A 72089-nucleotide genomic window follows, 5' to 3' on the forward strand; every position below is an offset into this window, starting at 1 on the left:
ACAAAGTTTCTCTACCGAGACACTTTGACACAAAGTATTTTTCTCGAAAGTGTAACATCTGAGGGTGATACACCCTAGTATTCGAGGTTGATTGTAAAGAAGCCTTGGATACTGTTGAATTATCCTCATGTAGCACATAATTGTTGCCTCATTAAAAACCTCACCGGAAAAACCCACTTGGGACAAAAACCGATCTAAGGGAAAAAGAGTGCAACGCGTGCTTTAAAACTTGAGGTCTCGATGTTTTCTATCGAACACCTACAATGAGTTAGTGTCGAATATATAAATGAAAAAAGGGGTAAAGTCATACCTTAGCAATAATTATTTGGCAGTTGTTCGCCGTCCATCGTGCCGAGCTTATAAGATCCCTTTCCGACGATGTTGAGGACTTGGTAGGGTCCCTCCCAATATGGGCCGAGCTTCCCTTCATTAGGATCTCGAGTGTTGATGGTGACTTTCCTCAGGACTAAGTCCCCGACTCTTAAGTGGCGAAGGTTGGTTCTCTTATTGTAGTATCTTTCGATTCGTTGTTTTGTGCAGCCATTCGAACGAGTGCGGCTTCTCATTTTTCATCCAATAATTTGAGGCTAGTATTCATAGCCTCGTGATTTGACTCTTCTGTTGTATGTCAAAATTTGGCACTGGGTTCCCCGACTTCGACTAGAATCAAGGCTTCGTAGCCATATACTAAGGAAAACGGGGTTGCCCTCGTACTGGACTTTGATGTTGTTCAATATGCCCAAAGGACTTCGGGTAGAATTTCTCTCCATTTCTCCTTAGCGCCGTTCAACCTTTTCTTTAGGTTTTGAATGATAGTCTTGTTCGTCGATTCGGCCTGTCCATTCCCACTAGGGTGATACGACATTGATAATATACTTTTTATTTTGTGGTCTTCGAGGAATTTCGTCACTTTGCTGCCGATTAATTATTTCCCATTGTCACACACTATTTCGGCGGGTATCCCAAATCGACATATGATGTAATCCCAGATGAAGTCTATAACCTCTTTCTCTCTCACTTTCTCGAACGCCTGTGCTTCAACCCATTTAGAGAAATAGTCAGTCATAAATAAAATGAACTTAGCTTTACCTGGGGCCGATGGCAGAGGGCCGACGATATCTATCCCCCATTTCATGAATGGCCATGGGGATAGGACTGAATGAAGTTGTTCTTCGGGCTGATGGATCATCGGTGCAAACCTTTGATATTTATCAGATTTTCAAACAAATTCCTTAGTGTCTTTTTCCATGCTATTCCAGTGGTATCCTGCTCTAATGATTTTGTGAATCAGTGATTCGGCGTCGGAGTGGTTCCCACAAGTGCCTTCGTGGACCTCTTGTAAAACATAATCAGTGTCTCCTGGTCCTAGGCATACTGCCAATGGTCCATCGAATGTCCTTCTGTATAATGTTCCATATTCAGCCAATGTGAATCGAGCAGCTTTGGTTCGTAGGGCCCTCGACTCTTTAGGGTCCGATGGGAGCTTTCCGTTCTTCAAGTATTCAATATATTTATTCCTCCAATCCCAGGTTAAGCTTGTAGAGTTTATCTCGGCATGACCTTCCTCGATCACGGATCTTGAGAGTTGAACGACAGTCCCCGAGCTGATCTCATCTTCCTCGACCGATGACCCCAAATTTGCAAGTGCATCGGCCTCACTGTTTTGTTCTCGAGGTACATGCTGCAAAGTCCATTCCTTGAAACGGTGCAAAGTTACATGCAGTTTGTCCAAATACCTTTGCATTCTATCCTCCCGAACTTCGAAGGTTTTGTTTACTTGGTTCGCCACCAGTAAAGAGTCACACTTGGCTTCAATGACTTCTACTCCCAAGCTTTTAGCTAATTTGAGACCTGCAATCATGGCCTCGTACTCAACCTCATTGTTAGTCAACCTAGAAGTTTTGATAGATTGCCTAATAGTGTTACCCGTGGGCGGCTTCAAAATGATGCCTAGCCCGGACCCCTTCACATTCGAAGCACCGTCTTTGAAGAGGGTCCATACCCCGATGATGTACCCGATTTTAACAAGAGTTCCTTTTCAACTTCGGGTACGAGGGTTGGCATAAAATCGGCCACGAAGTCCGCTAAAATTTGAGACTTGATGGCCATCCGGGGTTGATATTCGATATCGTACTTATTGAGTTCGACGGCCCATTTGGCCTTTCGGCCCGATAATTCGTACTTGTGCAAAATATTACGAAGTGGGTAAGTGGTTAATACGCATATGGGTGACATTGAAAGTATGGTCTTAACTTTCTAGAGGCGCTTATCAGTGCAAATGCCAATTTTTCCAAGTGTGAATATCTAGTTTCTACTTCTCCTACGGTTCGACTTACATAATAAATGGAAAATTATGTACCTTGCTCTTCTCGAACTAGGACACCACTTACCGCAATTTCCGATACTTCCAAGTACAAGTAAAGTTTCACATCTGCCTTTGGAGTGTGAAGCAGTGGTGGACTCGATAGGTATCACTTCAATTCCTCTAATGCCCGTTGGCATTCCGGGGTCCAGGCAAAATCGTTCTTCTTTTTTAGTAGAGAGAAAAATCTGTGGCTTCAATCTGACGACCTCGAAATGAATCGGCCTAAGGCAGTTATCCGTCCAGTTAGCCTCTGCAAAACTTTTACACTGTCCACGATGGTGATGACTTCGATGGCTTTGATTTTATCGGGGTTGATCTCGATCCCCCGATTAGATACCATGAGGCCAAGGAACTTGTCCGAACTGACCCCGAAATCACATTTCTCGGGATTGAGCTTCATGTTGTATTTCCTTAAAATCTCGAACGTTTCCTGCAAAGGAGCCAAATGGTCCTCTACACGCAGGGACTTAACTAGCATGTCATCAATATAAACTTCCATTGATTTACCTATTTGTTCTTCGAACATTTCATTTACTAGGCGTTGGTAAGTAGCTCCTGCATTTTTTAGCCCGAAGGGCATTATATTATAATAGTATATTCCGTACTTGGTGATAAATGAAGTCTTTTCTCGATCCTTCGGGTTCATTTGGATTTGATTGTACCCGGAATAAGCATCGAGAAAAGTAAGGATCTTGTGGCCGGTCGTGGCATCGATCATGTGATCAATGTTAGGCAATGGAAAAGAGTCTTTGGGGCACGCCTTGTTTAGATCCTTATATTCTACACGCGTTCTAAGTTTATTCCCTTTTTAGAAACTACAACTACATTGGCTAACCATTCGGGATATTTCACCTCCCGAATGGACTCTATTTTGAGAAGTTTAGTTACCTCGTCCTTTTATGAATGTGTGCTTTACCTTGGACTGGGGTCTTCTCTTTTGCTTCACCGGTTTGAACCTAGGGTTCAGGCTTAGCCGATGTGTTGTTATTTTCGGTGGGATCCCTGTCATGTCTAAATGGGTCCAAGCAAAACAATCTATGTTATTAACATGAAATTGAATAAGCTCCTTCCTGAGTTCGGGGGTTAATCCCGTTCTCAGGTATACCTTTCGCTCGGGCAGGTACTCGATCAATATAACCTGTTCTAGCTCTTCGAACGTTGATTTGGTGGCGTCAGAATCTTCGGGAACAATAAAAGTCCGAGGGGTCAAAAAATCCTCTTCTTCTTCTATCTCCTGCTTCCCCGATTCGGTCGAGGCTGGTGGTTGTGATTGCTATTTGACTTCTTGTTTACCTTTGATGCTCGACCTTTCCGAGATTGATAGTGTCGATATCGGTGTTACCTTATCGATGGCAAATATTTCCTTTGCAGCATGTTGATCCCCATATACTGTTTTTACACCGTCCAACATCGGGAATTTCATCATTTGGTGGAGAGTCGAAGGGACTGCCCTCATATTGTGGATCCAAGGCCTTCTGAGCAAGGCATTGTACCTCATGTTGCCCTCGATTACGTGGAACTTGGTATCTTGAATGGTTCCAACTATATTCACCGGTAGAATAATCTTCCATTTAGTTATTTCACTGGCCATATTAAAGCCGTTTAAGACCCGACCTGCGGGTACGATTTGATTTTGTAGGCCGAGCTGCTCCACGACCCTTGATCGGATGATATTTGCCGAGCTACCTGGATCCACTAAAACACGCTTAACTTGAACTTAATTTAATAAGATAGAAATTACTAGAGCGTCGTTGTGGGGCTGAGAAATGCCTTCCGTTTCTTCGTTGTTGAATGATAAAGTGCCTTCAAGCACATAATCTCGGGTTCGCTTTTCCCTAGTGATCGATACCTTAGTGCGTTTGAATATGGGTCCCTGTGGAATATCGACCCCACCGACGATCATATGAATGACATGTTGAGGTTCCTCCTGTTCATTTTTCCTGTTGCCGTCCCTTTCTCTGAAATGATTCTTGGCTCGATCACTGAGGAACTCTCGAAGGTAGCCCTCATTGAATAGACGGGCTACCTCCTCCCTTAATTGCCTGCAATCCTCGGTCTTGTGACCATGCGTGCCATGATACTTGCACATCAAATTTGGGTTTCTTTGGGAAGGATCGATTTGTATGGGTCTGGGCCACCTAGTATCTCTGATCCTTCCGATTGCCAATACAATGCCCGATGAATCGACGCTAAAGTTATATTCCGACAACCGAGGTGCCTCTGTGGGATCTACATACTTGTCAAAACCACTTTTGCTCATAAATCCCCGAGAATTCTGTCCTTGATTATTTCTTCGATAGTTTCGGGCAGAATTGCGTCCTGAACCATTATTCTTTCGATCTGCGGTATATGGTTGATATCGGTCTCTATTCGACCTTGGCTCCTTGTCGACGTCCCTCTGGTTTTTAACTGCCGACCTGTTTGTATGTACTGAACCGGAAGGGGCTCCTAATTGGTCGTCCTTGACCCTGATCTTCGATTGATATCGATTATGCACATCTGCCCAAGTTACAGATGGATACTCGATCAAATTTTGTTTCAACTGACGTGATGCTATCGAACTCCGCTCGTTCAACTTTTAGGTGAAAGCTTGAACGGCCCAATCATCTATGACCGGTGGCAACTCCATGCATTCCATTTGAAAACACGAACTCCCTCAGCATTTCATTATCCCTTTGTCTTACCTTGAAAAGGTCTGATTTCCTCGTTGCAACCTTTATGGCCCCGGCGTGTGCCTTTACGAAAGAATCTGCTAACATGGTAAATGAACCGATGGAATTTGGTGGCAGGTTGTGATACGAAATCATTGCTCCCTTCGAAAGGGTCTCTCCAAATTTTTTCAACAACACATATTCGATTTCATCATCTTCTAAATTGTTACCCTTGATGGCGCATGTATATGAAGTAACATGCTCGTTGGGATCGGTTGTCCCATTCTGCTTAGGTATGTCTGGCATACGAAACTTCTTTGGAATAGGCTTCGGAGCCGCACTTGGAAGAAACGGCTTTTGTACAAACTTCTTCGAATCCATCCCTTTCAAGATTGGCGGTGCCCCCGGTATCTGATCAACTCGAGAGTTGTATGTCTCCACTTTTTTATCGTTGGCTTCAATTCTCTTCTCCCCTTATTCAATTCTTTTGGTGAGCTCCTCGAGCATTTTCATTACCGCAGGATCAGTCCCCGATTCTTTACCATTCGACCTTTCCGGTACTGGCTCGGTACGACGAGTAGTTTCCGGCTCGACCCTATTCGGAGCTCTATGTTGATTTTGTAACTGAGCAATAGCGGCTTGGTGAGCCTGAAGCATCTCGAATATCACTTAGAGACTGACTCCTTCGTCTCATCTGCCCTGTGTTCCTTGGCCACTAGATCAGCCTTCTCTGCGTATACTCCCATCGAGATTTGCGCCTAGGTCCGCGTTTAGAGCAACGTGCGAACTGACATCGACTGGGTTGGCAACCGATGCTCCCCCGAGATTAGCCTGTGGCACCTCGACTCCTGGAGCAATCACATTTTCATTTTCACCATGGAATCTGAGGCCATTGTCACCATGTGTGGATGCATTTTGTGAGTTTGACATGTTTTAACCTGAAAGCAAAGATACTTGACAAGAACAAGCGTAAAATAGTGTGTTTTACCAGAATCAGTACTGAACAATCACTATTCTCCTTAGCCCCACGGTGGACGCCAAACTGTTTACCCTAAAAATTGGGTAACAATTAAACTTATATTGTGGTTTTAAGGATACGTGATTTAAACCAGCGCCAATTGATAAATAACGAATTAAATAGATAAATTGGACAATAAAATAAATCAAACTGGTCCGCAAATAATGCCTCGACCTCGATTCGAGATAGTCTCGAGGTTAGTTAATAAGAACAGTGGAGGATGGAACAAACAACGATGAACAGTAAGTAAAACAAAGAAAGCAGCGTATATGTATATTCTTATCGGTGAATAATCATTGTCCCCTTTACAAGTGCATGGGATCCCTCTTTATTTAATAGAGGATTCCTAAATAAGGTACAACTCTAATAACGGAAGTAGATCCCATGATTGGCACTAATAACTGCTTTGATTTGATCTGTTCCAGGATTTCCACCGGGATCTTTGACCGGTTACTGATATCTCGCCATTCCGTTATTACGCCTTACTTGAAGTCAGTCATGTTTGATCTCGATTGTTGCCGGCCTCGATCTCAATGAACACTTCGATCTCTAGGCGTGATGTTCTATCTTCGAGCTCGAGCCCGATCTATTATGAGGTTACCCTCGAGGCAATTCCCCTGCCAACGAAACCGGGTATGCCCGATTTCGACCGTATACAATAACATTTCTTCAATGCCAAAAACCTCAGTCACCCCTTTTCTTTTTACACTTCTAAAAGACTCCAAACATCTTAATACTACTTATTACTCTCATCAATAAATTCCTAAGGCTGTGACCAATATATACACAAATTTCTTATACTCTCACGTATGTAGCGGAGTCTAATAATTTCTCCAATTTGTTGATCTTTTGCTTCTTATTTCTCACTGATAAGGTGAATGTCACAAAAGTAGCTTCATCGGTTCAATTCTATTTCACCGAGCCTCTCTGAGAAAGTGCCCGGATCGCTATGCCGTTCGTGTGAGTGTGAGACTTACCCGACAAGATATTTTGTTATTTTAGGACCGTTTTGACCGTCGGCTTCATTAGCATCATGTTATCATCAACTTCCTTAATGTGTAGGCGGTTAGCTGACATACATGGTCTTGTGACTTTGCGAAAATCTATGCTTTGGTAAACAGTCATTAGACACTTGTTGTACATTATTCTAAAATCAACACAACAATGTTGATGCTGTGAAATAGTTACGTAACTGGTTTCATATTTATAGTAATCTTCTATCAGTACATGGAAGTACGATTTTTGTTGCTCCGTTAGATGGAATATTGATACCTTTCCTTTTTTGCGGAGTTTGCCCGGATGGGGTGGCGGTGGGGTTGTATAGGAGGAATTTGGACAAAGATTAATTTTAGCCTGGGCTATATATATATTTTCTGTAATTATTTTGAGAGCAGCTACATGGCACCATTTTCCGAGGAATTTCGGGCTTAGTCTTTACCTTGTTATAAAGCCCTTTTGTACTTAAAAGGCGAACAATTTTATGGGCCAAAACATTTCAAATGGGCCGTTAGTACGAGGCCCAGTCTCTTTTTAAAGACAAAAGAAGCATAAGCCTTCTTCAGAAAAACCCTAAGGCATTTCTGTGTATAAGACCACGTTATCACCACTGCAGCTGCGAGAAGAGAGAGTTTGGAGGAGAAAGGAAGATGGTGTCGTTGAAGCTACAGAAGAGGCTAGCGGCCAGCGTCCTCAAGTGCGGGAGGGGAAAGGTTTGGCTTGACCCCAATGAAGGCAACGAGATCTCCATGGCCAACTCCAGTACGTTGCTTTCTTAGGAGTATTTCCTTACCATTCATTAGCTATTTAGCTTAGCTCCTCTAAACATTAGCTACTTCATACATTGGCGTAGTCTATGTATGAATTGCAGGTTGTGCTCAATAGGGTAAATAACAGCAAAAATGTAGTATCACTGCCAGTTAGGTTTTGGTGTTATTAGGATATGAAATGGAAATGGGGTATTTCATTTATTTAATGATCTGACCATTTTCTGAAAATCTGAACATATTGCTTGAGCCGAGCTATTTTAGCTTTTGCACGCCCTGTGTGATCATCTCCTATCTATTGCCATTCGAGGAGTTGCAGTTTTGGCAATGGCAGTGTGATATTAATACCTTTTTCTCAGTCACTAAACAAATTGAATGCCTCTAATTCCCTTGTTTTGCATTGAGTGCAGGGCAAAACATCAGAAAGTTGGTCAAGGATGGTTTCATCATCAGAAAACCAACCAAAATTCACTCAAGATCCCGCGCCCGTAGAATGAAGGAAGCCAAGAGGAAGGGCCGTCACTCTGGATATGGTAACTACTAACCTTTGCAATGACTACTACCCTATTTAATTTAGAGTAACACTTTTTATTATGTGGTGCTAGTTCTCATCAGAAGGTAGTTTGTGGGTTGACTTGTATGTTGACCAATTTAATTTGGGTTGTATACTTGTTTAGAAGTTGAAAGGTAAAATGAGCCTTCCTTCTGTTATCTTTGATGGTTTCAGTATTATAGGCGTTGCTGCTATCTTTTTTTAAAATGAAAATTTGCTGCTGAAATTTGTTTTGGTGACTCCCAATATTGAAGATTTTTCTTGTTTGCCCAGGTAAGCGTAAGGGTACCAGAGAAGCTAGGTTGCCTACAAAGGTGCTATGGATGAGGAGGATGAGAGTGCTTAGGCGATTGCTTCGCAAGTACAGGGAGTCAAAGAAGATTGACAGGCACATGTACCATGACATGTACATGAAGGTGAAGGGTAATGTTTTCAAGAACAAGCGTGTGCTAATGGAAAACATTCACAAAACAAAGGCTGAAAAGGCCAGAGAGAAGACCTTGTCTGACCAATTTGAGGCCAGGAGGGCAAAAAACAAAGCAAGCAGGGAAAGAAAGTTTGCTAGGAGGGAGGAGCGTTTGGCTCAGGTATTAAGTTGTAAATTCAGCTGAGGTCTCGTCTAACACGTGAGAGGAGGAACTATTTGTTTTTGCATTGATATTATGTTGGCTCGTAGTCAATGAATTTTCTCCTCCCTAGAAATGACGGTGCATGGGATTTAAGCTTGTATTTTCTCCAATTCTCAGGGACCTGGAGAGAGGCCAGTACAACCTGCAGCAGCGACGGCAGCCCTCCAAACCCAGCCAGCCCAGTAAGTTTTCTAACAAATGCTATTCTCTTGGCGGTTGTTAGAAGTTAGGAACAAATTTTGATAGAAACATTTTCTTTCAGGGGATCTAAGAAGTCAAAGAAGTGAGGATGATACTCTAAACTTTTCCCTTGGCTCTATATTTACTTGTCCTTGATAGTATGGCAGTTTGTGATATCCCTTTATTTTATTATTAGAGAACAACATTAGTTACATGATTTTGTGAGCACCTTAAAGTTTTGATACGTTATTCGCATTGTATCTGAGCTATTCCTATTTCAGTTATGCATTAGCTTTTATTACTATTCTCAGTCAGTCGTTATTTTGCCATGGACGCACAGGAAGAAATTGATTCTTAATTAGTTGAAATCAAGTTCAGCTTAGGCTTGTTGTATGGGTGACTAGCCTGTATGATCAGTAGTTCTTATGTGCTCCGAGTAGGCTTGGACACTCGGTCAAGCTGGCTTGGTTTAGCCTGGCATGATCAAAGCTCAGGTTGAGCCAGCTCCATCTACTCCAAGTAGTTTAGTTACTCTAAATATAAATTTATACTTGGGTGAAACCGCGAATTAATTAAGGCTTACTGATCTTGCAAACTCTGATGATCATTCTACATTTGTTAACTTACATGATGAGGCATACAGATCAGGCTCCTGAATGTTTTGTATCCATGCCATTTTACATAAATTATTTCTTACTCCAGAATTTCGTAAGTGCTTATAATGTATTCTGCCAAAAGCTAAAAAATGTAGTTGAACCAGACTGAAGAAAAACCAATCAAACTCACCGAACGCAATCACGATATTCAGAAGAACAATAGATAAAGCGGTTATGGTTGGCTGATTGCAATTTAATTGATAATGATTAGGTTTGTCATCTGTGCAGTGGTTGAATGACCAATTACCCGCAGCTGTCACCCAGTGTCTGTGTTTGTGTTGGAACTTGTGGTTTCCTCGGGCTTATTAAGCTCTCTATTGAATTTGAAATGAAATGCAAGCTTACTTGCCTAATTCCCTGTTTATTTATTAACTTTACGTGTATGCACATAGGACAAGTTCTCCAACTTTAAACAGAATGCGGCAAGGATAATAATCTGCAAGTAACATTCTTCCTGCCGGGCAGTAGACACGACATGTGGTGATGATTTTTCAATTTATTCTGGGAAATAAAGGGAACCAACAAGTTTTTTAATGATTGGTAAACAAAAACACAAGTAACAGATTTAAGACTGCACTATGGCCCGTCCTCATAATTGAGATAGATTGGGGAAAAAGAAGCCGACGATACTGAGAACAAAATCATTGATTTTCTTATCTATTGGACGTCATACTAGTAATAATGTGTGTCTACGAGTGAAGCTTTGGGATACGTGGCCATACTTTGTTGAGAGTGAAACTAATCAGAGATGGTGCTTTGATAAGATTCAAAGGTTCTTGAATGACTCCCAGTTCCAACAGTAATCTCTCTGTTTTCTTTTATCTCAGATCAGGCATTCCATATTTTATAGGGCAGGTTGCGCATGCTTAGAGCCATCCTGGGAAATAGTTGATAAAATTCATTTGTAGGTAACAGTCCGATCAGGTCAACAGCACAGCAATAATAATAATAAATGCAGTCAGGATAAGTGCATGTTAGAAGATGAGCATCGCTGTAGCTTTAGTATTAGTTGGATTCTTCTCTTCTTTCTTAACTAGGCCATTACATCAAATCAACTTTCTTGATTCTGGCTTTGACATTGTCTTTTAACTGCAAATTAAATAATGTAAACTCGTGCCTTCAGGAAACTGATTACTGTAACAAGTAAAAAGGAACCAGAAAAGACTTGTATTAATACATGTATGCATGCAAGAAACATCTGCAGAAACTTTTGGTACCTCATCCCATGCATGAAAGCTTGCTATTTTAGGAGCCAAGCATCTCTATCTGACTAACTCGATGAGGAGCTATACAAGTGCAAGCACCCTTGCGTCCAAGCAATCCGTTCACAGGTTGTCCAGCCCGAAAAATCTACCAGGCCAGCCGGTTACCTGTGGCTCTCGTGGAATATCAAGGAGAATCTCAACCCACGGATTTCGGAAGGTGAGAACTATGTATCTATCACATGTAAATATATTTTGTCTAGCTAGGGCGTTTATCGACTGTTTGCTTCTACCATTTCGATCCACACTGATAAAACGTTTTATGAAGCTACTTTCAAATGTGGCTTGTCGGGTCTGAGTTATCATGATGAAATTGAAGAATGGAATTCTGAGAGTTCCCAACAAGATTTTTCACAGGCGGAAAGCATAAAATTCACTCTTGAGCAACAAATGGTGTTCTTTGCTGGAACAGTGGGACATTTTGCAGTGGCTGATGAGATCGGCAACTTTAATTTGATTAAGTACGACCAGTATCCCGTATCCCAACAATTTGCCTGCAGTTTTCCAAATAAAATGCTGCATGCGGCTAATCGATCATTTAACGGACGTAGAATTGCAACTGAAAGAGAGCACCATATTGGCTGTTCTGTAATGCTCGGCTTGGAGTAAAGCTCACTTTTACGTGGAAAATCTTGTTTGACAAGGTTGGTTGTATGATAGGGATATCTTAGCCTCATTGATAGTTATAATTTTAAAGTCTTTGTCGTCAGTAATTACCATTTCCATCAAATCCTGGATTATGCAACTCAAATAAAGGACGTGTAGTTCGCCCTCGTCCCCTAAGTACCCACCCTCATCTCCATGTAGATGGTGCTAGAGAATTAAGATTGTGAACTGTGTTGTGTTGTAAACCAGAGAATAAATATGAATTCTTTTTAAACTCGAGCTTTTCTTTCTCATTTATGTCCTTTTAATTTGTTGTTGGAGTTGAGCGACAACCTGTGAAATATGCTGGTATTAGTTTCTTAGTATCTTCCCGTTGCAATTTAGAGTACAGTTATCAATTTCCTACAAAACCAAAATTCAATGGCAATTCTCGATTCCTTTGACAAATCACAGTCCAAGCTATGTCCAAAATTCAGAGCCAGAGATTCTGAGGATTTCTGAAATACAGGCCCAGGTAGAAATGCCAGAGATTCTGAGGATTAATTCTGAAATACAGGCCTAGGTAGAAGTTGATACTGCTGCTAAAGGGGATGATGACTAACAGTAACGCCCCGAATGGCATATATGAGTCGGATGAGATACTCGACTCTGATGATGATGACCAGAGGATTGTGGGGTCCATCCCAAAAGTCCAAGTTGCCAAACTGGACTTGGACTTGGTTGCCAAATTAGCAGTAAGCAAAATTTTGCTGTGAATTTTTTTAACCAATACTTCATTCTGATTGGTTGAAGAGGTAGGTCATTTCTCCTATAAAAGGAGAGCTTCCGCTCTCATTTCTACCCACCAACAAAAAGAGAAAGAAAGAGTGAGGTTTCACATATAAGGTATAAGAAAATAGTCTGTAAGAAAAATAAAGAGTGAGCGATATTGTAGTGAGGTGAGAATATCAAAAGAGGGTTGTTTCTTTTGAGTGTTGTAATGATCTTTGGAGTATTTTACTCGACCTACAAAGTGTAAAATTTCTTGCTATAGTAATATCAGTTGCTCGTCTCGGGGCCGTGGTTTTTTCCCTTATATAAAAGGGTTTTCCACGTAAAAATCTTAGTGTCGTTGTCACTATTTTATTCTTGTTAATTACCGTATCTCGGTGCTACTTTATTATTCCGCTTTTATTACCGTGAATATTATTTCTGTAGGGGATTTATTCCCAACAAGGCGGATCCAGGATTTAGAGGCTCCGGGTGTCAAAAATTTTAAACGTAGTCATATTACAATTTACATTGTCTAAATAGGGTATAAATTTAATCGGTTTGGTCTTTTCGGTTTCGGTTCGGGTTATTCGTCTTTGGAGTTAATATAAACAAATCGATCGAGCAAAAAGATTACGGATAACTTGGAAAAAAAGCATAAAATTTCAACTGGATTATGCATTTTGTACAAGAAAAAAGGCTCGTTATCACTTTATATTTAGATACTTAAGGCAAAAATAATACTAATAAGCACTCTAAACATAAAGTAAGTTTACGAACATTTTTCAATTTATATTTTTTATGAAAATTAACTCACTCGATATTATATATAATTGTCGTACTTTAGAGCAATCTGATAACAAAATAAACTTTCATCATTGATTAAAACAATAACTTATTCAAGGATTTTTTTTTTGCTTTCTTCCAATAGATTATCAAAGTTGTGGTCCTGGAGGAAACAATTATTTTTCATTATCTATTAATAAATCACGGAGGAGTTAGGAAAGTGCAACAATGGGGATTTCTTTGAATAGATTTGCGAAAGATTTTTTTTAAAATTATGGTTAAAGAGAAGAAATTTAAAAATAAACTAATAAGATCAAAGAAAAAGTCAATAGGACCTACTAATAAACAAAAGAGACTAATTGTAGTTGTCTTAAATGCACCAAACAAAAGCTTTTAAAAAGGTGAGCCAGGTTGAATTCGAACCCCCACCATTGGGCTGAAAATGACCCTACCTTGCCCGTGGCACCTTGAGCCTTTTTGTTATTGATGGTGCCACTTAAAATATTTGTATGTATTTCTTCTATATATACAAGCATATATACATACCAGTATTATATAATGTCGGCCAAAGCTTATGGGTGGCGTACCACCCCATCCGTTACACATAGATCCGCCCCTGATGATGACGATGACCAGCATCAAGCCGATGATGTACAACAGAACATACCAACCAGTTCAGAATGAGAACATCCCATTTCTGTATGATATTCAAGATAATATCGTCCAGAGGTGTTTGAAGGATAATGCAGCTGATCTTGCATCTGGGATGTTGTTCCCTAGTAAGGATAGGTTTAAAAGTGTTGTTAAATTATGGAGCTCAGCAAGCTTACTGTATGGGAAGCGAAAAAGAATTATTGGACTGTTAATTGTAGGAGGTGGAATACTGGATGCAATTGGATGCTCAGAGGCAGGAAAACTCCAACAAATTTATGGATCATTGGGAAATGCCATAACAAGCACATTTGTTAAAGTTAGTGAAACTGTGTGGAATAATACTTAATTAAGATGTAAGGAGCATCTATCATTCATTGTACAAAGGACAAGAAACTCAGCAGAGAAAGAATGATAACAGTTGCGACGTCTTTCTTCACTTTCATGCTTTCTTAGACAGTTTGCAAGCTAAATGGAGTAAAGAGAAAGTTGGTGCTTGGTTTTTGGATGTAATTAGTGTACTCCTATATAGAGTGGTCGAGTTTTGCAGCAACTTACCAGAGGAATCATTTGAATTGGAACGAAATTGTTGTTGTCACATTTGTTTAGACGTCGTCCAATCTTATTTACTACTAGTAGTACATACATATTGTTTAAGAATGTCTAGTAGTAAATACATATAGTTAAGCATGTCTTGAACCTTTTTCTTATGGTGATGCTGCTTAGAGTTATATGACTACTGACAAGTTAAAAGGAATCAACCGTCTGGATAGTTTGCTTAATTTTCCTTTTGGATATAACAGAAATTTTCTAGTTTTAGTTGGACATCTATTTCCTTTCTTACTTTGTCTTCCTAATTATGGTGTATTGCTTTGTTCTCTACAACTAAAGACAACTATAACCCACCAAAGTCCATATGAAAAAGATTTTATCTATCTTACCCTAAGGAATTCTCCTCAGCAAATCTTCTAAGGAATCATCTTCTTCAATGAAAAATGTCATTATACTAAGCTGAAACTACCGTCAGGACTTTAAAAAATAATTTTTTATTTCAATTTAGAAAGGAAAAAAAAACCAAAGATGGAACGATTTAGTCTTGTTCAGTGAGGTCATTGGTGTATTCATATATTGGCCTTAACTCCTCTTCCAAAAAAGAGAAGAAAAAAAGAGAATTGCAGCTTGAGTTCAATATCCATGGCAAACGCATTAATAACATAACTTCCAACACCCGGGAAAAAAAATCAACTTATTTTCGAAACAAAAGCCACCTCTGTGTTAAAATTTGTGTTTGCCATTACTCATTGTTTGATCCTACTCTGTACATTTTATGAAGTCGATCAAAGATAAAATGCTGAACAGAGACAAATAAGAGAGAAGGTAAGAGAAACATGAGACAAATAAGTTCACCACTCATCAAATCATAAAGGCAATACAGCTACAAATCCTCATAATACATATAACCAGTAAATATATTTATATAACACACCAAAAATAAATTAAAAGAGTTTGCCAAACTCTAACTAAATAGCACACTCAGACTATAGTTCAGCTAGCTAACTGGCTTGCTGCTGGTGATTGCCGTAGCCATTAGAAGATGCCCCATAAGCTGCTCCAGCAGCATACATGCTAGAATCTTGACTTTGCGATGCATCATATCCGTACCCCCCATAATTTTGCCTTCCATAATAACAGAGTAAACATAAGTTGAATATACAGACGTTTTATGAAGAACCTTCATGGAATCTAAAATCCAAAAATATAGGCCAACTATTAATAAAGAGCATAAGATGCATAAATTGTCACTTTGAAGCTCTAAAAGTTCCAATTATATAATAGTGGAAAAAACCAAGAAACAGAAAGGGGCCAACTTGGTTTTGAGACAAGTTATGGAGATTAATAGTGCACGAATTAAAATATAGGGATCCGTATGCTGGGATTGAAATGCAAAAATTAATAACGCATGAGTTGTATTGGAGAGATTACAAATATGTGTTAAGTTTAATACATGAGGGTTATTTCGGTCACTTCCATGTATTACTAATTCCCGTATTCTTATTCCACCTATCCCGCCTAAAATAATACATAGATTTCTGCATAACTTATGCAGGTGTTAGTTAAGCTGGCAACAAAAAAGCCAACCAAACAATATATAGTATTATATAATGCTGAATCTTATGCAAGTTTCAAAAGGTAATCAGACATTGTATTACTAATGTAGAGTTTTATACAGGTAATATCACATTTTAGTAATGCAACCACACGACCCCTTATAGTAATACAAATAAGTATGTTATTTTACAGAACATCCTCCAGAACCAGTGAGAAAGATTGTAGAAGAAAGCATCTAATGTAATCAATAATGAAAGGTAACACAGAAAATAAATTTTTAATTCGTTTAGGTACACCATTAAGAATATAATATATCAGGTGAATTGCTTAAAGTTCCAAGGCTATTGAAACATCAGCCTAATAATATTTGTAGTTGCTGCAACAGTAATCAATTGGATTACATATTTCTGCAAACTGAGTATGTAAATAAATATTATGGGAACCACACATGAACAAAAGCATAGATATGTCAACTTCTCCGCATTTTACTTTCTTGGCAAGTGGCTTATTAGAGATGCACGATGCAAGGGGGCTTTCATCAGCATACAAAAGCAGAACACTAGTAGGATTTTCCGGGAAGCATTGTTGCCCTTCTTCTCATTTTGTTCAAAATAGAGAACTTATGAAAACTTTACAGCAAATATGGAGACTCCACGAAACAGATGTTGGCACAAGATACTTAGTATCTGAAGTAAAAGCTTTTCAGAAATCACATTTTACCATTTTGGTAAATACCTGCTTGTTTGCTGAATTTCGACCCCAGGAAAGACGAACCTTCTGCTTCCCGATAACTGCTCCATTAAATTTTTGTATCGCATCCTCTGGTGCGCTCCTATGGAACATAAGAGGCAAGTAAGTTATGCAATGTTTAGCATTTGAAAGCTTCAAGTAAACATCCATTGAAACAATAGTAATAACCAACAATTCACTATATATACGTGTAACCGTTCAGTTTATCAATGAGTTCAAGCAGCAAGTTCATTTTACTACTGTTGGTTAGGTTTTGATAATATGATCACCTATTCTAGTGATTTCAAGTAGGTTATGAATGATATATTCTACTATAGGACCATTTCATACAAATAAAAAAATAAAAATCTTTTTTATAACCGAGAAATCCCCGAGAGCATGGCGCAAGGTTTTAAACTCTGCCCAAAGTAAGAGTTCTTATCATTATTTTAGTTGGTCCTCACTAGAAATCATAGTATGCAAAAATATTAATCAAAGGAAGAACTGACTAAAATCCCCTTTGCCCGGTGCGAGAGTGAGAAAAGGAAAGGCAGGAGACTACCTCACATTTTGGAAAGAGATATTATGCCTGTGAGAACATGCCAATGGAGTTCATATCATCCAAAATAAGCAGAGAGAGATTCTGAAAGGCATTTAACATTCCTAATCATAGAAAGTTCATGGGTTCCTTTTCTCTCTCTTGACCTTCTTGGAAATCCGTTTTTTGGGGTCTAAAAATACTTCAAGTTGCATCTTTGCCCAAAGGTCTTCAAAATGGTCATGAAATCCCTGCTGAAACCAATCCAAAATTTCTGAAAACAATTCTCGAGGATTATCATCCCACAATTTCCTTAGCATGGCACAACTATCAATCGTTCGCTTCTTGGTCCTCATCTTGTTTAAAAGATTTCCAACCCGCTTAAGACCTGATGCCTCAGGCTTTAAAATGCTAGCTGGCGAGGCTGCCAAGAATTTTTGTACAGATTTTAGGCATGGAAGAACTTTGCCTTCAAGTAAGGAACAAGCAAATACTGACACCCGGCTCATATCATTTTCGATTGGCAAACTATGCAGAGGGAGCTTCCATAGATGAGGACCAAAAGTTGGACTGACCCAACAGAGGACCTGGTCATTCAGTGGGTCGTAATAAGGTTTTGGATCTGAGAGAGGTGCAGAAAAACTGCATAACGATGGAGCATATTTAACAAGCCAATTCTCTTTCACGCTAGTTGCACCTTGGATGAATGGTCTTTTTGTATGCAGTAGTTCAGTGTAGACCAAATATTCTGGGGCAGATTTTGAAATAGATGACCGTCGACCGAGGAATACGATTTCTTTTACCAAGCAAGCCTGATACTGAACAGCATGAACTTTTCTGTCAGATTCCGATAAGGATGAAACATTTTTAATGCGTTTAGCAACCCTGTCAGCCCAGCCAGCACAAATAGCTTGGCCCAAAATCTCCTCCTCATTCAGTTGAAGAGGGCATTTGTTCGAAGGAATCCACCAAGCACATTCTACATCTTCCAAAGTCCCGTGACGCCATGAGAAATCTTGCTGCGAATCACATAATTTGGAGTTAAAGACAAGATTAATGAGCTGCCGCCTCAACTTGGACATTTCCTCCATTGTTTTAAAATGTAAGGTGTTGTCCTTGCAGAATTCCAGTGGTTTACCAGAAAGTTCAAAACATTGTAGAGCATATGCAACTGTTAGAACATCACTAGTGGGGTTTGAAAATTTTGCACGAGACACTTTAGCAGTTTCTTTCAGCTTTTTTATTCTCATTCTTTCCTCTTTCCCTAAGTCTCGCTCGCTTTCTACTGCGCCTGGTTTCTCATCCTGTTTCAAGCCATCTGGATCTTTGTAGTTTCCTTCAAACTCCATAAGGAAAGGATTTGACAAGCTCAAAGCTGCAGCTGCTGCAACTGCATAAGCCAAGACTGTATTTGCGCGGGAATAATCTTTCACCTTTTGCATAATTTGGATTACTGTAAGGAGCATACGGGAGTGGCGAGGACTCATTGGATATTGTGCCATGGCCTTCCCTAAAGGTGTCAGTCTTCCTTTGCTATCAAGTGCTTCAAGAACCTTTAAGCAACGCTCTGCTTCAACTAAGGCAGTTGGCTCAGGAGGAGTTGGGAAAGGGAAGTTAGCAACCTGAGATAACAAAGGATAAATATTAATGGTGGTAATCAATATATACCAAGACACATACAGATCCACCTAGAAGAAAAATCAATCTGCTAGAGGCAAGCAAGGAGCATGACAAATAGTGACAGTTTCCTTTTTTTTTAAAAAAATTGGGGTGGGAGTGAGGAAGTCGACCAGCTGATAATTTTTTCAATCTATGAAATAACTTGTTTTGTTTGGGGCAGGGGGGAGGGGAGGGCCTGACAGCATTTACAACCTACAGGACTCCAGGCAAAGGTGTGAAATTCATTAAAACACATCTTCAATGCTGGTGACTTTGGCAAATACTCCAAGATCATATCACTTCAATCAAGTCTTGGAACAGAAAGAAGAATAACCTATTTCAAGCAAGAAACTTGCCTTATCAATATGCATGGACTTCAGAAGTAGGACAACACCATCAACTGGTACTTCCAATATTTCTGCATTTGAGAAGTCAAAGAACATGTCATTGAAGACTGCAGAAGAATAAAGCCGATAACAGTGCCCAGGACCTGTTCTTCCAGCCCTTCCTGCCCGCTGAGCAGCTGAAGCCTTACTTATAAATTGTATTTCATAAGCTTCCATACCATTGGAAGAGTTGTACTTTTTGACCTTTTCTCTCCCTGTGTCAACCACATATTTTATTCCAGGAATTGTCAATGAAGTTTCAGCCACATTAGTGGCAACAACAACTAGGCGTTCTCCTTCCTTGACCTCTTCAAACACGCGAAGCTGTGCAGATGCAGGAAGCATAGCATAAAGAGGTAAAACACACATCGGACCAGCACAAGTTCCATTAGCCCCATTCCTAACCTTACTTAAGAGAGGTTCAGATTCATTTGAAGCTCCTTCTTCACTGATAGGAACAAGTTCCTGTTTGCCGGAATCAGGTTGTGATGTCCTTTTACCAGCCAAAGCTTCAAAAGCAGCCTTCAGTGATGTAAGGCTTCCCTCCTCACCTAAAACATCTAACATACCATCAGAGCTCAGAGACTTCTGGTTTAACAGCTGTGCATCATCACCATAAACATCCAAATCACTATCATCTGCTGAATCATAGGAAATTTCTGATTCATATTCATAGATCTCCCCGTGATCCTCATCATAGGAATTAAAACGTTCAGTTATCTCAGTCATAGAACTCCTTTCATCATCAAATGCCTCACTTATCTCCTTGATAACATTTTCCTCGATGGTATTCCCTTCAGATACCAAAGACGTCTGATTATCCACTTTGGAAGCTCTCTCAACTATCTCCTTAGAAGCTTTGCGCAGCTTCTGACACAAGTATTCAACTTCCCTTTGCCCTGTCACAAATACAAGTATACCACCAGGTGGCAATCTCTTGTGAATTGACAATATTTTCTTATATGCTTGGCCGACATAGTCCACCATCTCAGTTCTCTTGGAGAAATGAACAGTAACTGGGTATTGGCGAGTGGGGACTTCCATTACAGGCGGAGGATCACGGAAAATTTTTTGCCCAGATATAAAGTCCTCAACTCGAAGTGTAGCACTCATCAGCACAAGTTTCAGTGGATATATTCTCTCTTCAGGGCTTACCATTTGTCCTGAAAGAACTTTCTTCTGTTGCTCCTCATATTCTCTCTGCAATAAAGCGCATAATCAAAAACGTCAAAAAGCATAGAAGTCAAAGGAAAGTAATTAAAGAAAAGGAGGGGGATGGGAGAGTCAAGGAGAACTGGAGTCTTAGAGAGTAACCACTAATATTTTTAAAGCCACCTAAGAATAATGAAATGACAACCAACTTTATGGAGATAGCAAAACTATTTTCTCACCTGACGCTCTCTTACTATACGAGAAAGCATACCGATAAGTATATCAGTGTTCAAACTCCTCTCATGAGCCTCATCCAAGATTAAGATCGAGTAACGCCTTAAAAGAAAATCATTCTGCATAAAAGTGGAGGGTCAGGGAGGAGAAGATCGTAAGAAGATTACATAAACTTGCTTAGCCAAATACATATTCAAGAAAACTAACAGTAGGAAATTCAAATTCGCGTGTAACTCTTTTTTTTTGAAGAAGAAGAATGTATAACTTCAAAAAAATCAATCTTTATGAAACAAGTAACATTCAAACAAAGGGTGCATTGCCTCTCTGAAGTGAAGAAGAGAAAGGCCTTGATAGACACTCTTGATCCATGTTCGTCGTCCTAGACTAATCGTTAATTCATTTCATTCAACTGTGTGAGAAGGCACGGGAGAAAATATGTTATTGATATTAGATAATAAATACAATACAAGAGGTCCTTATTTATAGCTATACACTACAAGGAGATATTACTCCTTTTCCAATGTGGGACAAGACTACACTATACATATCTGTAAACTAACACTCCCCTCAAGCCGGTGCATACACATCATATGTACCGAGCTTGTTACACATGTAGCTAATACGAGAACCAGTAAGAGACTTAGTGAAAATATCTGCTAGTTGATCATTCGACTTTACAAACTTTGTAACAATATCTCCTGAAAGTATTTTCTCTCTGACAAAGTGACAGTCGATCTCAATGTGTTTAGTCCTCTCATGGAACACCGGATTTGACGCAATATGAAGAGCAGCTTGGTTATCACACACTAGTTCCGTCTTGCTGATTTCTCCGAACTTTAACTCCTTGAGCAACTGCTTGACCCAAACTAACTTACACGTCGCCATAGCCATGACCCGATATTTGGCTTCGGCGCTAGATCGAGCAACTACATTCTGTTTCTTGCTCTTCCACGAGACCAAGTTACCTCCTACTAGAACACAATATCCAGACGTAGAACGTCTATCAAAAGGTGATCCTGCCCAATCAGCATCTGTGTACCCAACAATCTGCTCGTGACCTCGATCCTCGAATAGTAATCCTATTGCTTGGAGCTGACTTTATATACCGAAGAATGCGAACAACTGCGTCCCAGTGACTATCACAGGGAGAATCCATAAACTGACTTACAACACTCACCGGAAAAGAAATGTCAGGTCTAATCACTGTGAGGTAATTCAATTTACCAACCAACCTCCCATATCTCGTAGGGTCTCTAAGAGGCTCCCCTGTCCAGGCAGAAGCTTAGCATTCAGATCCATAGGAGAGTCAATAGGTCTGCAACCCATCATTCCAGTCTCCTCAAGAATGTCTAAGGCATACTTCCGCTGTGAAATAACAATACCTGAGCTAGACTGAGCGACCTCAATACCTAGAAAATACTTCAATCTGCCCAGATCCTTAGTCTGGAAGTGCTGAAAGAGATGTTGCTTCAGATTAGTAATACCATCCTGATCATTGCCAGTAATAACAATATCATCAACATAAACCACTAGATAAATACACAGATTAGGAGCAGAATGCCGATAAAACACAGAGTGATCAGCCTCACTACGAGCCATGCCGAACTCCTGAATAACTGTGCTGAACTTACCAAACCAAGCTCGAGGGGACTGTTTCAAACCATATAGTGACCTGCGCAATCTGCACACACAACCATTAAACTCCCCCTGAGCAACAAAAACAGGTGGTTGCTCCATATAAACTTCTTCCTCAAGATCATCGTGGAGAAAAGCATTCTTAATGTCTAACTGATAAAGAGGCCAATGACGTACAACAGCCATGGACAAAAAGAGACGAACAAATGCTACTTTAGCCACGGGAGAGAAAGTATCACTATAATCAAGCCCAAAAATCTGAGTATATCCTTTTGCAACAAGACGAGCCTTAAGCCGATCAACCTGGCCATCCGGGCCGACTTTGACTGCATAAACCCAACGACAACCAACAGTAGACTTACCTGCAGGAAGAAGAACAAGCTTCCAAGTGCCACTCGCATGTAAAGCAGACATATCGTCAATCATAGCATGTCGCCATCCTGGATGAGATAGTGCCTCACCTGTAGACTTAGGGATAGAAACAGTGGACAAAGAAGATATAAAAGCATAATGAGGTGACGACAGGCGATGATAACTTAAACCGACATAGTGGGGATTAGGATTAAGTGTGGATCGTACACCTTTGCGGAGTGCAATTGGTTGACTAAGAGGAGACAAGTCCGCAGTAGATGCAGAATCTGATGCAGGGCGTGAATCACCTGGGCCTGATGCTGGATGTGGACGACGATTATAAGTCAAGAGTGGTGGAGCTGCAGAAGGTTGAACTGGATTATGTGGAGGAACTGGAGCTATAGGTGGTGGAGCTACAATTGGAGCTGTAGGTGGTGGAACTGGAGCTATAGGTGGTGGAGCTGGAGTGACTGAATCTCCAAAAGATGAAACCGGTAGTACCTCAGAAATATCTAAGTGATGACATGAACCTGTGAAATATGATTGGGTTTCAAAGAAGGTAACATCAACAGACATAAGGTACCGCTGGAGGTCAGGAGAGTAGCATCGATACCCCTTTTGTGTTCTCGAGAAACCCAGAAATACGCACTTAAGAGCACGAGGAGCTAACTTATCTGTTTCTGGAATAAGGTTATGGACAAAATAAGTGCTTCCAAAGATACGAGGTGGAAGAGAAAACAAAGGTAAGTGGGGAAACATGACAGAGAATGGAACTTGGTTCTGGATAGCTGAAGATGGCATACGATTAATAAGATAGTAAGATGTAAGAACTGCATCCCCCCAAAACGCAACGGAGCATGAGATAGTATGAGTAGGGTACGAGCAGTATCAATAAGATGTCCATTCTTTCTTTCAGCTACCCCATTTTGTTGAGATGTGTACGGACAAGATGCTTGATGAATAATCCCATGAGATTTCATAAACTACTGAAATGGGGAAGACAAATACTCTCGGGCATTATCACTACGAAATGTGCGAACAGAAACCCCAAATTGATTTTGAATTTCAACGTGGAAGGTCTGGAAAATAGAAAACAGCTCATATCGATTTTTTATCAAAAATATCCAAGTGCGCCTGGAATAATCATCAATGAAACTGACAAAGTAGCGGAATCCCAAGGTGGAACTGACCCGACTAGGACCCCAAACATCTGAATGGACTAAAGTAAAATGTGACTCTGCTCGATTATCAAGACGCCGAGGAAATGGGAGCGAGTATGCTTACCGAGCTGACATGACTCACACTCTAGAGCTGACAAGTGAGATAAACCAGATACCATTTTCTGAAGTTTTGACAAACTGGGATGTCCTAACCGTTTATGTAATAAATCTGGTGAATCAGTAACAAGACAAGTTATAGAAGGAAGACAAGATGTGAGTCCATGTAATTTAGCAAGGATAAGGTAATAAAGTCCGTTTGATTCACGCTCGATACCAATGATCCGCCTCGTACTGCGTTCCTGTATAAAAACATGATCATCAAGAAAAAAAACAGCGCATTTAAGTGATTTGGCTAAGCGACTAACAGCTATGAGATTAAAAGGACTATTGGGAACATAAAGGACTGAATCTAAAGGTAAGGAAGGAAGTGGGCTTGCTTGACCTATTGCAGTTGCCATGGTTTGAGACCCATTGGCCATTGTGACTTTTGGAACACCGTTCACGACGGAATCTACTGTAGCTGACGGAAAAACTCAAAGTGGTCGGAATGAAACAAAACCAGTGAGTGTAGGATCAGAATTACCAGGCGATTCTACTGTCCAACTGGAGCTTTTTCAAAATCTGGCCGGAACAGTGCTCACGCGCCGGTGCGTGGGTCAGATCTCGCCGGAAAAAAATTTCTTTTCCAAGCACGTGAGGACGCGTGGACGTGTGTTTTCCGGTGGGGTTGACTGGGGTTTGGTCGCCGGAGCCTGAGTCTTGTGGTGGTGTTGGTTTTTTTGCACAACACCAACATAAAGTGATTTGCTTACGGACAGCCTTCTAAGTCGCCGGAAAATTGCACGGCGAAGAGGTCTTTCTTCCCGGAAGTCGCTGGAATGATGCACAACGACGGGTTTCTCACTAATGCTCTGATACCATGTGAGAAGGCACGGGAGAAAATATGTTATTGATATTAGATAATAAATACAATACAAGAGGTCCCTATTTATAGCTATACACTACAATGAGATATTACTCCTCTTCCAATGTGGGACAAGACTACACTATACATATCTGTAAACTAACAAACTGTTTGGTTCTAACTCCATAGAGCATATACCAAAAAATTTAATAAAGTCATTTACCTGTCAAAAAATAACTCCCACATATACCTGTTTATGCAATTAGAATTTTAACTCATGTCTGAAAAGCAAGGTCGAGCAACGCTTGAGTTTAAAACTTGATGCTCATTAAACACAAATTGATAAAGAATAAAGGAAAACCAGACGGAACCATCTATAATGGACAAAAAGGAGCATGGATTGAATATCTCATGTAAAGTGGCATTGCACCAGTGAAACAACGAAGTTGGTTCAGTTTGGCACTGAAGTACTGGAAAGCAACAGAACCACAACGACAAAAGCATGAAAGGATCTTTTTTCCTTGCGCAAAAAAATCCTCCTTAAATATACTGATATATGACCCTCACTATGATCGCCAAAGGGGTAGGGAGGGCTCTTTGACCCCCAACTCCCCCCTACCAAACAACAACTTCATTCAGGAGAGTCCGAATATTTTGGAACCTTAATCCTTTTCTTTTAATGACACAGAAAGGAATTTTGTTACATATAGTCATCCTATTGTTTATAGTAAAGCATCAAGGATTAGTTAGGAGTATGGGTGCTTAACGGGTGGGTCGGGCCGGTCCGCGTTGGGAAAAAAGGTGATCGGTCGGTTTCCAATCCGGCCTGGTTACGGGTTTTTCAATACCGGGCTTAATGGGCCCGGGTCCATCCGGGTAAAAAATGAACCGGAAGGGTTACGGGTCCAAGGGGCCGGGCCGGGTTAGTGTTATTTTTCTTTTTTATTTTATTTTTTTGTATTTTGTATAACTATCGTAATTTATATTAATATAAAGTAAAAATATAAAACAAAAAAATAATCTTATAAAAAGAGTGTTTGAATAAAAGGATGCAAAGGCTTTATATTTGAAATTTTGAATATTTCCTTAAGAATTTAAGATAATAGAATACAATGAAGATGGAAAAAAAATTGCACTTATAATTTGCAAGTTCAAACTTGCAAATTAAAGTTTATATTTAATACTTCAAATTAAAGTTCAAACTTGCACTTATCATTGCATAATAATACTTCAAATTAATCTAACAAACTAAAATATTAAGCATAATACGTCTAATAGTTTTAAAATAATACAAATTGTCTCAAATCAACTTAAAATCTTAAATACGAATTTCTGGAGAACGCTCAAGACAACTCTTCATATACCTCCTTAAACAGCCTGTGCCCTCCCACTTTTGACAAAGATTTAAGACTCGACCACAGTTCTTGCACTTTATTTTGTGAACTTCTTCATTTTCTTCTACCACCTCAAAGTGTTCCCAAACATATGAGCGCACTCTAGAATCACGGGGCATGATTTAACTTGAATTGAGAATTTGAGTTTGAGAAATGAGAGATGAGTGAAGAAATGAAGAAGAGGGGGGGTGTATTTATAGTTTTTCAAAGGGCTAAATAAGTAATTACTAAAAGTGTTATTTTTTAAAAAATATTGCCCAAAAAGGGTTATTCTTGCAAAATATCCCTTGGGCAACGGTCAAATTTGAAGGCCAACGGTCATATGACTTTAAAAAAAAAAAAATCAGATTTATAGTCGTTGAACCGGTCCGGGCCGGTTAACCGGTTCAACAGTATTTTTCGTTGACTGGGTTTGACCGGTCCGGTTAACCAGATTTTTTTTTAAACGGACCAACCCCCCTAACCCAGCCCACCCGGCCCCCTAACTACCGGTCCGGGCCGGTTCGGGTTACAACCGGTCAGGGCCGGTCCGAAAACGGGTCAACCCGGCCCGTTAAACATGCTTAGTTAGGAGTTGGTTTTATGTCCATGTGTGAATTGTTCACATAAAACTGAAATTATTTCGAACTGTACATTATTAGGCTTTCATTTAACATTATTCGGCTCAATATGCAAATTGCAAAAATGACTAGGTGTGCCCAATCCATTGTTTCTCCCAAAAATAATTACATTAACAATTTTGTAATGAGACCTCAACCTGCAGCACTATACCCCTCTCACTGAAGAGGTTAAAAATAAGAATAATGGGATTATAGTTGCATTCACAAACATGCTTTGAACTGCATCCTGATTTTACAATTGTTCCCGCTTCTGAACGACTTAACCTTTGCTTGGTAATTAAACTGGTTATCACTGTCCCTCCACATTATCTCAACAACTAAAGTCACTAGTTCACTTTTCTTCTTTTCTGTTACCTTTCTCAACAAAACAAAACAAAACATTTAACTCCTAAACAAAAGCCAATAGTGTTAAGATATTCCAAAATTGGATTAAAAATGGGTCTGAATAGAGTGGAATGAACATAGCGGATTCATATAGCCAACTCCAACTAGTTTGAAATCAAGACACAGCTAATTGATAGAAACATCTCTGTTGCTTCTTTGAAAGTAATTTATAAAGTTTCAATTATTTCACTATTCACGGTATTGCTCTAATTTTCTCAACCTTTTCTTAAATATTTAGCAGTCAAATGGTGTGCACCCTTTTTCATAGTAAGGACAAAATACAAAGCACTTAAAAGGTAGGGACGAAGATTTCAATTTACCTAGACATAGATACTGACATCTTACCTGCAGTTCCCGAAGCAGAATTCCATCAGTCATGAACTTTATGGAGCAACTGTCTCCTATCCTCCTGTCATGTCTAACTTGGAAACCAACCTCTTTGCCAAGACTAAAACCAAGCTCAAATGCCACTCGCTTGGCAGTTGCAAGTACCGCAACACGGCGTGGTTGAGTCACACCAATAATACCACCACGACCATTGGAATGATTTGAACCATAGCCAGCTTCATAAAGGAACTGAAAGATCCCAAACCAAAAGCAAGAGATAAAAACACTAAAACAAAACTAAAAATTAAGGAAGAACGAAATAAATAGAACTCTATATTACCAACCGAAGGAAAAGGAAGCATATAGAGAACAATAGAATATCTCACCTGAGGAACTTGGGTTGTCTTACCACAACCTGTCTCACCACAAACTATTACACACGTGTTCTCATTTATAGCTTCCATTATCTCCTGCTCCATCATGACTATCGGCAGATCGCTCCTCTTATTTTCAACCTCCTTTGGTCTTGAAACGTGCACCACAGTTGGAGTTGTTAAAGCTCTTTGAGGAAGACAGTTAGCCGAGTTGCTACTATTGCTCAAACTGGCATTTTGAATATCCTTGATATCATCCTGTTCAATATGAAGTGCCCACACAGAACAAGGATGGCATGCATATGAGAAAGCCTCAACGAAAATTAGGTACCAAGTATATAGTTGACACAAAATAAAAGGCTGTATAAACTGAGAGTGAAGCAATACCGTTGATTTCCTCTGTTCTTCGTTATGACAATCACAAATTGATAGATGATCTTGCTGATAATCTGACTTTAAACATTCTGTAGTTCTATCCTCTTCTTGCTTATTTTGCACCGAAGCATCTCCACCGCAAACTAAAAGTCCACTCTGACAAGTCAACTCTTCAGGAGACCCTGGAGTGACGAGTGCTTCACTTTGGACTTCACCTTTTCCTACGGAGGACTGCAAAAGATTGCTATTGACTATTGGACTCGACTTCATTTCGTTAGAATCATCCAAGACATCACTAGTTAGGCCGTTGGCTGTCCTCTTCTTGACTGGTCGATCTCTATGTGGCACTTCTAACCCCGCCCTAGAAAACTGCACTTCTCTTCTACGCTTCTCTCGACTAGTTTCACCCTACAGAATACGGGGCATGATTTTAGAGCTAAAGTCTAACAACCTGTCACATATAAAGTAAATATGGACAATTACACAAACCTGACCCAAGTTCCTTGAAGACCACATAAGTGAATAAAGATCATCTTGGATCTGGTACTTCCTGAAATGGGAATTATTTGTCATTATCCAACAAAAAAAAAATTCCTGAATACTTAAAGTGAAAAGCTGTCCGAGCTAAATGAGGAGAATTCTTACTTCAAGGTCTTAATGCTTTCAGCTAAAAGGATTGATTTCTCCTTGTCTTCCTACATTTGAGAAGACTGAATTATTCTAAGTCCAAAAAATAGATGACAAGAATAAGTAGTACTAACAAATTAAGAAAACAATGAATATTCCTGGATGCACTTACCTCGAGTTTCTTCAGCTTTTTTTTCTGAGATTGACTTAACTTAATGTTATTCTTCGTTTTAAGCTTTTTCGATACCTGATATAAAAAAATTAAAGCAATCGGTCATCTGTGAAGACGTTCAAATATGTATAACATATTGATTTTCTGTTTATACCTGTTCCTTTTCTGTCTTCTTCTTCTTTTTCTTGTCTGGCAATATAATTGCATTGCTATCTTGATCATTCAAACTATTAACACAAGCAGTCCAGATATTTTCCAGTTAATAACTACGAAGGCATATTCTCAACTGAAACCAAAGACAACAATTGTTTAAGCAGCAAAATAAGCAAGTGGATTAGGAAATCAATTACCTCCAGATGTCTGTATCAAGGTTAATATCTGCACTAGGCTCCATTATCACGATTAAAAAATAATAATACTCTTGCAGCCGGCAATTGAAGCAAATTGATAACTTAGCTGTGTTCTTTCTCAGGCTGCGAAAGGGACAAAAATAAGCATAAATCGTGGTATCCAAATCAAGGGCGGCTCTAGGGTAAAGCAAGTGAAGCTCTTCGCCGGAGAAGAAGACGGAACGAGGAGGGTTGCCAGGGAAGAAAACTAAGGGATGATTGGACGGCGGCAGAACCTTTTTTCGGGCATGTTCCTGTTTTTCTTTTAGTTTTTCTTCTTTATTTAAAAGCTCTTTTTTATTTAAATTAAATCTACATCTCTTCTTTTTATTATTATTGTGGGTGTGAATTACAAGCACCTTTTGTGTTTTAAATTTTAATTTATCTATCTATCTATATTTATATCTATCTATATCTATATCTATCTATCTATCTATATCTATATCTATCTATTATTATTATAAAAGCACGAATATTAAAATACTAAATATTGATCGACAAAAATATCCTCGAAATATTGACCGACTTTTATACCCTTTAAAATTAAATTATTCCAATGTACAAAGACGTCCGCTAAAAATTTGTGAGCACGAATGTTAGAATATTAAATGTTGATCGACAAAAATATCTTCAAAATATTGACCGACTTTTATACCCTTTAAAATTAAATTATTCCAATGTACAAAGACGTCCGTTAAAAATTTGTGTTAGAATTCAATTAACTTTTGGATTACTCTTCTACGTCAAATAGAGATAGAATTGAGCCACAAACAACTTGTCTTAGAATTTAAGATACTTTAGGAGTTCTCTGCGTCAAATACACATGTAATTGAACTCTATTATTGTGGCTTAAGGATATGAAAATTCAAATATATCTATCAAACGCCGAACTCTCCACAAATATACCGATCCCGTATGTATCCAGCTCTTATATTGTCTTCGATTGCAGTTTTATCCGCACGCTTTGTCGTAATGAATTTGAGATCAAAATAAATAATTTAATTATAAGCGTAATTTTTGGAGTTACTTGATGTTACTTTACATATTTTTGTTGTTGCTATTGCAGATTTTATGAATCCCGGGCATCATTGGTACGTTCATCCTCATGCTAATGATTAAAATCGTATATCTCATATCAAGGTATGAAGTATAGATTTGTAGATCATATCAGTGGATAATGTCTTGGATCGAAGTTTGTGGAAGGGGACCAATGACGACGATTGTATTTATAGGTTTAGAGGCTTGTGAACACTGAGTGTGTGTGAGAGAGAAACAACAATAGAATAAAGGGTGTGCAAGGAGCAGAAGTGATATATTGTGATGCTATGCGCTTTAAAAAAAAATTGTGCATAGTTCTTTTAAAATTAAGCCAATAAAATCAATTCTAACTTTCAACAATTTTTTCTTTTAGTCATTATCTATTATAACTAAAATACTTAGCTTTGTGCTTATCATGAAATTCTAAAGTTTAAACTTTATTGTCATGTTGTTAATTACTTACGCCTTTTGTAACTGTGCGAACTTTAGTTGCAATGCATCTCTTGCAATAACAAACATCTTATTTTGGACAATTATTCTCCAAAGTTAATGTGCATACACTTTATATCTTCACCAATGTACTTATTTAACAAATCAACATTTGAATGTTCTTTGTGCAGATATTATTGAAAGTGAAGCGAAGCAACAGAGACGCATGGTTGAGATCTAAGCTTTGCTTTTATCATATTGGGGTTGAAGGTATGCGCTACTTTTTCTTTGTGTTTTCATGTATTCTGTCTTCTAGATTTTTATGTTCTTGTTGTTTCTATTTGTACGTGTTAGGATCGAAAATCCGGGTAGTGCGAAATTTAGCCAAACAACGGTATAATGATAATAACAAAGACAATTAAAGTTGATAACAACGGCAATTAAAGTAGATAAAGAAGAAACAAATTTAACGTGGTTCGGTCAAAGTGACCTACGTCCACAAGCGGAGAGGAGCAATTTACTATAACAATAAGAGTACAAAATTAGAGTAAACACTCTAATTAATCCCAAATACCCTAAGAGAATAACCTCACAAGATCACTCCAAAGAAAGGGTTCACACAAGTGCTTCCCAACACTAACTCTCATACAAAACACTCTTAATAAAGGAAGAAAGGAAGAAACAAGAATTGAAGACAAGTCTTGTTGGTGTGTCTAAAATGAACTAATGGCCTTCCCTTTTATAGGCAAAAAAGTCTTGGTCTCTTAGGTGTAAAAGAAGAGATACAACTTGTGCAAATGATGTCCAACACACAATGCAATAGATCAAGTCGTGTTACTGCTTTGTTCTCTACCCCCATCTTTTAAGCATATAAGAGATACTATGCTTTATGCAAATGATAATATCTCTTATAAGAATATTAAATCTATCTTAAAATCAAAAGAACAGATAGATAGTGACATTACTAGGGAAGCTAGTGGAACTCAAGCGGAAGTTGGCTTATTTGTTAGGGGAAAATCCGACTCCATATCCAGATACAATAATTTAAAGTATCATTATTGTCATAAAAAAAGTCACATTATCTCTGAATGCTATAAACTGAAAAATAAAGAAAAGCATAAAGAAAGAAAAAAATGAGCACAAAAATACTGACACCGCCGAAGCTAGTGTAGCAACTGATGAGATTGAGGGAACTATATTTTTAGCAACTGAAACTAGTTTCAGATTAGACAATGAGTAGATTTTAGATTCTGGTTGTTCATATCATATGTGTCCTAGCAGGGACTTGTTTTCTACATATGATTCAGTTGCAGGTGGAATTGTCCAATTGGGTAACAATGTTACTTGTAACGTTATTGGCAAAGGTACAATTCGGGTCAGAATGCACGATGATGTGGTGAGAACTCTCACCGATGTTAGATATGTTCCTGAGTTGAAGAAAAATCTCATATCTTTGGGCACTTTAGAATCCCTTGGGTACAAATTTACTAGTGAAGGTGGAGTTTTAAAAGTTTTTCAAGATGCTCTTGTGATCATGAAAGCACACAGATCTGGTCCGTTGTATACTTTATTGGGCTCCACTGTTATAGGCCCTACTACAGTTTCGGTATCAGATAATTTATCTGATTTTGATGGCATTAAATTTTGACATAGGCCCATTGGGGCTTTTGCGAAGAAGGTGGAGAAAATTTACTATATCAGCCAAAATTAGGCCAAGGTGGAGATTTATAATTATAGCCAATATTTTGGCTAATGGAGTCCATCTCATATAAGCATAAACATCTTTGCAAAGTATAGATTTTGTTGGCAATATTCTTTGGGACCCAAAAAATCTTTAATTTCAGCATCTATATTACTCAAATCCATAAGAATGGAATCAAAGGTATCAAGATGAGAGATAATAGAGGTACCTTCACCCATACGAATTGTATAAAGCTTCTGCTTCAAGTAAAGTCTATTTTCCACCGTCCTCTTCATATATAAGGTTTTCAATTTTTTTCACATGCCTTTGGTTGTGGTTTCTACAGAAACATCACGTAAGACCTCATTTGAGAGATTTAAAATGATACCTACTTTTGCCTTTTTGCCTATGACGGCGAACTCCTCATCCGTCATTTTATCCGGCTTCTTCTCTTTTTCTTGCAATGCCAAGTCTAAGCCATCCTGAATTAGGATAGCTTCCATCTTTAATTGCCACATTTCGAAGTTTGTACTTCGGTCAAATTTCTCAACATAGGTCTTTGTTAGAGTCATTTTGACTATTGAAACAAACCCGGTTAGATCCGGCTCTGATGCGAATTTGTTAGGATCGGGAACCCGGGTAGTGCGAAATTTAGCCAAACAACGGTATAATGAAAATAACAAAGACAATTGAAGTTCATAACAACGGCAATTAAAGTAGATAAAGAAGACACAGATTTAACGTGGTTCGGTCAAAGTGACCTATGTCTACAAGCGGAGAGGAGCAATTTACTATAACAATAAGAGTACAAAAGAGAGTATAAAATTAGAGTAAACACTCTAATTAATCCCAAATACCATAAGAGAATAACCTCACAAGATCACTCCAAAGAAAGGGTTCACACAAGTGCTTCCCAACACTAACTCTCATACAAAACACTCCTAATAAAGGAAGAAAGGAAGAAACAAGAATTGAAGACAAGTCTTGTTGGTGTGTCTATGTGATGACCCAAAGTGTCATCTTTAAATTTAATAAGTAATTCAGTGTTCTAAGACCTCTAAAAGCACCATTTATTATTCCTCGACTTGCGTGCGCAGTCCGTACAATTTTCCGGAAAGTTTTAATGTGAAAAATAGATTAAAATGGGAAATAGAGCTTTAAAACTCAACTGAGTTGACTTTGGTCAATATTTTGAGCAAACAGACCTAGATCAGTATTTTAAAAATTCTTGTAGGTCCGTATCGTGATTTGGTACTTGAGCGTATGCCCGGAATCAAATTCCGAGGTCCCTAGCCCGAGTTATGGAATTTTGATGAAACATTAAAAGCTTGAAAGCTTAATGATTTCTAAGAAATTACTGAAGTTGGATTTATTGACCTCGGGTCCGTATTTTGGTTTCAAAGCCCGATATAGGTCCACTATAATATTTATAACTTGTCTGCCGAATTTGGTGAGAATCGGAGTTGATTTGACGTGATTCGGACGTCCGATTGTAAAAATATAAGTTTTAAAGTTTTCTTGAAAACTTCCTTTGATTTGGTGTCTGATTCGTAGTTCTAGGTATTATTTTGGCGATTTTATCGCGCGAGCAAGTTCGTATGATATTTTAGGACTTGTGTGCATGTTTGGTTTGGAGCCCCGAGGGCTCGGGTGGGTTTCGGATAGGCTACGGGATGTTTTGGACTTTGAAAATCTGGCATTTTGCTGCAGCAGGTGTCCTGGCATGTTCTTCTTCGCGTTCGCGAAGGTACTCTCGCGAAGAGTAAACTGGGCAGCTGAAGTTTTCTTTTTCACGAACGTGAAGTCTTGGTCGCGAATGCGAAGCGATGGGAGCATTACCCTTCGCGAACGCGACAAGCTCCTCGCGAACGCGTAGTGTTAAGCACACCTAGGGGAGGGTCGATCATTCCTTCATCGCGAACGTGAGCAATGCCTCGCAAACGCAAAGGCCAGGGGGGGAAGCCTTCGCGAACATAAAGGAGGACTCGCGTACGCGAAAGCCACGCGTTGCTACTCATCGCGAACACGACAGGCCCTTCGCGAACGCGAAGAAGGCCTGACCCCTGTGACTTAAAACAGAACCAAAACGGGATTTTTCCCATTTTTCACAAAACCTCAATTATAACTCGGCTAAGGGGCGATTTCAAAGGAGTTTTTCACGATCTCGGACTGGGTAAGTGTTATTTATCATTTAGTGATTGTATTTCACAAATCTATGTCTATATTCATCATTCATTTCAGATTTAGATGGAAGAAATTGAAATTTTTGTAAAACTTTCCAAAAACGAAAAATTAAGATTTGAAGGTCCATTTGATATCGGAATTGGACAAATTTGGTATGGTTGAACTCGTATCGGAACGAGTATTTGGATTTCGTAAGTTTTTCTGGGATTTGAGACTTGGGTCCCACTACCGAATATTTTAATAAATTTTGGATTTTTATCCGGAAAATTTATAAATTCATATGGAATTAATTCCTATGATTAGTATTGAATATTTTGAATTGTTTGTGAATAGATTTGAAGCTTTCAGAGGCAAATTTAAAAGGAAAAGCTGTGGTTGAATAATTGATTGGAATTTATAAAGCAAGGTAAGTGTTGGGGTTAACCTTGACTTGAGGAATAAAACCCTTAAATTATTTGCTATGTGAATTGCATGTGAATGACGTATAAGCGAGGTGACGAGTGTCTATACGTCGTCAAATTAATTATTTGCCTGCTTACTTGAAAAAAATCATAAATTATTTTTAATCATAAATTAATTACTATAATAATTATTTCTCTTTTATTCCTTGTCAAAATATTAATTTTTGAATTCCTGCATTAATTGTTACATGCTATTTGAATTATGTGTTTTAATTATTATTTGACATTTAGCATATCAAATATTAAACTGCCTATTTTCTCCCTGATTTCTATAATAAATTGTTAATTATCATTATTTATTTCATAATTAAATTATAATTGTTGTGTGCTTGTTGTCTTATGACTTTATATTAATTGTTGCGTTTATTTGAAAATTTCTTCTATAAGAATTGATTGAAATGGAAATGTTGGAGGATCGGGTTGCACGCCGCAACAAACTTGTTAAAAGGTTAATATTGGAGGATCGGGTTGCACGCCCAACAGATTTATTAAAAGTTAATATTGGAGGATCGATTTGCACGCCGCAATAGACTTATTAAAAAATCTATATATACACTTGATTGAAATAATTATATAACAGACTTATAAAAAGTTAATATTGGAGAATCGGGTTGCACGCCGCAACAGACTTATTAAAAAGTCTATATATATATATATATATATACTTGATTGAAATAATTATATAACAGACTTAGGAAAAGTTAATATTGGAGGATCGGGTTGCATGCCGTAACAGAACTGAATGTGAATAGGTTGTGAGAGCGGGTTGCACGCTACAACAGAATTGAATGTGAATATATGGTAAGAGTGGGTTGCACGCTACAACAGAATTAATGAAAATGATAATTGGTTATGACTGCTGAGTTGCCTTCAATTATTATAAATGAATTACCTGATTTATTTCTATTAATGTTGTTGTTACTAATATTGCGTACAGGTTAATGTAAGTGAACCGCCTTAGCCTCGTCACTACTTTATCGAGGTTAGGCTCAGCACTTACCAGTACATGGGGTCGGTTGTACTGATATTACACTCCGTACTTCTTGTGCAGATTTTGGAGTTGGTCCCAGCGGCGTACCATAGACTTGCTCGGATTTCAGCTATCAGAGGAGACTTGAGGTATAACTGCACGACGTTCGCGGTTCTGAAGTCCCCGTCTATTGTACTTTAGCTGTGTGTTTATTTTCAGACAACTTTATTTTATTCAGACCTTTATTTGTATTTATTCAAGAAGCTCGTGCACTTGTGACACCAATTCTGGTATGGTATTTAGACACCGTTATTCTTATGGATTATTTCAAAATTGCTTCCGCATTTGCTTCCTTGTTAGTAATAAATTTAAAAATTATTTTAAAAATGGATAATGTTATTCTAACGTTGGCTTGCCTAGCAAGTGAAATGTTAGGCGCCATCACGGTCCGAAGATGGGAATTTCGGGTCGTGACAGTTGGTATCAGAGCACTAGGTTACATAGGTCTCACGAGTCACGAGCAAGCTTAGTAGAGTCTGAAGGATCGGTACGGAGACGTCTGTACTTATCTCTCAGAGGCTATGAAGTTTAGGAACAATATCACTTCTTTCTTATTCTATCATCCGATTTTATTCTATCATCGACGATTGAACCATTCTACTCTTATTCTCTCGCAGATGGTGAGAACACGTAATACCTCTACCGATGGACATGGACCAGAACCCCCGGTGGCAACTATGGCCAGGGGTAGAGGTCGAGGCCGAGGTCGTGATAGAGGCAGAGGCAGAGGCCGAGGTAGAGCGCAGTCTAGAGCTTGAGCAGCTGCACCTGTTGAAGAACCTCAGATAGACCTTCAGGAGGAGGTCCCAGTTCAGAATGTACCAGTTGGACCAGTTCAGGACCCGGAAGGATTCATAGCCACTCCAGTGCTTCAGGACGCTCTAGTCCGATTGGTGAGTCTTATGGAGGGCGTGGCCCAGAATGGTACATTTCCAGTGGCACCAGCCGTTTCACAGGCTGGGGGAGGAGAACAAACTCCCACTACTCCCGCTCCGGAGCAGATGGCTCCCCAGAATCAGGCTCCAGCAGCCCCGCCAGTTGGGGTAGTTCAGCCAGTTGTTGCGGCACAGACCGGTAATAGGCCCGCCATGTCTTTTGAGGCCTTATTGAGACTGGATAAGTTCACTAAACTCTTTCCAGTTCACTTTAGTGGTACACCTTCTGAGGACCCACAGGATTATCTTGAATGCTGCCATGAGGTGCTGCGGAACATGGGTATAGTTGAGACCAATGAGGTTGATTTTGCTGTATTCCAGATGATGGGTTCTGCCAAGAGGTGGTGGAGAGATTATACATTGACCCGACCAGTCGGATCGCCTACACTTACATGGGAGCAGTTCTCTCAGTTATTTCTGGAAAAGTTCCTCCCTATCACACTGAGAGAGGAATTTCGCAAGCAATTTGAGCGTCTACAGCAGGGCAGTATGACTGTTACTCAGTATGAGTCCCGTTTTGTGGATTTGGCCCGTCATGCTCTCCTTTTACTACCTACGGAGGGAGAGAGAGTGAGGAGGTTCATTGAGGGACTCACTCACCCTATCAGACTTCAGATGGCCAAGGCGACCGGAAGTTAGATTTCTTTTCAGGCGACTGCTATGTCGCAAGGAGGATCGAGATGGTTCTTGCACATGAAAGAGGGCAGAGGTCCGATAAGAGGCCTCGTCAGTTCGGTGGTTACAGTGATGCCTCGTCTGGAGGCAGGGGTAATTTTGGTAGGGGTCATCCTCCCAGACCGTTTCATTCAGCACTTCATGTATCTCGCGGTGCTTCAGAGAGTCACGGTCCTTTTATGCCTTACTCTGGACAGCCAGTGTTCAGTGCACATTCAGATCCTATTAGTGCACCACCACTCCAGAGTTACTACAGTGGTAATCCGACCCATCTGGGTCAGCTTCAACTTCAGCAGCCACGGCATCAGGATGTGTGTTATGAGTGTGGGAACATTGGTCACATCAGGAGGTATTGTCCTAGATTGGCGAGTAACAGATCTCGGCAAGATTCTCGTGCCATCATACCGGCACCAGTTGCTTCACCGCCTGCTCAGCCAGCTAGAGGTAGGGGTCAGGCAGCTAGAGGTGGAGGTCAGACCATTAGAGGTGGAGGTCAGGCCATTAGAGGTGGAGGTCAGATCGTTAGAGGTGGAGGCCAGCCAGTTAGAGGCCATCCCAGAGACGCAGTTCAGAGTGGTGGGGCCCAGCCCCGATTTTATGCTTTTCCAGCTAGGCCTGAGGCCGAGTCATCTGATGCTGTGATCACAGGTATTATTCCAGTTTGCCATAGAGATGCTTCAGTTCTATAAGATCCAGGATCTACTTATTCCTATGTGTCCTCCTATTTTGCTTCATATTTAGTTGTGCCTTGTGATTCTCTGAGTGCTTCTGTGTGTGTATCTACACCGGTGGGAGACTCTGTGGTAGTAGATCATGTCTACCGTTCGTGTGTGGTTACTATTGGTAATCTTGAAACTAGTGTGGATCTTCTACTTCTTGATATGGTAGATTTTGGTGTCATCTTGGGTATGGATTGACTGTCTCCTTATCATGCTATATTGGACTGTCATGCCAAGATAGTGACCCTAGCTATGCCGGGGTTACCTCGGTTAGAGTGGAAAGAAACTCCTGGCCATTCTGCCAGTAGAGTTATTTCTTATATGAAAGCTCGGCGTATGGTATAGAAAGGGTGTCTAGCCTACTTGGCTTATATTCGCGATCCCAGTGCAGATGTCTCTTCTATGGACTCAGTACCAGTTGTTCGTGAATTTTCAGAAGTATTTCCTACTTTGCCGGGGATGCCACCTGACAGAGATATTGATTTCTGTATTGATTTGACTCCAGGAACTCAGCCCATTTCTATTCCACCATACTGTATGGCCCCGCCAGAGTTGAAAGAATTGAAAGAGCAGTTACAAGACTTGCTTGATCAAGGATTCATTAGACCCAGTGTCTCGCCCTGGGGTGCACCAATATTATTTGTAAAGAAGAAAGATGGCTCGATGCGGATGTGTATAGACTATCGGCAGTTGAACAAGGCCACTATCAAAAACAAATATCCGCTGCCAAGAATTGATGACTTATTTGATCAGCTTAAGGGTGCCAAAGTATTTTCGAAGATTGATTTGAGATTTGGTTACCATCAGTTGAAGATTAGGGCATCTGATGTCCCTAAGACAGCTTTTTGGACTCGGTATGGGCATTACGAGTTCCTAGTATTGTCATTTGGGTTGACAAATGCTCCAGCAACATTTATGGATTTGATGAATCGGTTGTTCAAGCCTTATTTGGATTCTTTTGTGGATTCTATTCATTGATGATATCTTGATTTACTCCAGCAGTCGAAAGGAGCATGAGCAACATCTTCGAAGTGTACTTCACACCTTGAAGAATAATCAGTTATATGCCAAATTTTCAAAATGCGAGTTTTAGTTAGACTCAGTTGCCTTTTTAGGGCATGTTGTATCGGCAGAAGGCATAAAGGTGGATCTTAAGAAGATTGAGGCTGTTCAGAATTGGCCTAGACCTACTTCAGTTACAGAGATCCAGAGTTTCCTGGGTTTAGCAGGTTATTATCGTCGGTTCGTGGAAGGGTTTTCATCTATAGCAAGTCCATTGACCAGACTAACCTAGAAGGGTGCCCCATTTAGATGGTCAGACGAGTGTGAGATGTTCTTTCAGAAGCTCAAGACCGCTTTGACTATGGCGCCGGTGTTGGTATTACCCACAGGTTCAGGATCGTATACGGTATATTGTGATGTATCTCACATTGGGCTTGGTGCAGTATTAATACAAGATGGCAAGGTAATTGCATATGCGTCGCGGCAGTTGAAAGTTCACGCGAACGCGAAGCGATGGGGGCATTACCCTTCACGAACGCGTAGTGTTAAGAACACTTGGGGAGGGCCGATCATTCCTTCATCGCGAACGCGAGCAATGCCTCGCGAACGCGAAGGCCAGGGGGGAAATCCTTCGCGAACGCGAAGGAGGACTCGCGAACACGAAAGCCACGGGTTGCTACTCATCGCGAACGCGACAGGCCCTTCGTGAACGCGAAGAAGGCCTGACCCTTGTGACTTAAAACAGAACCAAAACAGGATTTTTTCTATTTTTCACAAAACCCTCAATTATAACTCGGCTAAGGGGCGATTTCAAAGGAGTTTTTCACGATTTCGAACTGGGTAAGTGTTCTTTATCATTTAGTGATTGTATTTCACAAATCCATGTCTATATTCATTATTTATTTCGGATTTAGATGGAAAAAATTGGAATTTTTGTAAAACTTTCCAAAAACGAAAAATTAAGATTTGAAGGTCCATTTGATATCGGAATTGGACAAATTTGGTATGGTTGAACTCGTATCGGAACGGGTGTTCGGATTTCGTAAGTTTTTCAGGGATTTGAGATGTGGGTCCCACTGCCAAATATTTTAATGAATTTCGGATTTTTATCCGGAAAATTTGTAAATTCATATGGAATTAATTCTTATGATTAGTATTGAATATATTGAATTGTTTGTGAATAGATTTGAAGCTTTCAGAGGCAAATATAAAAGAAAAGTTGTGGTTAAATAATTTATTGGAATTTACAAAGCGAGGTAAGTGTCGGGGTTAACCTTGACTTGAGAGAATAAAACCCTTAAATTATTTGTTATGTGAATTGCATGTGAACGATGTATAGGCGAGGTGACGAGCGCCTATACGTCGTCAAATTAATTGTTTGCCTGCTTACTTGAAAAAAATCATAAATTAATTACTATAATAATTATTTCTCTCTTATTCCTTGTCAAAATATTAATTCTTGAATTCCTGCATTAATTGTTACATGCTATTTGAATTATGTGTTTTAATTGTTATTTGACATTTAGCATATCAAATATTAAACTGCCTATTTTCTCCCTGATTTCTATAATAAATTGTTAATTGTCATTGTTTGTTTCATAATTAAATTATAATTGTTGTGTGCTTGTTGTCTTATGATTTTGTATTAATTGTTGCGTTTATTGGGGAATTTCTTCTATAAGAATTGATTGAAATGGAAATATTGGAGGATCGGGTTGCACGCCGCAACAGACTTGTTAAAAGGTTAATATTGGAGGATCGGGTTGCACGCCGCAACAGACTTATTAAAAAGTCTATATATATACTTGATTGAAATAATTATATAATAGACTTATGAAAAGTTAATATTGGAGAATCGGGTTGCACGCCGCAACAGACTTATTAAAAAGTCTATATATATATATATATATATATATATATATATATATATATATATATATATATATATATATATATATACATACTTGATTGAAATAATTATATAACAGACTTATGAAAAGTTAATATTGGAGGATCGGGTTGCACGCCGCAACAGAACCGAATGTGAATAGGTTGTGAGAGCGGGTTGCACGCTGCAACAGAATTGAATGTGAATATATGATAAGAGCGGGTTGCACGCTGCAACAAAATTAATGAAAATGATAATTGGTTATGACTGTTGAGTTGCCTTCAATTATTATAAATGAATTACCTGATTTATTTCTATTATTGTTGTTGTTACTAATATTGCGTACAGGTTAATGTAAGTGAACCGCCTTAGCCTCGTCACTACTTCGTCGAGGTTAGGTTCAGCACTTACCAGTATATGGGGTCGGTTGTACTGATACTACACTCCGCACTTCTTGTGCAGATTTTGGAGTTGGTCCCAGCGGCTTACCATAGACTTGCTCGGATTTCAGCTACCAGAGGAGACTTGAGGTATAACTGCATGGCATCCGCAGTTTTGAAGTCCCCGTTTATTGTACTTTAGCTGTGTGTTTATTTCGAGACAGCTTTATTTTATTCAGACCTTTATTTGTATTTATTCTAGAAGATCGTGCACTTGTGACACCAATTCTGGGATAGTATTTAGACACCGTTATTCTTATGGATTATTTCAAAATTGCTTCCGCATTTACTTCCTTGTTATTAATAAATTTAAAAATTATTTTAAAAATGGGTAATGTTATTCTAACGTTGGCTTGCCTAGCAAGTAAAATGTTAGGCTCCATCACGGTTCGAAGGTGGGAATTTCGGGTCGTGACAGTCTAAAATAAACTAATGACCTTGCCTTTTATAGGAAAAAAAGTCTTGGCCCCTTAGGTGTAAAAGAAGAGATATAACTTGTGCAAATGATGTCCAACACACAATGCAATATTTTTGGGTCCCAAAGAATATTGTCAACAAAGTCTACACTTTACAAAGATGCTTATGCTTATGTGAGATAGACTCCATTAGCCAAAATATTGGCTATAATTACAGTATGTTAGGTGAAATGTTCTTGGAACCAAAATATGGTTGAAACATTGATCTATTTTTATTCCATTGAGCATCTTTAAGCCTCTTATGTTTATTATCTTTACCAAATCCTAGGCGAAGGACAACGGTTAACGGTTACTTATAGATCGGCGTCCATGCTCCCTAAGCCTAGAAATCCCGTTTGCATGTTGTTGAAGTTCTGCTACATGGATACATACATCATATATATATATATATATATATATATATATATATATATATATATATATATATATATATATAAGGCGCATATTCTTGTATGTTTTCCCATGAAAATTAATGATTAAATTGAAATATGAATTTTATTTGTCGATCACGTGCAATGATAGGTTAAGTTGCTTGGAATAATTGACTAAAGTAATTATTATCATTGCACGTGATCGATAAAAAAATTGTATTTCAATTATAAATTGTATTCCCTTTCTTAAAGTAATATTATCATTATTAGTGGCATATTTGTACCTTATAAATAAAGAGAATACAATTATAAATTATATGTAACTTATTTTAATTGTAATTCTTTGGCGGGGAAATGCAATGGCCGATTGCTTTTTGAATTCAAATATAGTTTACTAACGATGGCAATTTACTATATACATTAATTAGTTACGATTTATTACTCTAACAAATGTTAATATTATGGTTAAAATCAGTTTGTCATGTCGTTTCCCTCTTTTTCTTGTTCAGTTTTATTTTTTTTTCTGTGATTTTGAATCAAATCGTTTTCTTATATTCAGATTGATCCTTTCTTTTAGTCTTTCTTTATTTCTTTTACGATGAAGAATTACAATAGAGATGGAAGATATGCATCTACGGAAGAGTTAAAATTGTGATAGTGTTATAGCAAGGAATCTGATAGGTTTAAAATTTAAGGGCTTTTATTGCATTTAAGGATTCAAAAATGGAGTCAATTTGTTTTTACTCAGTAGTCAAAATATTAATAAAAAAAATTAAACATACGGAAAAGCTAAGAGAATTAAACATATAATATATATACATAAAATAAAATAATTTATCAATAAAACAACGTAATTTTTAGTGTCAGTTGATACCCTTAATTAAATATGGATCCGCCACATCACTATTATCCTAATGAAAATTTGCCATCATATTTGGATAAAGTTTCAACGTAAAAATAGCATTCAAGTGATTTGAGGTGTCTTTCATAATAAATATTCCATAATAAATATATTTTTTGGAGAAGCAATTGAACTTTCAACATAGAATTAAATAACCACATTCAAAGAGATCTTGGGTAAGATGTAATGACATTCATATTTATAAACTATAAGTACATATAATACATCGACTATAAAATAAGATACAATCAAATTATTTCTAAAATATAAGTACATATAATATTTTCATCACTTTAAATTCGATTATTATGCTAATGTAATAACATTAATTTTCATTAATTAATATATTGTTCCTACCTATATATACCTGTTTGAATATTTACGTGCCATTATTATTGTGCAACGCACGTTAATAGAGACTAGTCTCTATTAACATAAATTTGTGTTAATAGACAAGTTTAACAAAAACATAGCACGAATAGACAAAATATTTAATAAGACTATTGATAGATAGTATAATCTATCTATCTATCTATCGAGCACGTAAAAGACTTGTCATATTATATATACAAGCACTGCCCTAATTATACGTGAGTTTACATGCAGAATTGTAGAAGTTTTATAACTTTATTTCTTGTGAAAAATGTATGTTTCTTATTTAATAAGATTATAATTTCAACTAAAAAGTATTTACCAAAAACTAAACCTAATAGACGAACTTCTTCAAAGTTAAGTTAGTCAAGGACTTCTTCATGCTCATTTTAATCAGACAATTTGGTTTGGCTTAATCATCTATACACAGTCGTATCTATTTATTTATTTTTTAGAATTTGACATGAAAATATTTAGCTTCAATAAAACTTAATTATAAAAGTTAAAGATCAAAACACCAGAGGAATGTTACTACGTTTAATTTAATTTTTTGGCGTTATTGTTCATTTATTAAGGTTATTCTTTCTTTAGTCTTCTTATTTTGTAGCAATAATGATGGATATATATGCTTTCAAGCATTTGTTTATCCCCAAAATTCAACTTTCACCGCAAAACAAAAATGATAATCTCTTTAATTCGTCCAGAAATAATTGCATGTATGCTTGTGTATTGCAATGATGATAAATAAAATACATAGCCAAATAATTTCAAATGTTGGACTATATTTGTGCAATATATTTTATTACATTGACTATAATATATTATATTTTTCAAGAGAGATATCAATGTCGACAACAAGAGTTCAAATTACAACACATCTAAAGTATCTAAGGGAACAAACACCAAAAATATCACATATAAAGAAGTATTAGATAAGATACAGTTACATTTTTTATTTCTATATTACAAGTACATATATCTGTCACGACCCGAAATTCCTACTTTCGGACCGTGATGGCGCCTAACATTTCACTTGTTAGGCAAGCCAACGTTAGAATAATATTAGCCATTTTTAAACAAATTTTAAATTTATTAATAACAAAGAAATAAATGCGGGAGTAAGGTCTGAAATATAGTAAATAATTCATAAAAATAACGGTGTCTAAATACCATCCCAGAATTGGTGTCACAATTGCACGAGCTTCTAAAATAATACAAATAAAGATCTGAATAAAATAAAGCTGTCTGAAAACAAACACACAGCTAAAGTAAAGTAGACGGGGACTTCAGAACTGCGGACGCCGTGCAGTTATATCTCAAGTCTCCTATGGGTAGCTGAAATCAGAGCAAGTCTATGGCACGCTGCTGAGACCAACTCCGAAATCTGCACAAGAAGTGCAGAGTGTAGTATCAGTACAACCGACCCCATGTACTGGTAAGTGTTGAGCCTAACCTTGACGAAGTAGTGACGAGACTAAGGCGGTTCACTTACATTAACTTGTACGCAATATTAGTAATAACAACAAATAATAGAAATAAATCAGATAACTCATTTATAATAATTGAAGCCAACTCAGCAGTCATAACCCATTATTATTTCAACCAATTTCCGTTGCAGCGTGCAAACTGCTCCCACAATATATTCATATTCAATCCACCAATATATTTATTTTAGTCAAGTATATATAGACTTTTAACAAGTCTGTTGCGGCATGCAACCCGATCCTCCAATATGAACTTTTTAATAAGTCTGTTGCGGCGTGCAACCCGATCCCCCAATATATTCATTTCAATTAATTCTGTTACGTTTATGGGCTTTTTAATAAGTCTGTTGCGGCGTGTAACCCGATCCCCCAATATATTCATTTCAATCGATTCTGTTGCGGCGTACAACCCGATCCTCCAATATATTCATTTACCAATTCTTATAGAAGAAATTGCCCCAATAAATACAATAATTAATATAAAATTTAAGACAACAAGCATAGAATAATTATGATTTAATTATGAAACAAACAATGATAAATAGCAATTTATTATGAAAATCAGGAAGAAAATAGGTAGTTTAATATTTAATATGCTAAATGTCAAGTAGCAATTAATGCACATAATTCAAATAAGATGTAACAATTAATGCAGGAATTCAAGAATTAATATTTGACAAAGAATAGGAGAGAAACAATTATTATAACAATTAATTCATAATTTAAAATAATTTATGATTTTTCAAGTAAATATGCAAACAATTAATTTGACGACGTATAGACACTCGTCACCTCGCCTATACGTCGTTCACATGCATTTCAGATAACAAATAATTTAAGGGTTCTATTCCCTCAAGTCAAGGTTAACCACGACACTTACCTCACTTTGCAAATTCCAATCAATTACTCGACCAAGGCTTTTTCTTTTAATTTGTCTCCAAAAGCTTCAAATCTATTCACAAACGATACGATATACTCAATACGAATCATAAGAATTAATTCCATACGAATTTAATAATTTTCTTGATAAAATTCAAAATTTATTTAAATATTCGACATTGGGACCCACGTCTCAAATCTCGAAAAAACTTACGAAATTCAAATACTCGTTCCGATACGAGTTCAACCATACAAAATTTATCCAATTCCGATGTCAAATGGACCTTCAAATCTTAAATTTTCGTTTTTGGAAATTTTTATAAAAATATGATTTTTCTTCCATAAATTCACGGATTCATGATGTAAATGTGTATGAAATCATGAAATATAATCAATATAGGATAAGGAACACTTACCCCAATATTTTCCCGTAAAAATTGCCCAAAAATCGCCTTACCTGAGCTCAAAAATGGAAAAGGGTTGAAAATGGGACGAATCCCATTTTTCAGAACTTAAGTTCTCTTTCTTGAACTTTTACCCTTCGCGAACGCGGTCAGTGCCTCGCGTTCGCGAAGCACAAATTTCTGTTGACCAATTTTACTCTTCGCGAACGCGAGGGCTACTTCGCTGTCACGACCCAAAAACCTACCCTGTTGTGATGGCGCCTATCGTGGAACTAGACAAGCCGACTCATTTCCAAACCAAACCGATATTTTCATTTCCAAGATAATTTCAATGCTATTTAACATAAAATCTTCATTTAAGGAGTTCAAATCAAAGAAAACAAAAGTGCGGAAAAGAAAAGTCCGACATTGGGGTGTCACTAGTCATGAGCATCTACTACAATCTGTCTAACAATATCAAGGCCAACTCAGCCTGGAAAATAGCTAAATACAACTAGAGGAAGATAAGAGGGAGAAGAGCAGGGGCTGCGATCGCCAAACAACTACCTTGCTATCTCCAAAAAATCTGCAACCAGTACACTCAATAACTGCTACCGTGTCCAGCTACACCTGAATCTGCACATTAGGTGCAGGGAGTAACGTGAGTACCCCAACTCAGTAAGTAACAACAATAAATAAAGACTGAGCAGTAGTGACGATCAATAAAGCATATAACGTTCATATCATGAAATCTCAGTGTCACGACCCGAAAATTTCCCACCGACGGGATCGTGATGGCGTCTAACATTTCACTTGCCAGGCAAGCCAACGTTAGAGAATCATTAAACCATTTCCTTATTTCGATTCAGTAAATATCAATAATTAACTCAAATGAAATATAATAAGTGCGGAATATCATAAAACGGTATTAATTACTACCACCCGGATCTAGAGTCACAATTCACGAACATTCTAGAATTTACTACAAGTAATAGTCTAAAAGAAATACAACTGTCTGAATGAAAGAAAATAGTAGGACATAAAAGATAGACGGGGACTTCAAGGTCTGTGAACGCCGACAGATCTACCTTGAGTCTCCGGACAGCGGACCAATAGCAAATCCCGATCAACCTGAGCCGGTATCAAAATCTGCACAGAAAGTGCAGAGTGCAGCATCAGTACAACTGACCCCATGTACTGGTAAGTGTCGAGTCTAACCTCGACGAAGTAGTGACGAGGCTAAGGCAAGGCACCTACAATCAACCTGTACAATTTAACAGTGTATACGCAAATAACAGGAATGAAGAACTAAACAAGAAATGTCGGGAGGGGAGACATACTGAGGGGAATACAAGATAAAGAACTACAACAGAATGATCACCGAAGCAGTCAATATACCATGAATCAACATGAATAGTGAATATAGTAAAGAAAAATGCACGGCATCACCCTTCGTGCTTTTACTCTCAATCTCACCATAAAATAAATATAAATGGCATGACATCACCCTTCGTGCTTTTACTCTCATATCATGGCACGACATCACCCTTCGTGCATTAACACTCACAATATGGTACGACATCACGCTTCGTGCATTAACACTCACAATATGGCACGGCATCACCCTTCGTGCATTAATACTCACAATATGGCACGACATCACCCTTCGTGCATTAACACTCTCCCTTACCATAATGCAATGCATAAATAACAACATGGAGATAGAATAACAAATACAAACCTTACTTCAACATTTGATTCCATAATATCAATCTCAACTTTGAAATAAAAACTCAATTATCACCAGAAAATTTCCGTAAACATGATAAGAACAATAATTTGAACAACACTAGTATAACACGTAGCAATTTGGCATAAGAATGAGACAATATAAGAAAAACAGAGAAACATGGAAAAATAGGTAAATTGGCGGCGCATAGGTACTTGTCACCTCACATATACGCCGCTCACATGAATTTCACTTAGCAAATAATCTAAGGTTCCTAATTCCCTCAAGTCAGGGTTAGACACAACACTTACCTCGCTCTGAAGGCCACTTAATTCTCAATCACAGCTTGTCCTTTGGAATTCACCTCCAAACCACTCGTATCTATTCAAAAATGACATAATAATATCAAATATTGCTAAAGAAATCAATTATATTGCATAAATTAGATTTTCCAAATTTTCCTCCAAAAAGTCGAAAAATCGACCATGGGCCCGCTTAGTCAAAACCCGAGGTTCAGACCAAAATTCTTTTACCCATTCACCCCCGAGTCCGAATATGTAATTAGTTTTGGAATCCGACCTCAAATTGAGGTCTAAATCCCCAAATTTCCAAAATTCCTATTTTCTACCCTAACCCCTAATTCTAACATGAAAACTCTAGATTTTAGTTGAAAATTCAAGAAATGTAATGAGTAATTGAAAGAAAATGGTTTTGAATCACTTACCAACAATTTGGGGAAGGAATGACTCTTGAAAAATCGCCCCTCACTATTTGGTTGTTGAGAAAAATGAATTTTTTTGCAAAAAATCCCGTTTTGGATTCTGTTAAGTGCTAGGCGACAGTGTTCATCGCGTTCGCGAGAGCATTGTCGCGTTCACGAGAGCACTGTCGCGTTCGCGAAGTGTATGGGCTGCCAAGCCTTCGCATTCACGAGGCAGTGATCGTGTTCGCATAGGCTACCCTTCCTTGGCCATCACGTTCGCGAGACATTGCTCGCGTTCGCGATGAAGAAAAGGCTGACTCCCCCTCCCCAGTGCCTAACACTACGCGTTCGCGATGGGCTTGTCGCATTCGTGAAGGGTAATGCCCTCATCGCTTTGCATTCACGACCAAGCCTTCGCGTTCGCGAAGAAGAAATCCTCAGCTGGCCAGTTTACTCTTCGCGTTCGCGAGAGGACCTTCTTGAACGCGAAGAAGGACATGCGAGAACACAGATTCTGCAGAAAACCCAGATTTCCAAAGTCCAAAACATCCGGTGGCCTATCCGAAACTCACCCGAGCCCTCGGAGCTCCAAACCAAACATGCACACAAGTCTAAAAACATCATACGAACTTGCTCGCGTGATCAAATCACCAAAATAACACATAGAATTCTAATTTTAGCACCAATTCAAATGAAATTTTCAAGAACACTTTAAAACTTCTAATTTCTCAACTGGACGTCCGAATCACGTCAAATCAACTCCATTTCTCACCAAATTTCACAGGCATGTCTTAAATATCATAATGAACCTGTACCGAGCTCCAGAACCAAAATACGGACCCGATACTAATAATGCCAAATATCAATCAATTCTTAAAAACAAATAATTTTCAAACTTTTAATTTTCATCAAAAATTCATAACTCAAGCTAGGGACCTCCAAATTTGATTCCGGGCATACGCCCAGGTCCCATAATTTGATACGGACCTACCGGGACCATCAAAGCACGGATCTGGGCCCGTTTACTAAAAATATTGATCGAAGTCAACTAAAATCAACTTTTAAGGCAAAAATTCTTATTTTCATCAGTTTTCAACATAAAAGCTTTCCGAAAACCTGCCGGGACTGCACACGCAAATCGAGGAGGGTAAAATGAGATTTTTAAGGCTTAAGAGTGCAGATTCGAGTTCTAAAACATAAGATGACCTTTTGGGTCATCACATTCTCCACCTCTAAAACAACCGTTCGTCCTCGAACGGACATAGAAAAGTACCTGGGCTGGTGAAAAGGTGGGGATATCTGCTCCGCATATCGGACTCGGACTCCCAAGTAGCTGCCTCAATAGGCTGACTGCTCCACTGCACTCGAACTGAAGGGTAACTCTTTGATCTTAACTGGCGGACTTGCCGGGCTAGAATTGCCACCGGCTCCTCCTCTTAAGCCAAATCCTTGTCCAATTAGACAGAGCTGAAATCTAATACATGGGACGGATCACCGTGATACTTTCGAAGCATGGACACATGGAATACCGGATGAACAACTGCTACACTGGGTGGCAACGCAAGCATGTAAGCCACATCTCCCACTCTCTCCAGAATCTCAAAAGGTCCGATATACCTAGGGCTCAACTTGCCCTTCTTTCCGAACCTCATTACACCCTTCATGGGTGATACCCAAAGTAACACTCTCTCTCCGACCATGAATGCAATATCACAAACTCTACGGTCGGCATAACTCTTCTGCCTGGACTGAGCTGTGCGAAGTCGATCCTGAATAATCTTGACCTTATCCAAGGCCTCCTGAACTAAATCTGTACCCAATACCCGAGCCTCCCCCGGCTCAAACCACCCAACTGGCGACCTACACCGTCTACCATATAATGCCTCATAGGGAGCCATCTGAATGCTCGACTGGTAGCTGTTATTGTAGGCAAACTCCGCTAACGGCAAAAACTGATCCCAAGAACCTCCAAAGTCAATAACATAGGCGCAAAGCATATCCTCCAAGATCTGAATAGTGCGCTTGGACTGCCCGTCCGTCTGAGGATGAAATGTTGTGCTCAACTCAACCCACGTACCCAACTCACGCTAAACTGTCCTCCAAAAGTGCGAGGTAAACTGTGTACCTCGATCAGAAATGATAGACACGGGCACACCGTGAAGACAGACGATCTCACGAATATAAATCTCTGCTAACCACTCCGAGGAATAGGTAACTGCCACAGGAATAAAATGCGCTGACTTAGTCATCCTGTCCATAATGACCTAAACTGCATCGAACTTCCTCTGAGTCCGTGGGAGTCCAACAACAAAGTCCATAGTGATACGCTCCCACTTCTACTCAAGAATATCTAACCTCTAAAGTAAACCACCAGGCCTATGATGCTCACACTTTACCTACTGGCAATTTAGGCACCGAGCTACATAGGCAACTATGTCCTTCTTCATTCGCATCCACCAATAATGCTGCCTCAAGTCCTGATACATCTTGGCGGTGCCCGGATGAATAGAATACCGGGAACTGTGGGACTCCTCAAGGATCAACTCACGAAGTCCATCCACATTAGGCACACAAATACGACCCTGCATCCTCAAAACTCCATCATCTCCAACAGTAACCTGCTTGGCACCACCGTGCCGCACCATGTCTCTAAGGACAAGTAAATGAAGATCGTCATCCTGCCGATCTCTGATGCGCTCAAATAAAGAAGACCAAGCAACTGTACAAGCTAGAACACGGTTGGGCTCAGAAACATCTAACCTCACGAACTGGTTGGCCAAAGCCTGAACATCCAATGCAAGCGGTCTCTCACTAACTGGAATATATGCAAGGCTACCCATACTGACTGACTTTCTACTCAAAGCATCGGCCACCACATTGGCCTTCCCGGGATGATATAATATGGTGATATCATAGTCTTTCAATAGCTCCAGCCACCTCCTCTGCCTCAAATTGAGTTCCTTCTGCTTGAACAAATACTGCAAGCTCCGATGATCAGTGAATACCTCACATGGCATGCCGTAAAGATAGTGACTCCAAATCTTCAGCGTGTGAACAATGGCTGCCAGTTCTAGATCATGAACAGGGTAATTCTTCTCGTGAACCTTCAGCTGCCGTGAAGCATATGCAATAACTTTGCCACCCTGCATCAATACCGCACCCAGACCAATACGAGATGCGTCACAATATACCGTATAAGATCCTGAACCTGTGGGTAACACCAATACCGGTGCCGTGGTCAAAGCAGTCTTGAGCTTCTGAAAGCTCACTTCACACTCGTTTGACCACCTGAACGGGGAACCCTTTTGGGTCAATCTGGTTAACGGGGCTGCTATGGATGAAAACCCCTCCACAAATCGACGGTAATAGCCCGCCAAACCCAGGAAACTACGGATCTCTGTAGCTGATGTGGGTCTAGGCCAATTCTGGACTGCCTCAATCTTCTTAGGATCCACCTGAATACCCTCTGCTGATACAACGTGACCCAAGAAAGCAACTGAACTCAACCAAAACTTGCATTTTGAGAACTTAGCATATAACTGGCTGTCTTTCAGAGTCTGAAGAACGATCTGAAGGTGCTGCTCATGCTCCTCTCGACTGTGGGAGTAGATCTAGATATCATCAATAAACACAACCACAAAGGAATCCAAGTAAGGTTTTAACACCCGGTTCATCAAATCCATGAATGTTGCTGGGGCATTTGTCAGCCCAAATGACATCACTAGAAACTCATAATGCCCATACCGAGTCCGAAAAGCTGTCTTAGGAACATCGGATCCCCTAATCCTCAACTGATGGTAGCCAGATCTCAAATCAATCTTTGAAAATACCTTGGCACCCTGAAGCTGATCAAATAAATCATCAATCCTCGGTAATGGATATTTATTCTTGATGGTGACTTTGTTTCACTACCAATAATCTATACACATCCTCATCGATCCATCTTTGTTCTTTACAAGCAACACAGGTGCACCCCAGGGCGAGACACTAGGTCTAATGAAGCCCTTATCAAGCAGATCTTGCAATTGCTCCTTCAATTCTTTCAACTCTGGCGGGGCTATGCGATATGGCGGAATGGAGATAGGCTGAGTGCCCGAAGCCAAATCAATGCAGAAATCAATATCCCTGTCGGGTGGCATCCCCGACAGGTCTGCAGGAAACACCTCTAGAAACTCACGAACAACCGGCACCGAATCTATGGAAGGAACCTCCGCACTAGAATCACGGATATAAGCCAAATAAGCTAGACACCCCTTCTCGACCATATGCTGAGCCTTTACATAAGAGATAACCCTGCTGGCAGAATGGCCAAGATTTCCTCTCCACTCTAATCGAGGTAACCCCTGCAAAGCTAAGGTCACTGTCTTGGCATGACAATCTAATATAGCATGATAAGGTGACAACCAATCCATACCAAGTATGACATCAAAATCAACCATATCGAGAAGTAGAAGATTTACACGAGTCTCAAGATTCCCATTGGTGACCACACATGAATGATAAACACGATTTACAATAATAGCATCTCCCACTAGTGTGGACACATACACAAGAGCACTCAAAGAATCACGGGGTACAACCAAATAGGAAGCAAAATAGGAAGACACATAGGAGTAAGTGGATCCCGGATCAAATAAAACTAAAGCATCTCTAACTCAAACTGAAACAGTACGTGTGATAACAGCATCAGATGACTCAGCCTCAGGCCTTTCTGGAAAAGCATAACACCGGGGCTGGGCCCCACCACCATGAACTACGTCCCTGGGATGGTCTCTAGCTGGCTGGTATCTACCTCTAATGACCTGACCTCCACCTCTAACTGTCTGGCCCCTACCTCTGGCTGCCTGACCCCTGCCTCTGGCTGGTTGAGCAGGTGGTGTAGCAACTGGTGCCGGAACCATGGCACGAGAACTCTGATGCTATGAGCTGCCCGTTGCCCGAGGGAAAAATCTAGCAATGTGCCTCGGATCACCACAAGTATAACATAACCTCGGCTGCTATGACTGCTGACCCTGAAACTGACCCTATCGACCTGAATAGCCTCCCTGATAACTCTGAAGTGGAGGTGCACTAATAGGAGCTGGCTGTGCACCGTAGGCTAGCTGGTCGGAATAATGCATCTGAGGGCCACGACCACCTGAGGCACCGTGGGATGTATGGAGTGCTGAATAAAATGACCTGGGAGGATGGCCTCTACCAAAATTACTCCTGCCTCTAGGTGAGGCACCGTTGAACTCACCGGAATGATAAGGCCTCTTGTCAGACCCCTGACCTCCCTGAGTAAGAACCATCTCGACTCGTCTGGCGACATTAACAGCCGCCTAAAAAGAAATCTCACTCCCAGTCTCCTTAGCCATCTGCAATCTGATAGGCTGAGCAAGTCCATCAATAAACCTCCTCACCCTCTCTCTCTCTCGGTGGGAAGCAGAAGAATATCATGACGGGTCAAATCCGCAAAACGGGTCTCATACTGAGTAATAGTCATACTGCCCTACTGGAGACGCTCAAACTGACGGCGATGCTACTCTCACAATGTGATAGGCAGAAACTTCTCTATGAAGAGCTGAGAGAACTGGTCCCAAGTAAGAGCAGGCGACCCAGCTGGTCTGGTCAACAAGTAATCTCTCCACCATTTCTTGGCAGAATCAGTCATCTGAAATGCAGCAAAATCGACCCCATTGGTCTCCACTATACCCATGTTCCGTAGAACCTCGTAACAGCTGTCAAGATACTCCTGGGGGTCCTCTGAAGGAGAACCACTGAAGTGAACAAGAAAGAGCTTGGTAAACCTGTCCAATCTCCATAAAGCCTCAGAGGACATAGCTGGCCCATCTCCGACCTGTGCCGCAATAATCAGCTAAACTAATCCGATTGGCTAAGCTGCTGGAGCCTGATACTGGGGAGCTATCTACTCTGGAGCGGGAGTGGTAGGAGTCTGGGCTGCTCTTCCAGCCTAAGAGACTGCTGGTGCCATGGGAAATACGCCAGTCTGGGCCACACTCTCCATAAGGCCCACCAAATAGACCAAAGCGTCGTGAAGTACTGGGGTAGCAATGAACCCCTCTGGAACCTGAGCTGGTCCGGCAGGAACAGTCTGGACTGGAACCTCCTCATCAAGCTCTATCTGAGGCTCCACTACTGGGGCTGCTGCTCGGGCCCTAGGCTGAGCCTTGCCCCTACCTCGGCCTCTGGCACAGCCTCGGCTTCGACCTCTGCCCTGCGTAGGAGCTGTCACTGGAGGCTCTGGCCGCTGCTCAGCTGAGAAAGCGGTACGTGTTCTCGCCATGTGTGAGAGAATAAAATTAGAAGAGTTTAATCGGTATTGAGAAAGCAAAATCATACGATAGAGAAGAAAAGAAGTGAAACTTGTTCCTAAACTTCATAGCCTCCGGAAGATAAGCGCAGACGTCTCCGTACCGATCCTCCAGACTCTACTAAGCTTGCTCGTGAATCGTGAGACCTATGTAACCTAGTGCTCTGATACCAACTGTCACGACCCGAAAATTTCCCACCGACGGGATCGTGATGACGCCTAACATTTCACTTGCCAGGCAAGCCAATGTTAGAGAATCATTAAACCATTTCCTTATTTCGATTCAGTAAATATCAATAATTAACTCAAATGAAATATAATAAGTACAGAATATCATAAAACGGTATTAATTACTACCACCCAGATCTGGAGTCACAATTCACGAACATTCTAGAATTTACTACAAGTAATAGTCTGAAAGAAATACAACTGTCTGAATGAAAGAAAACAGTAGGACATAAAAGATAGACGGGGACTTCAAGGTCTGTGAACGTCGACAGATCTACCTTGAGTCTCCGGACAGCGGACCAATAGCAAATCCCGATCAACCTGAGCTGGTATCAAAATCTGCATAGAAAGTGCAGAGTGCAGCATTAGTACAACCGACCCCATGTACTGGTAAGTGTCGAGCCTAACCTCGACGAAGTAGTGACGAGGCTAAGGCAAGGCACCTACAATCAACCTGTACAATTTAACAGTGTATACGCAAATAACAGGAATGAAGAACTAAACAGGAAATGTCGGGAGGGGAGACATACTGAAGGGAATACAAGATAAAGAACTACAACAGAATGATCACCGGAGTAGTCAATATACCATGAATCAAAAGGAATAGTGAATATAGTGAAGAAAAATGCACGGCATCACCCTTCGTGCTTTTACTCTCAATCTCACCATAAAATTAATATAAATGGCATGGCATCACCCTTCGTGCTTTTACTCTCATATCATGGCACAGCATCACCCTTCGTGCATTAACACTCACAATATGGCACCGTATCACCCTTCGTGCATTAACACTCACAATATGGCACGACATCACCCTTCGTACATTAATACTCACAATATGGCACGGCATCACCCTTCGTGCATTAACAGTCTCCCTTACCATAATGCAATGCATAAATAACAACAAGGAGATAGAATAACAAGTACAAACCTTCAACATTTGATTCCATAATATAAATATCAACTTTGAAATAAAAACTCAATTATCACTAGAAACGTTTCGTAAACATGATAAGAACGATAATTTGAACAACACTAGTATAACACGTAGCAATTTGGCATAAGAATGAGACAATATAAGAAAAATAGAGAAACATGGAAAAACAGGTAAATTGGAGGCGCATAGGTGCTTTTCACCTCACATATACGCCGCTCACATGAATTTCACTTAGCAAATAATCTAAGGTTCCTAATTCCCTCAAGTTAGGGTTAGACACAACACTTACCTCGCTCCGAAGGCCACTTAATTCTCAATCACAGTTTTTTCTTTGGAATTCACCTCCAAACCACTCGTATCTATTCAAAATGACTCAATAATATCAAATATTGCTAAAGGAATCAATTATATTGCATAAATTAGATTTTCCAAATTTTCCTCCAAAAAGTCGAAAACTCGACCCTGTGCCCGCTTGGTCAAAACCCGAGGTTCGGACAAAAATCCTTTTACCCATTCACCCCCAAGCCCGAATATGTAATTAGTTTTGGAATCCGACCTCAAATTGAGGTCTAAATCCCCAAATTTTCGAAATCCCTATTTTCTACCCTAACCCCTAATTCTACCATGAAAACTCTAGATTTTAGGTTGAAAATTCAAGAAATGTAATGGGTAATTGAAAGAAAATGGTTTAGAATCACTTACCAACAATTTGGGGAAGGAATGACTCTTGAAAAATCGCCCTCACGGTTTGGTTTTTGAGAAAAATGAGTATTTTGGCAAAAAATCCCGTTTTGGATTTTGTTAAGTGCTGGGCGACGGTGTTCATCGAGTTCGCAAGAGCACTGTCGCGTTTGCGAAGTGTATGGGCTGCCAAGCCTTCGCGTTTGCGAGGCAGTGCTCGCGTTCGCGTTGGCTACCCTTCCCTGGCCTTCGCGTTCGCGAGACATTGCTCGCGTTCGCGATGAAGAAAAGGCTGACTCCCCCTCCCCAGTACCTAACACTACGCGTTCGCGATGGGCTTGTCGCGTTCGCGAAGGGTAACGCCCTCATCACTTTGCGTTCGCGACCAAGCCTTCGCGTTTGCGAAGAAGGAATCCTCAGCTGCCCTGTTTACTCTTCGCGTTCGCGAGAGGACCTTCGCGAACGCGAAAAAGGACATGCGAGAACACAAATTCTGCAGAAAAACCAGATTTCCAAAGTCCAAAACATCCCGTGGCCAATCCGAAACTCACCCGAGCCCTCGGGGCTCCAAACCAAACATGCACACAAGTCTAAAAATATCATACGAACTTGCTCGCGTGATCAAATCGCCAAAATAACACCTAGAATTCTAATTTTAGCACCAATTCAAATGAAAATTTCAAGAACACTTTAAAACTTCTAATTTCTCAACTGGACGTCCGAATCACATCAAAATCAACTCCATTTCTCACCAAATTTCACAGACATGTCTTAAATATCATAATGAACCTGTAACGGGCTCCAGAACCAAAATACGAACCCGATACTAGTAATGCCAAATATCAATTAATTCTTAAAAACAAATAATTTTCAAACTTTTAATTTTCATCAAAAATTCATAACTCAAGCTAGGGACCTACAAATTTGATTCTGGGCATACGCCCATGTCCCATAATTCGATATGGACCTACCGGGACCATCAAAGCACGGATCTGGGCCCGTTTACTAAAAATGTTGACCGAAGTCAATTAAAATCAACTTTTAAGGCAAAAATTCTTATTTTCATCAGTTTTCAACATAAAAGCTTTCCTGAAACCTACCCGGACTGCACACGCAAATCGAGGAGGGTAAAAATGATATTTCTAAGGCTTAAGAGCGCAGATTCGAGTTCTAAAACATAAGATGACCTTTTGGGTCATTACATTCTCCACCTCTAAAATAACCGTTCATCCTCGAACGGACATTGAAAAGTACCTGGACTGGTGAAAAGGTGGGGATATATGCTCCGCATATCGGACTCGGACTCCCAAGTAGCTGCCTCAATAGGCTGACCGCTCCACTACACTCGAACTTAAGGGTAACTCTTTGATCTCAACTGGTGGACTTACCGGGCTAAAATTGCCACCGGCTCCTCCTCGTAAGGCAAATCCTTGTCCAATTGGACAGAGCTGAAATCTAATACATGGGACAGATCACCATGATACTTTCGAAGCATGGACACATGGAATACCGGATGAACAACTGCTAAACTAGGTGGCAATGCAAGCATGTAAGCCTCCTCTCCCACTCTCTCCAGAATCTCCAAAGGTTCGATATATCTAGGGCTCAACTTGCCCTTCTTTCCGAGCCTCATTACACCCTTCATGAGTGATATCCGAAGTAACACTCTCTCTCTGACCATGAAAGCAACATCACGAACTCTACGGTCGGCATAACTCTTCTGCCTGGACTGAGCTGTGCGAAGTCGATCCTGTAGCTGATGTGGGTCTAGGCCAATTCTGGACTGCCTCAATCTTCTTAGGATCCACCTGAATACCCTCTGCTGATACAACGTGACCCAAGAAAGCAACTGAACTCAACCAAAACTCGCATTTTGAGAACTTAGCATATAACTGGCTGTCTTTCAGAGTCTGAAGAACGATCTGAAGGTGCTGCTCATGCTCCTCTCGACTGTGGGAGTAGATCAAGATATCATCAATAAACACAACCACAAAGGAATCCAAGTAAGGTTTTAACACCCGGTTCATCAAATCCATGAATGCAGCTGGGGCATTTGTCAACCCAAATGACATCACTAGAAACTCATAATGCCCATACCGAGTCCGAAAAGCTGTCTTAGGAACATCGGAAGCCCTAATCCTCAACTGATGATAGCCAGATCTCAAATCAATCTTTGGAAACACCTTGGCACCCTGAAGCTGATCAAATAAATCATCAATCCTCGGCAATGGATATTTATTCTTGATGGTGACTTTGTTCAACTACCGATAATCTATACACATCCTCATCGATCCATCTTTCTTCTTCACAAACAACACAGGTACATCCCAGGGCGAGACACTAGGTCTAATGAAGCCCTTATCAAGCAAATCTTGCAACTGCTCCTTCAATTCTTTCAACTCTGGCGGGGTTATGCGATATGGCGGAATGGAAATAGGCTGAGTGCCCGGAGCCAAATCAATGTAGAAATCAATATCCCTGTCGGGTGGCATCCTCGACAGGTCTGCAGGAAACACCTCTAGAAACTCACAAACAACCGGCATCGAATCTATGGAATGAACCTTCGCACTAGAATCGCGGATATAAGCCAAATAAGCTAGACACCCCTTCTCGACCATATGCCGAGCCTTCACATAAAAGATAACCCTGCTGGCAGAATGGCCAAAATTTCCTCTCCACTCTAATCGAGGTAACCCCTGCAAGGCTAAGGTCACTGTCTTGGCGTGACAATCTAATATAGCATAATAAGGTGATAGCCAATCCATACCAGTATGACATCAAAATCAACCATGTCGAGGAGTAGAAGATTTACACGAGTCCCAAGATTACCAATGGTGACCACACACGAATGATAAACACGATTTACAATAATAACATCTCCCACTGGTGTGGACACATACACAGGAGCACTCAAAGAATCACGGGGCACAACCAAATAGGAAGCAAAATAGGAAGACACATAGGAGTAAGTGGATCCCGGATCAAATAGAACTGAAGCATCTCTAACTCAAACTGAAATAGTACATGTGATAACAGCGTCAGATGACTCAGCCTCAGGCCTTTTTGGAAAAGCATAACACCGGGGCTGGGCCCCTACCCTGAACTACATCCCTGGGATGGCCTCTAGCTGGCTGGCCTCCACCTCTAATGACCTGACCTCCACCTCTAACTATCTGGTCCCTACCTCTGGCTGCCTGACCCCTGCCTCTGGCTGGCTGATCAGGTGGTGCAGCAACTGGTGCCGGAACCATGGCATGAGAACTCTGATGCTGTGAGCTGCCCGTTGCCCGTGGGCAAAATCTAGCAATGTGCCTCGGATCACCACAATAACCTCGGCTGCTGTGACTGCTGACCCTGAAATTGACCCTGTTGACTTGAATAACCACCCTAATAACTCTGAAGTGGAGGTGCACTAATAGGAGCTGGTGGTGCACCGTAGGCTAGCTGGTCGGAATAATGCATCTGAGGGCCACGACCACCTGAGGCACCGTGGGATATATGGAGTGCTGAATGAAATGGCCTGGGAGGATAGCCTCTACCAAAAGTACTCCTACCTCTAGTTGAGGCACCGTTGAACTCACCGGAATGACGAGGCCTCTTGCCAGACCCCTGACCTCCCTAAGTAAGAACCATCTCGACTCGTCTGGCGACATTAGCAGCCGCCTGAAAAGAAATCTCACTCCCAGTCTCCTTAGCCATCTGCAATCTGATAGGCTTAGCAAGTCCATCAATAAACCTCCTCCTCCTCTCTCTCTCTCTCTCTCTCTCGGTGGGAAGCAGAAGAATAGCATGATGGGTCAAATCCACAAAATGGGTCTCATACTGAGTAACAGTCATACTGCCCTGCTGGAGATGCTCAAACTGACGGCGATGCTCCTCTCTCAATGTGATAGGCAGAAACTTCTCTAGGAAGAGCTGGGAGAACTGGTCCCAAGTAAGAGCAGGCGACCCAGCTGGTCTGTTCAACAAGTAATCTCTCCACCATTTCTTGGCGGAACCAGTCATCTGAAATGCAGCAAAATCGACCCCAGTGGTCTCCACTATACCCATGTTCCGTAGAACCTCGTGACAACTGTCAAGATACTCCTAGGGATCCTCTGAAGAAGAACTACTGAAGTGAACAGGAAAGAGCTTGGTAAACCTGTCCAATCTCCATAAATCCTCAGAGGACATAGCTGGCCCATCTCCGACCTATGCCGCAATAACCGGCTAAACTAATCCGATTGGCTGAGCTGCTGGAGCCTAATACTGGGGAGCTATCTACTCTGGAGCGGGAGTGGTAGGAGTCTGGGCTCCTCTTCCAGCCTAAGAGACTGCTGGTGCCATGGGAAATACGCCAGTCTGGGCCACACTCTCCATAAGGCCCACCAAATAGACCAAAGCGTCGTGAAGTACTGGGGTAGCAATGAACCCCTCCGGAACCTGAGCTGGTCCGGAAGGAACAGTCTGGACTGGAACCTCCTCATCAAGCTCTATCTGAGGCTCCACTGCTGGGGTTGCTGCTCGGGCCCTAGGCTGAGCCCTGACCCTGCCTCTGGCACGGCCTCGGCCTCTGGCACAGCCTCGACCTCGACCTCTGGCACGGCCTCGACCTCGACCTCTACCCTGCGTAGGAGCTATCACTGGAGGCTCTAGCTGCTGCTCAGCTGAGGAAGCGGTAGGTGTTCTTGCCATCTGCGAGAGAATAAAAGTAGAAGAGTTCAATCAGTATTGAGAAAGCAAAATCGCATAACAGAGAAGAAAAGAAGTGAAACTTCTTCCTAAACTTCATAGCCTCTGGAAGATAAGCGCAGACGTCTACGTACCGATCCTCCAGACTCTACTAAGCTTGCTCGTGAATTGTGAGACCTATGTAACCTAGTGCTCTGATACCAACTGTCACGACCCGAAAATTTCCCACCAATGGGATCGTGATGGCGCCTAACATTTTACTTGCCAGGCAAGCCAACGTTAGAGAATCATTAAACCATTTCCTTATTTCGATTCAGTAAATATCAATAATTAACTCAAATGAAATATAATAAGTACAGAATATCATAAAACGGTATTAATTACTACCACCTGGATCTGGATTCACAATTCACGAACATTCTAGAATATACTACAAGTAATAGTCTGAAAGAAATACAACTGTTTAAATGAAAGAAAACAGTAGGACATAAAAGATAGACGGGGACTTCAAGGTCTGTGAACGTCGACAGATCCACCTTGAGTCTCCGGACAGCGGACCAATAGCAAATCCCGATCAACCTGAGCTGGTATCAAAATCTGTATAGAAAGTGCAGAGTGCAGCATCAGTACAACCGACCCCATGTACTGGTAAGTGTCGAGCCTAACCTCGACGAAGTAGTGACGAGGCTAAGGCAAGGCACCTACAATCAACCTGTACAATTTAACAGTGTATACGCAAATAACAGGAATGAAGAACTAAACAGGAAATATCGGGAGGGGAAACATACTGAGGGGAATACAAGATAAAGAACTACAACAGAATGATCACCGGAGTAGTCAATATACCATGAATCAGCAGGAATAATGAATATAGTAAAGAAAAATGCACGGCATCACCCTTCGTGCTTTTACTCTCAATCTCACAATAAAATTAATATAAATGGCACGACATCACCCTTCGTGCTTTTACTCTCATATCATGGTACAGCATCACCCTTCGTGCATTAACACTCACAATATGGCACCGCATCACCCTTCGTGCATTAACACTCACAATATGGCACAACATCACCCTTCGTGCATTAATACTCACAATATGGCACGGCATCATCCTTCGTGCATTAACAGTCTCCCTTACCATAATGCAATGCATAAATAACAACAAGGAGATAGAATAACAAGTACAAACCTTACTTCAATATTTGATTCCATAATATCAATCTCAACTTTGAAATAAAAACTCAATTATCACCAGAAACTTTCCGTAAACATGATAAGAACGATAATTTGAACAACACTAGTATAACACGTAGCAATTTGGCATAAGAATGAGACAATATAAGAAAAATAGAGAAACATGGAAAAACAGGTAAATTGGCGGCGCATAGGTGCTTGTCACCTCACATATACGCCGCTCACATGAATTTCACTTAGCAAATAATCTAAGGTTCCTAATTCCCTCAAGTCAGGGTTAGACACAACACTTACCTCGCTCCGAAGGCCACTTAATTCTCAATCACACCTTTTTCTTTGGAATTCACCTCCAAACCACTCGTATCTATTCAAAAATGACTCAATAATATCAAATATTGCTAAAGGAATCAATTATATTGCATAAATTAGATTTTCCAAATTTTTCTCCAAAAAGTCGAAAACTCGACCCCGAGCCCGCTTAGTCAAAACCCGAGGTTCAGACCAAAATCCTTTTACCCATTCACCTCAAGCCCGAATATGTAATTAGTTTTGGAATCCGACCTCAAATTGAGGTCTAAATCCCCAAATTTCCGAAATCCCTATTTTCTACCCTAACCCCTAATTCTACCATGATAACTCTAGATTTTAGGTTAAAAATTCAAGAAATGTAATGGGTAATTGAAAAAAAATGGTTTAGAATCACTTACCAACAATTTGGGGAAGGAATGACTCTTGAAAAATTGCCCCTCACTGTTTGGTTTTTGAGAAAAATGAGTTTTTTGGCAAAAAATCCCGTTTTGGTTCCTGTTAAGTGCTGGGCGACAGTGTTCATCGCGTTCGCGAGAGCACTATCGCGTTCGCGAAGTGTATGGGCTGCCAAGCCTTTGCGTTCGCGAGGCAGTGCTCGTGTTCGCGAGGCAGTGCTCGAGTTCGTGTAGGCTACCCTTCCCTGGCCTTCGCGTTCGCGAGACATTGCTCGCGTTCGCGATGAAGAAAAGGCTGACTCCCCCTCCCCAGTGCCTAACACTACGCGTTCGCGATGGGCTTGTTGCATTCGCGAAGGGTAACGCCCTCATCACTTTATGTTTGCGACCAAGCCTTCGCGAAGAAGAAATCCTCAACTGCCCAGTTTACTCTTCGCGTTCGCGAGAGGTCCTTCGCGAACGCGAAGAAGGACATGCCAGAACACAAATTCTACAGAAAAAATTAGATTTTCAAAGTCCAAAACATCCCGTGGCCTATCCGAAACTCACCCGAGCCCTCGGGGCTCCAAACCAAACATGCACACAAGTCTAAAAACATCATATGAACTTGCTCGTGCGATCAAATAGCCAAAATAACACCTAGAAATCTAAATTTAGCACCAATTCAAATGAAATTTTCAAGAACACTTTAAAACTTCTAATTTCTCAACTGGACGTCCGAATCACGTCAAATCAACTCCATTTCTCACCAAATTTCACAGACATGTCTTAAATATCATAATGAACCTGTACCGGGCTTCGGAACTAAAATACGGACCCGATACTAACAATGCCAAATATCAATCAATTCTTAAAAACAAATAATTTCCAAACTTTTAATTTTCATCAAAAATTCATAACTCAAGCTAGGAACCTCCAAATTTGATTCCGGGCATACGCCCAAGTCCCATAATTTGATACGGACCTACCGAAAACGTCAAAGCATGGATCCGGGACCGTTTACCAAAAATGTTGACCGATGTCAACTAAAATCAACTTTTAAGGCAAACGTTTTTATTTTCATCAGTTTTCAACGTAAAAGTTTTCCGGAAACCTGCCCGGACTGCATACGCAAATCGAGGAGGGTAAAAATGAGATTTTTAAGGCTTAAGAGCGCATATTCAATTTCTAAAACATAAAATGACCTTTTGGGTCATCACACTCAGTAAAGTACAACATGCTTTAAAAATCAGGATTTGAATCAAAACATCTTGTTTAAACCCAGTTCCAGTAAAATCATTTAAAGATATTTTTCAACAGTTTTCAAATAGAGGAAAATGCAAAGGTGAGCAAAAATGATTAAATCATAAACAGCCCCTCGGGGAAAACATCACTCATATACAGCCCCTCGGGCAAACCTCACAGTCACTCGTGCCACTCGGGCATACCTCACAACCACTCTTGCCACTCGGGCATACCTCACAATCACTCATTCCTCCCAGTCACTCATCACTCGGTATTCGGCACTCGCACTCAGTAGGTACCTGCGCTCACTGGGGGTGTGCACAGACTCTGGAGGGGCTTCTTCAGCCCAAGCGCTATAATCTGCATGGACAACTCACGTGCTGCACGGACAACTCACGTGCTATAATAATAAAATATGCTGCAGGCGGGCAGCCCCGATCCACACTCATCCTCACAAATCAGGCACTCGGCCTCACTCAGTCATAAACCTCTGAAGCCACTCGGGCATTTCAGTAAAACAGGGCATTCAGCCCAAAATATTTATGTGCATCAAAATAGAGTCATAAAATTGAGTTATGCGGTAAACAAGTATAAACATGACTGAGTATAGATTTTCAATCAAAAACAATGAGGATGGTAAGAAACAACCCCTAAGGGTCCAAACAACCTTGGCGCAAGGCCTAAACATGGCATTCAGCCCAATTTATAGAAATTCTTTCTAAAACATATAAGTATCATATGGTTTCAACAAAGTATGCAACTTTACAGTTGCTACGGGACGGACCAAGTCACAAATCCCTAACAGTGCATGCCCACACTTCCGTCACCTAGCATGTGCGTCACTAAAAATAGTAAAATGATACAAAATCCGGGGTTTCGTACCCTCAGGACTAGATTTACAATCGTTACTTACTTCAAACTGGTCAAATCTCTACCTCACAATGGTCTTGCCTCTGGACTCGGCCTCCAAATGCTCCGAATCTATTCACAATCAGTACAATACCATCAATACGCGCTAATGGAATGAATTTCACAAGAAAAGCTAAAAAATTAGACCAAAACTCAAAATTGGCTCAAACCCGGCCCCGAGCCCATGTCTCGAAATCCGACAAAATTTACAAAACTAGAAAGCTCATTCACTCACGAGTCTAACCATACTAAATTCATCAAAATCCGACATCGTTTGGTCCTTCAAATCCTTAAATTACTTTCCAAAAATTTCAAGCCCTAACCCCTCATTTTCACTAATTACAATGATTAAACAACGGGAAAATCACCATATATACGAGTATTAGGCTCAAGTAACTTACCTCAATGAAATCCCATTGATTCCCTCTTCAAAACCCTCCAAAAGCTCCAAAAACCGAGTTGAAATTGTGAAGAATGACCAAATATTCGCGAAGGGTTCAATTTATGCCTTTCTGCCCCGCAAAACCGCATCTACGGTCCAAATAGCACACCTGCGGCCTCCACTTCTGCGCCCAAAAGCCCGCATCTGCGGAAGTCACTTAAGGTCCTAAAACCCGCACCTGCGATCACCTCTTTGCACCTGCGGTCTCGCAGGTGCGACCCCTCATCCGCTTTTGCGATAAAACCCCAGGCTTCCAAACCCCGCACCTGCAACTAAATTACGCACCTGCGAAACTCGCACATGCGGTTCCTAACCCGCAGGTGCGGCCACACCACAACAGTAGCACCAGCTATATTTTTCCAACTTCAAACTTCCCATTAACCTTCCGAAATCATCCTGAGGCCCTCGGAACCTCACCTAAAAATACCAACAAGTCCTATATCAACATACAAACTTAGTCGAATCTTCGAATCACTCAAAACAACATCCAAACACTAAATTACCCTCGGATTCAAGCCTAAGAACTTTTAAATTTCCAAATTCAGCAACCGATGCCGGAACCAACCAAATCACGTCCGAATGACCTCAAATTTTGCACACACGTCAAAAATGACACTACGAACCTACTCCAATTTTCGGAATTCCATTCCGACCCCGATATCAAATTTTCCACTGCCGACCGAAATCGCCAAATTTCCAATTTCGCAAATTCAAGCCTAATTCTACCACGGACCTCCAAATCATATTTCGGATGCACTCCTAAGTCCAAAATAACCTAACGGAGCTAACAGAACCATCAAAATTCAAATCCGAGATCGTTTACACATAGGTCAACATCCAGATGACTTTTCTAACATAAGTTTCTACTTAAGAGACTAAGTGTCTCAATTCATTCTGAAACCACCTCGGTCCCGAACCAACTAACCCGATATAACATAATATCGCTAAATAACACAGAAAGAAGTAGAAATGGGGAAAACGGGGCTATAACTCTCGAAACGACCGGCTGGGTCGTTACATCCTCCTCCTCTTAAACATCCGTTCGTCCTCGAATGGGTCTAGAAACATACATGGAGTCTCAAATAGGCGTAGATATCTGCTCCGCATCTCTCGCTTGGTCTCCCAGGTGGCTTCCTCCACAGGCTGACCTCTCCATTGCACCTTCACTGAAGCTATATCCTTTGATCTCAACCTTCGAACCTGCCGATCCAAAATAGCCACTGGCTCCACATCATAAGTCATATCACCCTCCAACTGAACCGTGCTGAAATCCAAAACATGAGACAGATCTCCAATATACTTCCGGAGCATGGAAACATGAAACACTAGATGCACACTCAACAAGCTGGGTGGCAAGGCAAGCTTATAAGCCACCTCCCCTATTCTCTGAAGCACCTCAAACAACCCAATGAACCGGGGGCTCAACTTACCCCTCTTCCCAAACCTCATAACACCCTTCATGGGTGACACCTTCAGCAAAACCTTCTCCCCAACCATAAAAGACACATCACGGACCTTCCTATCCGCGTAGCTCTTCTGCCTAGACTGTACCGTGCGAAGCCGCTCCTGAATTAATTTCACCTTATCTAATGCGTCCTGAACCAAGTCTGTACCTAAGAGCCTAGCCTCACCCGGCTCAAACCATCCAATCGGAGATCTACACCTCCTCCCACATAAAGTCTTGTACGGAGCCATCTGAATACTCGACTGATAACTGTTGTTATATGCAAACTCCGCGAGTGGCAGAAACTAGTCCCACGAACTCATAAAGTCAATGACACAAGCACGCAACATGTCCTCAAATATCTGAATAGTGCGCTTGGACTGCCCGTCCGTCTGAGGGTGAAAAGCTGTGCTCAACTCAACCTGAGTACCCAACTCTCACTGCACGACCCTCCAAAACTGCGATGTGAACTGGGTACCCCCATCCGAAATGATGGAAACTGGGACACCATGCAGGCGAACGATCTCTTGGATGTAAATCTCAGCCAACCGCTCTGAAGAGTAAGTAGTACCAACTGGAATGAAGTGCGCGGACTTGGTTAGCCGATACACAATAACCCAAATAGCATCGAACTTCCTCGAAGTCCGTAGGAGCCCAACTACAAAGTCCATGGTGATCCGCTCCCACTTCCACTCTGGGATCTCTAATCTCTGAAGTAAGCCACCCGGTCTCTGATGCTCATACTTAGCCTGCTGATAGTTGAGACACCGAGCCATAAACCCAACTATATCCTTCTTCATCCACCTCCACCAATAGTGCTGCCTCAAATCCTGGTACATCTTCGTGGCACCTGGATGGATGGAATACCGCGAGTTGTGGGCCTCCTCGAGAATCAACTCTCGAAGCCCATCTACATTAGGCACACATATCCGGCCCTGCATTCTCAGCGCGCCATCATCACCAATAGTCACATCCCTAGCATCACCTCTTCGAACCCTATCTTGAAGAACGAGCAAGTGGGGGTCATCATACCGACGCTCCCTGATACGGTCATAAAGAGAAGACGTGGAGACCACACAAGCCAATACCCGACTAGGCTCTGAAATATCCAATTTGATAAGCTGGCCCGCTAAGGCCTGAACATCCAATGCCAAAGGTCTCTCTACTGCTGGAAGATATGCTAAACTCCCCAAACTCTCTGCCCGGTAACTCAAAGCATAGGCCACCACATTGGCCTTCCCCGGATGGTACAAAATAGTGATATCATAGTCTTTAAGAAGCTCCAACCATCTCTGCTGACGCAAATTAAGATCCTTATACTTTAACAGATACTGCAGACTCCGGTGATCTGTATAGATCTCACAATTAACCCCATACAAATAATGACTCCAAATCTTCAAGGCGTGAACAATGGCTGCTAACTCAAGATCATGGACAAGATAGTTCTTCTCATGGGTCTTCACTTGGTGCGAGACATAGGCAATCACCCTACCCTCCTGCATCAAAACACAACCAATGCCTATCCTCGAGGCATCACAACACACAGTGTAAGAACCTGAACCTGATGGCAGAACTAACACTAGAGTTGTGGTCAAAGCAGTCTTGAGCTTCTGAAATCTCTCCTCACACTCATCCGACCACCTGAATGGAGCACCTTTTTGGGTCAATTTGGTCAAGGGCGATGCAATAGATGAAAATCCCTCCATAAAGCGACGGTAGTAACCCGCCAAACCAAGAAAGCTCCTAATCTCCGTGGTTAAGGACAGTCTAGGCCAACTCTGCACCACCTCTATCTTCTTCGGATCCAGCTGAATACCCTCGTTGGACACCATATGTCCCAAGAATGCTACTGAACTGAGCCAAAACTCACACTTGGAGAACTTTGCATAAAGCTTCTCCTCCCTCAATCTCTATAATACAATCCTCAAATGCTGAGCGTGCTCCTCCTGGCTACGAGAGTACACCAAGATGTCATCAATGAATACAACAACGAATGAGTCCAAATAGGGCTGAAATACACTGTTCATCAAATGCATGAACGCTTCTGGGGTATTGGTCGGCCTAAAAGACATCACCAAGAACTCATAATGGCCATATCGGGTCCTAAAAGCTGTTTTAAGAATATCTGAATCCCGAATCTTCAGTTGGTGATAACCAGACCTCAAATCAATCTTGGAGAACACCCTCGCTCCCTGAAGCTGGTTGAATAAATCATCAATGCGAGAAAAAGGATACTTGTTCTTGACTGTGGCCTTGTTCAACTCCATGTTATGTGAAGAAGAAGGATGGTTCTAAAAAGGATACCGTATATTATTGTGGGCGATACTATTATTGTGGACCGCGTATACCGGTCATGTGTGGTGACTATTGGGGGTCTAGAGACCCAAGTGGACCTTTTGCTGCTCAGTATGGTTGACTTTGATGTGAAATGGATTAGTTATCTCCATGTCATGCTGTTCTAAATTGTCACGCTAAGACGGTGATGTTGGCTATGCCGAGAATTCTGAGGGTTGAGTGGAGCGGTTCTGTAGATTATGTACCAAGTAGGGTGATTTCATATTTGAAGGCTCAGTGCCTGGTTGAGAAGGGTTGCCTATCTTATTTAGCTTTTGTGAGGGATGTTAGTGCAGAGACTCCTGTCATTGATTCTGTTCCGGTGGTACGTGATTTTCTGGATGCGTTTCCTGCAGAACTGCCGGGCATGCCGCTAGACATGGATATTGACTTTGGTATAGATTTGGTGCCGGGGCACTCAGCCCATTTCTATTCCACTGTATCGTATGGCACCGGCGGAGTTAAAGGAATTAAAAGAACAACTTCAGGAACTCATTGATAAGGGGTTTATTCAGCCTAGTGTATCACCTTGGGGTGCACCGGTATCCTTTTTAGAACAAGTCACTCGCACTGTTCAACTCCAGTCACTCAGCACTCGGCACTCGGTACTCGCACTCAGTAGGTACCTGCGCTCACTGGGGGTGTGTATAGATTTCGGAGGGGCTCCTTCAGCCCAAGCACTATAATCTGCATGGACAACTCACGTGCTGCATGGACAACTCACGTGCTATAATAATAAAGTATGCTGCATGCGGGAAGCCCCAATCCACACTCATCCTCACAAATGAGGCCCTCGGCCTCACTCAGTCATAAACCTCTCAAGCCACTAGGGAATTTAAGTAAAATAGGGCATTCAATCCAAAACATTTATGTGCATCAAAATAGAGTCATAAAACTGAGTTATGCGGTAAACAAGTATAAACATGACTGAGTATAGATTTTCAATCGAAAACAATGAGGATGGTAAGAAACAATCCCTAAGGGTCCAAACAACCTTGGCGCAAGGCCCTCGGCGCCTCAACCAAAAATACCAACAAGTCCTACATCAACATACAAACTTAATCGAACCTTCGAATACTTAAAACAACATCCAAACACCAAATTACCCTCGGATTCAAGCCTAAGAACTTCTAAATTTCCAAATTCGGCAACCGATGCCGAAACCAACCAAACCACGTCCGAATGACCTCAAATTTTGCACACACATCACAAATGACACTATAAACCTACTCCAACATTCGAAATTCCATTCCGACCCCGATATCAAATTTTTCACTGCCGACCAAAATCGCCAAATTTCCAATTTCGCCAATTCAAGTCTAATTCTACCACGGACCTCCAAATCATATTCCGGACACACTCTTAAGTCCAAAATCACCTAACGGAGCTAACAGAACCATTAGAATTCAAATCCGACATCGTTTGCACATAGGTCAACATCCGATTGACTTTTCTAACTTAAGTTTCTACTTAAGAGACTATGTGTCTCAATTCACTCTGAAACCACCCCGATCCCGAACCAATTAACCCGATATAATATAATATAGATAAATAACACAGAAAGAAGTAGAAATGGGGAAAACGGGGTTATAACTCTCGAAACGACCGGCCAGGGTTTTACATTCGCGAACGTGAAGCTTGCCTAGCTTGGCCTTTGCGAACGCGAGATGCCCTTCGCGAACACGAAGGCAATTTTCCTGGCCAGTCCCTTTCCCTTAGCGAACGCGAGGCTTCGATCGCAAACGTGAAGCTTCGCACCTCAAGCCTTCGTGAATGCGT

The 72089-nt window shown here is 40.6% G+C and overlaps 2 protein-coding genes and 1 long non-coding RNA gene across 5 annotated transcripts; 2 read left to right on the forward strand and 1 right to left on the reverse strand.

The window, feature by feature from the left end:
* The first annotated feature begins 7599 nt into the window (after positions 1–7599).
* LOC104089381 (large ribosomal subunit protein eL19y-like) lies at positions 7600–9463 on the forward strand. The gene is made up of 5 exons (XM_009594250.3): positions 7600–7792; positions 8208–8330; positions 8624–8937; positions 9097–9161; positions 9242–9463. The coding sequence occupies exons 1-5, from the start codon at positions 7681–7683 to the stop codon at positions 9264–9266; spliced, it is 639 nt and encodes a 212-aa protein (XP_009592545.1). The 5' UTR covers positions 7600–7680; the 3' UTR covers positions 9267–9463.
* A 1646-nt stretch (positions 9464–11109) lies between these two features.
* On the forward strand, positions 11110–11962 carry LOC138893448 (uncharacterized). Its single transcript, XR_011408996.1, has 2 exons — positions 11110–11237; positions 11346–11962. It is a non-coding gene; the product is annotated as an uncharacterized lncRNA (long non-coding RNA).
* Positions 11963–15259: 3297 nt separating this feature from the next.
* Positions 15260–29724, reverse strand: LOC108943248 (ATP-dependent RNA helicase DEAH13). Of its 3 annotated transcripts, none has more exons than XM_070178046.1 (13): positions 29411–29724; positions 29215–29287; positions 29061–29135; positions 28907–28956; positions 28751–28811; positions 28274–28669; positions 27899–28144; positions 27531–27761; positions 20683–20796; positions 19262–20491; positions 17276–18868; positions 16715–16811; positions 15260–15547 (listed from the first exon to the last, which is right to left on the reverse strand). In XM_070178046.1, exons 1-11 carry the CDS (start codon positions 29452–29454, stop codon positions 17387–17389), a joined length of 4002 nt encoding a protein of 1333 aa, XP_070034147.1. In that variant the 5' UTR covers positions 29455–29724; the 3' UTR covers positions 15260–15547; positions 16715–16811; positions 17276–17386. The 3 variants fall into 3 exon arrangements, with proteins under 3 accessions (XP_070034147.1, XP_070034146.1, XP_070034148.1); XM_070178045.1 differs by having other exon boundaries at positions 17271–18868; XM_070178047.1 differs by lacking the exons at positions 29215–29287; positions 29411–29724 and having other exon boundaries at positions 17271–18868; positions 28751–28807; positions 29061–29138.
* Positions 29725–72089: the final 42365 nt, after the last annotated feature.

The sequence above is a fragment of the Nicotiana tomentosiformis genome, chromosome 6 (genome assembly GCF_000390325.3).
Source record: "Nicotiana tomentosiformis chromosome 6, ASM39032v3, whole genome shotgun sequence".
Taxonomy (NCBI): Eukaryota; Viridiplantae; Streptophyta; class Magnoliopsida; order Solanales; family Solanaceae; genus Nicotiana; species Nicotiana tomentosiformis.

Bases quoted from the DNA above. Each gene is read 5' to 3' on its own strand.
- LOC104089381 (XM_009594250.3), top strand. From the start codon at position 7,681: ATGGTGTCGTTGAAGCTACAGAAGAGGCTAGCGGCCAGCGTCCTCAAG. The intron at 7,793-8,207 runs GTACGTTGCTTT...CATTGAGTGCAG, and splicing joins GATCTCCATGGCCAACTCCA to GGCAAAACATCAGAAAGTTG. The intron at 9,162-9,241 runs GTAAGTTTTCTA...ATTTTCTTTCAG, and splicing joins CTCCAAACCCAGCCAGCCCA to GGGATCTAAGAAGTCAAAGA.
- LOC108943248 (XM_070178046.1), bottom strand. From the start codon at position 29,454: ATGGAGCCTAGTGCAGATATTAACCTTGATACAGACATCTGGAG. The intron at 28,145-28,273 runs GTATTGCTTCAC...CATATTGAACAG, and splicing joins AAGAACAGAGGAAATCAACG to GATGATATCAAGGATATTCA. The intron at 20,492-20,682 runs GTGAGAAAATAG...GCTTTATTGCAG, and splicing joins GTATAGTAAGAGAGCGTCAG to AGAGAATATGAGGAGCAACA.